Raw genomic sequence first — 72,089 nt, forward strand, 5'->3', positions numbered from 1 at the left:
TAAGTCCAACTAACTTTGTCAAATGGGACAAGTAACGCAGTTTCTCTTTCTCTCTCTCACATGCACAGACATATACAGTGGGGCAAAAAAGTATTTAGTCAGCCACCGATTGTGCAAGTTCCCCCACCTAAAATGATGACAGAGGTCAGTAATTTGCACCAGAGGTACACTTCAACTGTGAGAGACAGAATGTGAAAAAAAAATCCATGAATCCACATGGTAGGATTTGTAAAGAATTTATTGGTAAATCAGGGTGGAAAATAAGTATTTGGTCAATAACAAAAATACAACTCAATACTTTGTAACATAACCTTTGTTGGCAATAACAGAGGTCAAACGTTTACTATAGGTCTTTACCAGGTTTGCACACACAGTAGCTGGTATTTTGGCCCATTCCTCCATGCAGATCTTCTCGAGAGCAGTGATGTTTTGGGGCTGTCGCCGAGCAACATGGACTTCCAACTCCCGCCACAGATTTTCTATGGGGTTGAGGTCTGGAGACTGGCTAGGCCACTCCAGGACTTTCAAATGCTTCTTACGGAGCCACTCCTTTGTTGCCCGGGCGGTGTGTTTTGGATCATTGTCATGTTGGAAGACCCAGCCTCGTTTCATCTTCAAAGTTCTCACTGATGGAAGGAGGTTTTGGCTCAAAATCTCACGATACATGGCCCCATTCATTCTGTCCTTAACACGGATCAGTCGTCCTGTCCCCTTGGCAGAAAAACAGCCCCATAGCATGATGTTTCCACCCCCATGCTTCACAGTAGGTATGGTGTTCTTGGGATGCAACTCAGTATTCTTCTTCCTCCAAACACGACGAGTTGAGTTTATACCAAAAAGTTCTACTTTGGTTTCATCTGACCACATGACATTCTCCCAATCCTCTGCTGTATCATCCATGTGCTCTCTGGCAAACTTCAGACGGGCCTGGACATGCACTGGCTTCAGCAGCGGAACACGTCTGGCACTGCGGGATTTGATTCCCTGCCGTTGTAGTGTGTTACTGATGATGACCTTTGTTACTTTGGTCCCAGCTCTCTGCAGGTCATTCACCAGGTCCCCCCGTGTGGTTCTGGGATCTTTGCTCACCGTTCTCATGCTCATTTTGACCCCACGGGATGAGATCTTGCGTGGAGCCCCAGATCGAGGGAGATTATCAGTGGTCTTGTATGTCTTCCATTTTCTGATGATTGCTCCCACAGTTGATTTTTTCACACCAAGCTGCTTGCCTATTGTAGATTCACTCTTCCCAGTCTGGTGCAGGTCTACAATACTTTTCCTGGTGTCCTTCGAAAGCTCTTTGGTCTTGGCCATGGCGGAGTTTGGAGTCTGACTGTTTGAGGCTGTGGACAGGTGTCTTTTATACAGATGATGAGTTCAAACAGGTGCCATTCATACAGGTAACGAGTGGGGGACAGAAAAGCTTCTTACAGAAGACGTTACAGGTCTGTGAGAGCCAGAGATTTTCCTTGTTTGAGGTGACCAAATACTTATTTTCCACCCTGATTTACGAATAAATTCTTTACAAATCCTACCATGTGAATTCATGGATTCTTTTTTCACATTCTGTCTCTCACAGTTGAAGTGTACCTCTGGTGCAAATTACTGACCTCTGTCATCATTTTAAGTGGGGGAACTTGCACAATCGGTGGCTGACTAAATACTTTTTTGCCCCACTGTACACACAGTGACCAGATGGAAGGCATAGGAAAGCATGTTAGCCATGAGATAAGCCTCCCTTGTTAGCTGATTGACACTTAGACGCCATTAATTAGACTGGGCCCAAGGAAAAAGGCCATTGACTTAACTAATAGCTGGTTCTTTTGTATCTCTCTGTGTGTTTGTGTGGTACAATCTCCTATTTCTCTAAATAACTCCAACTTGTAATTTTACTTTAGACATGGCATTCCAGCTCGCACTGGAACGGTTCACAGCCGAGTGTGAAGCAGCGGGAATGAGGATCAGCACCTCCAAATCTGAGGCCATGGTTCTCAGCCGGAAAAGGGTGGAGTGCCCACTCCAGGTCGGGGATGAGTTCCTGCCCCAAGTGGAGGAGTTCAAGTATCTCGGGGTCTTGTGATGGGAGAAGGGAGCCGGAGATCGACAGACGGATTGGGGCTGCAGCTGCAGTAATGCGGACGCTGCACTGGTCCGTCGTGGTGAAGAGGGAGCTGAGTGTAAAAGCGAAGCTCTCAATGTACCGGTCGATCTACGTCCCTACCCTCACCTATGGCCACGAGCTGTGGGTAGTGACCGAAAGAACGAGATCGCGGATACAAGCGGCAGAAATGAGCTTCCTCCGAAGGGTGGCTGGCCTTTCCCTTAGAGATAGGGTGAGAAGTTCGGCCATCCGGGAGGGGCTCAGAGTAGAGGCGCCTCCCGGGGTGAGGTGTTCCGGGCATGTCCCACCGGGAGGAGGCCCCGGGGCAGACCCAGGACACGCTGGAGAGATTATATCTCTCGGCTGGCCTGGGAACGCCTTGGTGTTCCCCCGGATAAGCTGGAGGAGGTGGCTGGGGAGAGGGAGGTCTGGGCCTCTCTGCTTAGGCTGCTGCCCCCGCAACCCGGTCTCGGATAAAGCGGATGAAGATGGATGGATGGACATGGCATTGTCTTCTTATCAGCTCTATCATCTATATATTTAACAGATATAGTGCTTTATTCCTTAAAATACATTAACAATTGGCACGTTACACTAATCAAACTTCATCCTTTAAGCTAGTTTTTTCCCACTGGAAAAACCTCCCAGTTCAGTCAATAACAATTTCAAACCTATAAAACCAAAATTAACAAGACTGTGTGTAAAACATGTTAGTAAATGTAGTAACATACACTACCGGTCAAAAGTTTTAGAACAATTATTGCATTTATTTATTGTAATTCAAGTCATTCAGATCCAATGAGTAGCCTGAAATGGTACAAAGGTAAGTGGTGAACTGCCACAGGTTAAAAAAAAAGGTAAGGTTACCCAAAACTGAAAAATCATTAAAAAAGGTCTTTTTCAGGGAACACAACATAGGTTAGACTAAGGAGCTTGGAAAGAAAAGCGTCTGGACTTCTTTGAGTTGCTTGAAGACGTTTCACCTCTCCTCCGAGAAGCTTCTTCAGTTCTAAGGGTCAATTAGTGGGGAGTCCCAGATTTAAACCCAGTGGGAGTTTCCCCCCAAGGAGGGACAAAGGACCCCCTGATGATCCTCTACCTAATCACATGAGCCAAGGAGTGAAAGCGGGTGGGGGTCCTAATCAGCCAGGGTTTTGGGTGAGCTCATTGTGAAACCTGGCCCCACCCTATCATGTGATTTCCTGAGGTCGGATGGCCCAGGATGTGAGTGGGCGTTAAGGCGTCTGGGAAGGGATCTCAAAACTGGATTATAGATGGCAGACAGTTGGTGTCGTAAACCACCGCCTCTGTTCAAAGATGGTCGCTCACAGTGGACGTAAATGGCTTCTTTCACTCCTCTTTCAAACCATCTGTCCTCTCTTTCCAAAATGTGAACGTTGGCATCCTCAAAAGAGTGACCTTTGTCCTTTAGATGCAGATGAACTGCTGAGTCTTGTCCTGTGGAGGTGGCTCTTCTGTGTTGTGCCATGCGCTTGTGAAGTGGCTGTTTGGTCTCTCCGATGTAGAGGTCTGGGCATTCCTCGCTGCACTGTACAGCATACACCACATTGTTAAGTCTGTGTTTAGGAGTTTTGTCTTTCGGGTGAACCAGTTTCTGTCTGAGTGTGTTACTGGGTCTGAAGTACACTCACTCACCCATGTCTTTGTGAACTTTGCTCTGTACATTGGTGTGCATCCATGATGGAACAGGAAGTGCCATCCCCAAAATGTTCCCACAAAGTTGGGAGCATAAAATTGTTCAAAATGTGTTGCTATGCTGAAGCATTTAGAGTTCATTTTACTGGACTTAAGGGACTGAGTCCAACTCCTGAAAAACAATCCCGCATCTTAATCCCCCCACCACCAAACATTACAATTTGCACAGTGCAATCAGACAGGTCCCATTCTCCTGACAACTACTGTCAGAGTTTTACCCCTGATACTGCTGGATAAACAGAAACTCACTCAGGAACGAGGTCACACAGAGCTCAAGTTTTCACTCGCAAGAGGGAAGCAGTTGTCTCCAACCCACTTCAACTTGCTTTCCCCCTGCAGGTTGTTATTATTGGTTACACACATGAATATTCATAAAGTTTGTTGCTGTATTACCTTTGAGAAATTGCTATATTTGGTTACAAAGGGTAATTGTGCAAGCATGGTTATACAACAGGATGTTGTAGGTATCTCGTCCCAGCCAGGTGGCTTCCTTCATTGAGTAGAATCTGTTCTTCTCAAGGCCGCTTGTTCCCCTTATCGAGGTCGTGCACGTACTCATATGTGTGGGTTACAAACAGAAGCATTCTAGCTTTTTAAATGGAAACCTACAACACATACATTAAACCTAACAACTACCACACCCAGACTCATCCATTGGATAACCAGACAAGGAAGCGTGATCCATCACTACACTGCTCTAGAGTACGGTGTCGCCATGCTTCACGCCATGCAGCCGATGCTTTGCATTGCATTGGGTAAGAGTTAGATGCAGCTTCATGGCCATGGAAACCCATTCCATGAAGTTTTCAGTGCACTGTTCTATAACTAATTTGAAGGCCATATTAAGTTTGGAGGTCTGTTATGATTTGCTGTAAGAAAATTGGCCAGCCCCTTGGCATCCCGCTCTGTGATTTTAACGAACCTACCACTTCATGGCTGAGTTGCTGTTGTTGGCAGTTGCTTCCACTTTGCTATAATACCACTAACAATTGACTGAAATGTTTTGTAGCAAAGAAGTTTTACGACTGGACTTATGTTGCTGGTGGCATCTTATCACGAAACAACTCATGAATTCACTGAGCTCCTGAGAGCGATCCATTCTTTCAAAGATGTTTGTAGAAGCAGTCTACATGCCTAGGTGCTTGATTTTATGCACCTGTGGCCATGTAAGTGATTAGAACATCTGAATTCAATGATTTGTATGGGTGAGGAATAGTGATGTGTCAGTCGCGAACGAAATGGCTCTTAGAGCCGGATCTTTGACGTGAACGGCGCGAGCCGTGGGGTGTTTTTTCTTTCTCTCACCCTCTCTCTCGGACTTTTTTTCCGCCTCACTCCACACGCAAGCCCTGTGCTTTGCGCTGGGAAAAGGGGGGAGGGGCGGTAGTTACACTGGCAGTAGCACAGGAACAGAGCAGGAGGGAGAGAGAAAGAGAGCCAGGGACAACAACGTCACATTAGAAAGGTATAGTAATCATCCACAACTATTTTCAGTTGCGGATGATAAAGGATTCAGAAAGTTTATTCATGCAGGCCCATATGACAGAGAATGTGCATCTTCTTTTTGTTTTCATATTGTAATTTCTATTTAATTGTGTTGTGGTTTGCAGTGTTTTGTGTTGTTTCACTTTAAATTTGTAAAAGGAAAAAGCTGAAAATTTAAATATTTAAAAGCTGAAATGTGAATAGTTGGTTTTTGTATTATATGATTTCTTTATTACATTTTATGTGGAGTGAATAAATAAAAGTATATTTATGGTGGCCCCTAGAGGCAGAGTACATACAAACTCCAAAACATGTACAAACTCCAAAACACGTACCAACTCCGAAGCACGTACAAACCCCGAAGCACGTACAAAACACAACAGAAGTGCTCCAGGATGCTAGGAGCAGTGTTGAGCGTTTGTTACCTGGTGGCTACACAAGCCAGGAAGCACCAACGACTGGATTTGGTGTGTGGTAGTAACAGGTAAATGAACATTTTTTTTAAATTATTTGAATATATATGAGTGCTTGTGTATAAATACACAAACAATAAACATATGCTTTCAATTGTGTAATTTAAGTGATTTAGGTAGCTCTGTTTTGGAAGTTCAGTTAACGCTAGGAATTTGTTTTGGAATTTGTACGTGCTTTGTCTCTAGGGGCCACCGCATATATTTATATATAAACATATATAAATAAAACCACTTTTTTTACATTAGTAATTCCTTTTGTGCATAATTTTATATTATTGTTAATAATAAATTAATTGAAGCAACAAAACAACCTGAAGAGCCGGTTCGGAGCCGAAGGAGCCGGCTCTTCGGTTCGGCTCACTAAAAAGAGCCGAAAATCCCATCACTAGTGAGGAAATACTTTTGGCAATATAGTGTACTTGCAGTCCTCCAAACGAGGCCCCATTTTCTCTCACATAATGGGCAGTTGACCCTTTCCTGCTCTTGGACATGAAGGTGCTAGTTCCCATCTCAGACACTTTGCACTCTGCTGCAAACCTCCCCGGTGCAAGCTGGAGGTCATAGCTCGGTGATGCCATTAGGACCGCATTATCTATGAAAACCAGACTTAAATGTGTGTATCTTTAGCAATATTATGTCTGGATAAACAAATGTAGTCAAGTCATCAGGGAAACATTTGCTATTATGATGCTGTTTTTTCCATTATGAGACTTGTAGGGCCCAGTGTTTTAATAACAATATATCGTGTTTTAATAGAGCACAACACTAAATCATACATTTTTAATATACAAAAAAATACACTTGTGGTAAATTCTAGTGACTGACTACAATCTTGTGGTAGACAAGAGAAACTTGTTTGAATAGCTCCAGGCACTCACAGATATTCTGGCTTTCTATTTTACAACCTTTACCACAGTTAGAGAAGAAGTTATCCATATGCTGTTTTCTCTCCCCGTGTCTTTCGAGCCCTCGGTAAAATAAACAGTAAATCCTTGGCTTACTATTGACCTCCTGGTTAAGCAGTTAGTAGTGCAGTGTTACACACATGCACACAGTACATCCAAACATTAAGAGCTCAGACCCCCCACATAGAATAGATCACGGTTGTATGCGCTGACAACCAATCTCTCTTTCCCTCTGAGTGTGTGTATTCATCCTCATCAGTGTTTGTGTGTGTTGCCTAATTGGAATGCTATGCTCTTTTTTCATGTAATCACAGACGCCTGTGGAATTTGAGCTGATATGAAAGTAATTGTTTCACTTTGGCTGGGTCAGAAATTGTAACAAACTGTTTTGTTTTTTTCCGCAGTCAGAAATGGAACATTATATGCTCCTGTGTTTTTACTGTGACTCTTAGAAGCTGCTGGAAGGAATAAGTTGTAAGAATCAGTTTTTTTCTGACCTAGATGCACTACACTTTAACTTGCAGCTAAAGTTTTTATTTGTGTCAGCCACAGTCTCTATTATTGCAGGACAAGTGTGTTATCTGTACATGGAACTGTTTATGTGTGTTTGTGGCTGGAGCCGTAAATCCTAATTGGCTCTTCAACGTAAACATCCTTCACTAACTCGTCAACAGATTAATACTAGGCAGAGCAGTCAAGGAGATTTTTATTTGTGCTATCTAAAACCTACTTTCAGTCTTGAAAACATCTTAAATCATAAACCATTGAAACTATATAATAAGTCTGAAATTTTCCTCTGAAAGGTCTTGTGCTTATCTGAAAAGATGTTTCCAACATTAATTCACAATAATGTGACAATAATTCACATTAATGTCATGTTCATATTATTGTGAATGTCACATTAATATAACATTCTTACACAAGAGACAGATGTTGAAATGTTGCAAATAAAAAAAAAAAAAGAATGTCTGCCTCATTAGTCTAATGTCTTTAAAGTCTGGAATGTAAATGTGGGGTAGGGTACGTTATTTCATTGTGACATTTACTCTACCCGGAATGGTTTTTTGTTTGTTTTTTTAAAACCTTAGAATACTTCGATATACTAGATTTTTACCTAACAAAAAAACAAACAAAATAAAATGTTTCAGTCCAGTCACCATCAACCTATACAAGTCTTTGTTACGTGCAGGCAGGAGTGGTAGTAGGAGGACCCAATGTGCAGACACTCGGAGGCGGAACGTGAACTCAAAACAGCTTTAATGCTGAACTCAAAAGGGCAACAAAACTAGGAATACAAAATACACTTACGCAGGCAGAACACACAGCTAGACAAGGGCAGAACACAACACCAACAAACTGAAACACAGGGCTTAAATACATACAATCAGGGAATGAGTAACAAGAGGGAAACACAGCTGGGGCAAATCAGGCCTAACGAAACAGGGGAAGAAAAACCAGATACATTAACATCAGACATGGACCTTCAAAATAAAACAGGAAACAACACAGACTGAACTAAAGACACAGATTCACACGCAGGCACTGCAACAGAGGGAACCGAGACGTAAACCATAAGACAGAACACAGGTAAAAACCAAAAACTAGAAATGATAAATAATATAATAAACTCACCCCCCCTCCCGCCAAAAGGGCTGGCCAAAACAAACTAAACATAAGGAGCCAGAAACAAAAAAAAGCGCAAACACTGGAGCCCGGAAAACAACAGAACAAAAACAGGCTCACGACAGGCACAGGCGGCCAGGAAAAACAGTTTCTACAAAGTTCAGGGGGCCGGCCCGGAGGTTGACAGCACAACAGTCCAAAACAGTTCAGGTCCGGAGGCCTGCCGCGTGGAAGGCAACGGCGGCGACAGGGCAGGTCCGGAGGCCAGCCGCAACAACGGCAACGATGTCCAGCCAATGGCCTGTAAGGTGGCCGGACAGGGCGAGGACGTGCAGGCCGGACAGGGCGAGGGGAGGCAGAACTAGATGGCATGGAGACCTCAGGCGCAGACGAAGCAAGACGGGGTGAGGCAGGACCAGGCGACGCTGAAGGCGAAGACACGGAGGCTGGACTAGGCGATGCAGAGGCTGAAGCAGAGGCTGCTGCAGGCGAGGATGACGAGGCTGAAGCTGGACCAGGCGAAGCTGAAGCTGTAGCTGAAGCTGGACCAGGCAAAGCTGAAGACTCGGAGGCAGGACCAGGCGAAGCTGAAGACTCGGAGGCGGGACCAAGCAAAGCTGAAGACTTGGAGGCGGACCAGGCGAGGATGAAGACTCGGAGGCGGGACCAGACGAGGATGAAGACTCAGAGGCGGGACCAAACAAGGATGAAGACTCGGAGGCGGAACCAGACAAGGATGAAGACTCGCAGGCTGGACTAGACGAGGATGAAGACTCAGAGGCTGGACCAGACGAGGATGGCGCTGCAGGCGACGGTGTGGGAGCCGCAAGTGGTGGCGCTGCAGGCGAGGCAGGTTGCTGGACGGGCCCCTCGGACCCTCCAGCGGAGACAGGCTGCTGGACGGGCCCCACGGACCCTTCAGCGGAGGAAGGAGGCTGGATGGGCCCCTCGGACCCTCCAGCGGAGGCGGAAGGCTGAAAGGGCCCCTCGGACCCTTCAGCGGAGACGAAAGGCTGTACAGGCTCCTCGGACCCTTCAGCGAGGACGGAGGATGGCTGGCGCGGTTCTCCAGAACCCCCCGCGGGAATAACAGACAGCAGGATGAGCCCGTCGGACTCTCCAGCGGGAACAGGCGGCTGAAGCGGTTCCTCGGACCCTCCAGCGTGAACAGGTGGCTGAAGCGGTTCCTCGGACCCTCCCGCGGAGACAGAAGACGGCTGGAGCGGTTCTCCAGAACCCCCAGCAGGAACAACAGGTGGCAGAACAGATAATTGAGGAGAGGAGTGACAATGGCGTTGTTTCCTTCTGGATGAGGGAACAGGAACCGGTGGAGAAATGGAGACCTCCTCCTGATCCTCCGACCACATAGCCCTGTTGTTAATAATTTTAACAACACTACGTACGACTCTGGATACTGTAGCTCCTGTGAAAACTAAGGTCTCTAAACAGAAGTACCTGACTCTGTGGTATAATTCTCAAACACGTAGCCTAAAGCAGATGACTCGTAATCTGGAGAGGAAATGGCGTGTCACAAATTTAGAGGATCATCATTTAGCCTGGAGAAATAGTTTGTTGCTTTATAAGAAAGCCCTCCGCAAAGCCGGAACATCTTACTATTCGTCACTGATTGAAGAAAATAAGAACAACTCCAGGTTTCTCTTCAGCACTGTAGCCAGGCTGACAAAAGGTCAGAGCTCTTTTGAGCCAACCATCCCTTTAACGTTAACTAGTAATGACTTCATGAACTTCTTCACAAATAAAATTTTTATCATTAGAGAAAGAATTACCAATAATCATCCCACAGATGTAATATTATCTACAGCTACTCTTAGTACCATCGATGTTAAGTTAGACTCTTTTTCTCCAATTGATCTTTCTGAGTTAACGTCAATAATTACTTCCTCCAAACCATCAACGTGTCTTTTAGACCTCATTCCTACAAAACTGCTCAAAGAAGTCCTGCCATTAATTAATTCTTCGATCTTAAATATGATCAACCTATCTTTAATAATCGGCTATGTACCACAGGCCTTCAAGGTGGCTGTAGTTAAACCTTTACTCAAAAAGCCATCTCTAGACCCAGCAGTCTTAGCTAATTATAGGCCAATCTCCAACCTTCCTTTCATATCAAAAATCCTTGAAAGAGTAGTTGTCAAACAGCTAACAGATCATCTGCAGAGGAATGGCTTATTTGAAGAGTTTCAGTCAGGTTTCAGAGCTCATCACAGCACAGAAACAGCTTTAGTAAAGGTTACAAATGATCTCCTTATGGCCTCTGACAGTGGACTCATCTCTGTGCTTGTCTTGCTAGACCTCAGTGCAGCGTTCGATACTGTCGACCATAATATCCTATTAGAGCGATTAGAACATGCTGTAGGTATTACAGGTACTGCGCTGCAGTGGTTTGTATCATATCTATCTAATAGACTCCAGTTTGTGCATGTAAATGGAGAGTCCTCTTCACACACTGAGGTTAATTATGGAGTTCCACAGGGTTCAGTGCTAGGACCAATTCTGTTTATATTATACATGCTTCCCTTAGGCAGTATCATTAGAAGACATACTATACATTTTCACTGCTATGCAGATGACACCAAGCTCTATCTATCCATGAAGCCAGATAACACACACCAATGAGTTAAACTGCAGGAATGTCTTAAAGACATAAAGACCTGGATTGGCGCTAACTTTCTTAATTCAGATAAAACTGAGGTTATTGTACTCGGCCCTGAAAAGCTTAGAAATATGGTATCTAAGCAGATTCTTACTCTGGATGGCATTACCTTGGCCTCCAGTAACACTGTGAGGAACCTTGGAGTCATTTTTGACCAGGACATGTCCTTCAACGCACATATTAAACAAATATGTAAGACTGCTTTCTTCCATTTGCGCAACATCTCTAAAATTAGAAATATCCTGTCTCAGAGTGACGCTGAAGAACTAATTCATGCATTTATTACTTCCAGGCTGGACGGCTGTAATTCATTATTATCAGGAAGTCCTAAAAACTCCCTGAAAAGCCTTCAGCTAATCCAAAATGCTGCAGCAAGAGTCCTGACAGGGACTAGAAAGAGAGAGCATATTTCTCCTGTTTTGGCTTCCCTTCATTGGCTTCCTGTTAAATCCAGAATTGAATTCAAAATCCTGCTCCTCACTACAAGGTCTTAAATAATCAGGCCCCATCTTATCTTAATGACCTTGTAGTACCATATCACCCTATTAGAGCGCTCCGCTCTCGCTCTGCAGGCCTACTTGTTGTTCCTAGAGTATTTAAAAGTAGAATGGGAGGCAGAGCCTTCAGTTTTCAGGCCTCTCTTCTGTGGAACCAGCTTCCAGTTTGGATTCAGGAGACAGACACCAGTGGCGTCGTTAGGCCTATTTTAGGGGTGCTGAAGCCTCCCTAAAATATTCTTAAGCCCCCCTAAATAATTTGGTGGGGTTTTTTTTTTTTAACTTATTCGATTTTTTTTTTTACAGAACTTGCAGACAAATTCAATATAAAGATGCAGGAATATGAGTTTAAAGAAATAATAATATAAACCTGTCGCTATTCACACAAATATGATCATAACTCGGTTGGTCCCTTTCGCTTTACATTGTTAAGGTAGCGTCAGTGCTTCGTTATCCAATCCCTTCCAGTTGTTCACAGGGGACATCCACATGACTGAAAATCCAGTCCTCGTTTTCACTGCTACTTTACACTCCGCTCGTATACACCTGCAGAAACACTAGCGTGCATGTGGCAAACGGCAAGAAATCATGGATATACGCAAGTTTTTCAAGAAAGTAAGTCTTCATCACTGGCTGGTAGTAACAATTAGTTAGCTCCAGCTAACAGCAGAGAGTCCCATGTAAATAATGAACCAGGTGCTCCCCATTTTGTAAATAAAAACCTGGCTAGCGCACTAAGTTAAATTGTTAGCATAATGTTAATTTCTGTCACTCGTTTTAGCTCTGAAAAGTCCAGCTGAGCTCATTCAGGTATGGTTATCATCAGTGGAAATAATAATAATCACTCCATCCCCATTAACCTGTAGGAGTCAGGGCAGAGGAGCACAGAGAGGCAGAGGGGAGAGACGTCTGCTGGAGAGGTGAGTCAAAGGATGGAGTCATTTGTGATGGAGACAGTCTGATTAGAATTTTATGGGACTCAATATGGATATGAAATATGAAACATTTCAGTCACGGTACAACATATAAGACCTGTTTAACTTGAGCTTTTATTTAGGAGAGTCAAGGTTAGAAAGTGGAGAGAGCAAAGAGAGAGATATGTATATAAGTCAAATTAGCCTGACTCACATATTTTTGAGGGTTCTATTTTAATATTACTTCAATTCAAGTAATTTAGTAATATTTTTCAGGGCTTTAAATTGCAACCATTTTAGTCACATGCGTGCTCAAAATATAATGTTTGTAACTTCAAAATATTTGGGAGCAACAAATTACTGTGGAGCGGGAGCAGAAGTCATGATATTAGCAATTTACATTACAATTCAGTATGTTTTAATGTATCTTGAAGGGTGAGGCAGAAGGAGTGGCTGAGGGAGAAAAAGGTCAACAGGCAAGTTCAAGTCAGAGAGAGCAAGGAGAGACAGAGGAGCTGCAGCAAATAGATCGAGAGGCAGAGGAAGATCAAGTTATTACAGAGAGAGGAGAGCAAACAGGCCAAGAGAGGGAAAATGATGAAGCAGCTGCAGCAACTCATTCTACTACAGGGTTTGATTTAGGTGACAAAGACACAGGGCCCAGACAGGTGAAGCTGAAGAGCTATCCACATGATACGTTTGGTACACAGAAGCGAGCATTTAACCACAGCTGGTTTGAAAAGCACAACTGGTTAGAATATTCAGTCAACCAGAATGCAGCTTTCTGCTTCCCATGTAGAGTGTTTGGCAAAAACATCAAACATGATAGTTTGGTCAGTAACGGTTGCAAGAACTGGAAGAAAGCTTTAGTCATCTTTGGCAAGCATGAGATGGCACAAACACATAAGGACAGTGTTGTTACATGGAAAAGCTACCAGGGAACTAGCAAACAGGGAAACGTTGCACAGATGATAGCAACTGCAAATGTGAGTGAGATAGTCGAAAAAAGAGAGTATCTCAGACGAATTGTTGCAGTCACCTCTATGTTAGGGAGACAGGGACTCCCTTTTCGTGGTCATGATGAAGGTGAAGACAGCCCAAACAGAGGGAATTTTCTTGCGTGCATGGAGCTTTTGAAGGAGTTTGATGCTTTTCTTCAAAAACATAATCCCCCATCAAATGCACAGTATATCTCACCAACATCCCAGAATGACATGATTGACTGTTGTGCCCAGGAAGTTACTAGTGTCATTGTATCTGAAATGACAAAGTCTAAAGTCTATTCCATCATGGTGGATGAGGCAAGGGATAAAAAGGCAGAGCAGTTAGCTGTTTGTGTCAGGTACGTGTCAGAGGGGGCAGTGAAGGAGCGTTTCCTTGCACTTGCAGAGATAAAATCATTTGATGCCCAGTCCATTGCAAATGAGATTCAGCAGCAGATCCAAAACTATGGTCTTGCAGAGCTTAAGTGTGTAGCACAAACATATGATGGTGCAGCCGTTATGAGTGGCTCCACTGGAGGTGTACAAGCACATTTTAGAAGGCTCCATCCTGAGGCTATCTATGTGCATTGTTATGCTCATCAACTCAACCTGGTTTTGTGCAATACTTGCAAGGCTGTCCCAGAGGCTGTGGAGCTTTTCAGCTTGTTGGAGTGTGTGTATTCTTTCTTCAGCACCTCCCTAGTCAATCATCATAAGTTCATGGAGACTCAGGCAAAGCTTGGATTGACAAAAACTGAGCTTGTGCAACTTTCAAACACTCGCTGGGCATGTCAGTTGCGATCAATCAGTGCAGTTCTTGAGACATTGCCTGCCATTTTGGAGTGCCTATCTGCAATTGGATCCCCCATAGCTGTTGGTCTCAGAGCAAAGCTCTACAAGTTCTCAGCAGTCTATGCACTACTGATGTTTCAGTCGATTCTGTCTGTAACCGAAGGACTCCACAAATTCCTGCAGAAAGAGACTTTAGACCTGGCAGAAGCTTTTATCTGCAAACAAGCTGTGTGTGACACACTTAAGGGCAAACACTCAGATGCATTTGCTACAGAGCTGTATGAGAAAACCAAGGCCCTGTGTAACACCCACAGTATCCCTGAACCAGGTGCCAAGACAAGGCACAAACAGAGGAAAATGGAGGATTTTGTCCTGGAGGCAACTGTGGGTTCACGCACTGAATTGAACAACTCAGACACATTGAAAAGAGAGTTACTTTTCCCTTGTGTGGATCGGATGGTTGGCGAGCTTGATCAAAGATTTTGCAGTGTAGATGCAGGGCTGCTAAAAGGCGTCCAGGCATGCAGTCCTAAATCTGAGAACTTCTTGAGTGAACCACACTTGAATGAACTTGCAAAGCACTACAGACTTGACCTGAAAAAAGAGGAGGTTCTGGTGGCCAGAAACTTTCTTACCCGGAAAACAGAGGCTGGATGTCCACCCAAAAATATGTTGTCTGTGTACAACCTCCTTGATTCAGACATGTTTCCCTCTCTGAAGGCAACCATCCAAGTTGCCCTAACAGTGCCTGTCAGCAGCTGCTCGTGCGAACGGTCCTTTAGTGCACTGCGTCGGCTGCACTCCTGGCTGCGTCAAACAATGGGTCAGAAAAGACTTCACAGTCTTGCAGTCATGTCTATTGAAAAAGACACGCTTCAGCATCTGAGTCACAACAGAGTGATTGACCGATTTGCCACTCTTAAAAACAGACGTCATTCTTTGATGCTTCCACCCACCAAGTAACTGGTGATTGCAGCCAGAAAAATGTACTTTTTTATTTTCAGTTTTTTTTCTTGTTATTGATGCGGCAAACACATTTCCTCTGTTTTTTTGTTGTACTGTATTATAAAGCAGACTGAAATAAAACAATAGATCTATTGGTGGCCTAGGATGTTTAATCTGTCCAAAAAAGTAGGAAAACAATTTCTCAGTCTTTGTTTTCTGTTTGTGAAATTTTGTGCTCATTCACTACGTTCGTTCATGTCGTGTGCATCTCTTGGGGGCTAAGCCCCCCCTGTCCTTAAAACCTAGTGACACCCCTGACAGACACTATCTCTACTTTTAAGATTAGGCTTAAAACTTTCCTTTTTGCTAAAGCATATAGTTAGGGCTGGACCAGGTGACCCTGAATCCTCCCTTAGTTATGCTGCAATAGACGTAGGCTGCCGGGGGATTCCCATGATGCATTGAGTTTTTCCTTTCCAGTCACCTTTCTCACTCACTATGTATTACAGTTTTTTACAGACGCTAGGACACATTTCTCAATACTTAGGTCACTTTTGCAAAACTCCTCACACAGTGAGCACAACAGAAGTCTATGTGGGCTAAACTGAGGATCAGTTATCATTGTTTTGGCACAAAATGCATTCAATGACTACATCTCTCAAATTTCATGAATTATCTTCTCACTCAGACACAACAACTGCCAAAAACCTTTGTACGTACAGGACACTTTGCATGTGCTTACATACTGTTTTCAAAACTGTTAAACTTATGGCCAAAACAATAACACAATGCAAAACTGAATAAGACAGCAAAATCCAACAGCAATATTTTATTGAAACATATTTTAAATCTAAAAATGCAGTTTAACCAGCCACAGCTGATTCTCATTGTAGATGAACATCTGCACAGGTGTTACTCCTTCAATTGTTCAACTCCTTCAATTCTGGCAGCCAGAAGATTCTTTCCTAGGTGTGTTGCCCTAGATGACATAAGATGTGATGTGGATGAGAACCTGTGGCCAAATGGAGGAGACCGAGTAGATTAGCATTACTATTGTATGTGTATCAGTGGATGGTGTGTGTATACAAATTCTTGTATTTTGGGATTACTTAGTGCAAAAACATAAAAATACATAAACAAATATTAACGAATTCTGCATGATGTCTGATCCATTCCAGTAACATATATTGAAATTATAAACAGAGATGTGTCCTTGTTTTACACAAGAAAACACTGTGTCATGCTACATGTTGTTAGTGTTTTTTAGGTCATTGTTTTGTGGGTGACAAAGTGTGTTTGTTGGCTGTCAACCTTTGCTAGTGTTCTGGAAGAATGAGTTTATTTGAGACCTGAATGAAGTGTTTTGGTAGTTGTAGTGCATTTTGAATGTGAAATGAACTGCTTTGCCAAGCTGACGGTCAGTTAGGAGAATTGTGTGAAGAGTTTTGCAAAAGTGACCTAAGTATTGAGACATGTGTCCTAGCGTCTGTAAAAAACTGTAATAGACCTCTCTGCATTGAATCATATTTGTTATTAATCTCTGTCTCTCTTCCACAGCATATCTTTATCCTGTCTTCCTTCTCTCACCCCAACCGGTCGCAGCAGATGGCCCCGCCCCTCCCTGAGCCTGGTTCTGCCGGAGGTTTCTTCCTGTTAAAAGAGAGTTTTTCCTTCCCACTGTCGCCAAAGTGCTTGCTCATAGGGGGTCATATGATTGTTGGGTTTTTCTCTGTATCTATGAAGCGCCTTGAGGCGACTTTTGTTGTGATTTGGCGCTATATAAATAAAATTGAATTGAATTGAATTGAATTGAATAGCTGCCAGGAAAAGGCAGGCGAACGGACAGGTGAACAAGGTCCTGGCTGGCGTGTGGAAGGAGAGGAAGTCCGTGGCAGCGTAGAGGCAGGTGGGGAGTGTGTGTCTTGCTGAAGCAGCGATGGGGAAGATTTAGTGAGTGAGAGAGTAAGCTCACCAGCCCTGACTTGCTCTCTCCAGGCAGTTATGGTGTTCTCCAACTTAGTGTCCTTAGCAAACTGAGAAAGCTGAGGGTTATGCCGAATGATGGCATCTACTGCACTTAGCCCTACTGTAATCATTTTTCAGAAACAAAAAATAAATGTGAAGGATTTTTGTGAAACTTTACAAAATTGCTGAAATAGAGAAAAGCCAAATACTAGTGAAATTACACGAATCAGGAAAAGACAAAGAAAATACATACAGTCTGAGAACATAGCACCAACTACTGTATAGTCCAGTAAAGTCACGCGGCATACCTTCAGCAACCACTTTATTAGGTACACTTGTTCCACTGCAATGCAATGCTGGACAGTATTCAAGAAAGTGAGCGATCTAGAGCTGTGCCTGACAAAAGTACAAACTGTTTGATGAGTTGTCAGTTTCAAGTGTGAAGTGCATCAATACAGTAACAAAATATCTTTAGTGGTGAAGCATGTGTAGAAACAGCAAAGGTGTGTGTGAAGACAATAAGAATCCTTGATGTGGGTGAGGAAATGTGTTATTGATTTGAGAACTGCATTAAGAGTCGTGAGAATGACTTTTCTGCTGTGAGCCAGTTGAGCCAAAGCGACATTACATGCTCAAAACAAAAGCACTGACTGAGGTGACAAGCTTCTCTGTGATGCTAATAATAAAGTATGACCTACAAGAGTTCTATTCCTATTTCTCTCAAACAATGTCTAAATGACCTTGATAGCCTGCATTCATTTTATTTTTGTACATTCCGGCTTTGTTGTGCAGTGTGCATGTAGAATTGACTGAGCAATTGTCATTTAGTGGGAACTGTGTTCAAGGTTTTCTTTGACTGCACAGATGAATTTTTATTTCAGTTATGATGTGTGCCAACTGTATTGTCCTGTGACACAATGGGAATAATTGTTTACACAGTGTTATTATAGGAAATATCATAGGACGCAGAGGTCGTATAAGACATATTGATGTTTCATTTGCCATCCACTTGGATTCAGACACAAGCACAATTCTGGTGAGGTGAGTCATGTATAGAGCCAACAATACCAGCTCAAGATGGTGGTTGTAGCTCAGGCGGTAGAGCAGGACATCTACTGATTGGAAGGTTGGCTTCCCCTACTGTGCATGCCAAATATCCTTGGGCAAGATACTAACCCCAAATTGCTCTTTGATGCATCCATCGGAGTATGAATGTGTGTGTGAATGTTAGTTAGAAAGCACTAAGAAAATGTGCTTGTGCGAATAGGGGTGAATGCACAAAGAGTGCTCAGAAGAGTAGAAAAGAACCAGTCCATTTCCCAAATATATTCATGTACACCTAGAAATGTGTGTCAAGTCAAAAGGTAGTCCTTTTTTGAGATATTTGAAACTTGGCATTCAGGAAGGTGCAAGGTTCTTTATTTGCCATTTGTGCATAAAACCAGCAGTCAAGGCACATTGGAATTCGTCTGCAGAGCTCCCTCAGTCATAGTAAGCATGTTAGAAAAATATAAAGAAATAAAGAAGACAAGACAATACTAATATAAATTGTAAATTATAAATTACACCCACCTTTACAAGAGGGGGCTCCGGAGGAGCTGGATGGAGTGAGTCCAGCAAACATCTCCCTATTTTATGCTGTATTTAAGTTTCCCTGCTGCCAAGGAATGCTTTGGAAAAGAACAAAAGCTTTTAACACAGTTCTTGGACCACGAGATTTGCTTAATCACAAAGTATCTTTTACTGACACTCTACACCTCATCAGTGAGTCATGTTGGCTCCCCTCCTTGTCAAATGATTTCAGAGTTTGACAGAAAGGTGTACCTGTAGTTGTAACATGTCAGTGTTTTTTTTAAATAAAGTAAATATGGAAAAACAAATATCATATATAAGTTAAAGCATTTAATTTTGGTAAGAGGCTTAAAGCCTCTCTTAAATGTAATGTATTTTGTTTTCATAGCTCAGTCACATTAAAGAGTGTTGTAGTGCCACCCAGTGGTCTTACCTGTACTTACACCCTGTGCCAACTTCCTTTGTGCAGCTTACTGTGTGTTCATCAAGAGATATTTTTTATATTCTCAGCTGATGTTTTAGTATTAAAAACATAATAATAGTTGCAAAAAAGAACAGAATTATCTCCTAACCTTATTTTACTAAACAAGCAAACAAACAATGATGACAAAAGCCACAAGAGCTACAGTTCTCAAAACAAAAACAAGTATCCATTAAAGTGATATACACATTAATATATCAACAATTATGATAGCCAGTTTAATAATTTACATGACTCTGCACTGTGAGTATTTGTGCTTCTGCATATTAGATTTTAAAGCTTTTATACTGTGAGACCATTTAGAGCCAACCTGACTTCTACTTTTTACTTTAGAATTTAAATTGTAGTTTAATACAAAACCCACAGCAAAATACAACCCCACGTGTTACACACGAACATGTGGCTGTAGCTGGTCAAATTCAAACATAACCAGCGGATGTAGCAATTCTAACCTTCAAAATAAAATAGAAGAATACTTTGGACCACTTTCTTAACTTATTTAAACCTAACTATACAGTACAAATAAGGATACAATTCATACCATATCCATTTTATGACGGCATTCTTAATGGAACTATTATTACAGCAATGGAACAATAAAATAGCATTTTATAAAATGCTATCCCAAAGCTAGGTTATCAAATGGGATAAAATGGGGAACACTTGAATTCCTTAAACCTAAATCGCTAAGAGCCCCACAAGACTTATTCAATACCCCTGCTTTTAGTATTTATCTTTGAGAAGTTTGCACTAATTTACGTCCGTATGACTTCTCATTGTGTTCCAGTTCGTCGCAATGCTTTTAAACTGAAGGTACGTAACGGATACAGTGTCGCTCATTTCCCTGAAGTTAGCTTGCGTGGTTCTCCGGGAGACTTTTTGCAACGTGGTTCTGGAGCTCCACAAGTAATCAGGTAGTAATATCATTAAACTACTCGGTCCACTTTTTATAATATTTGTGTCGAATTTGCTGTGGGAAGTTTTCGTTCTTCATACTGGTTTTTGACTGTAGTACCTCTGTGGGAGTTAAACGGGGCTAACGAATAGCACGTTAGCTATGTTTAGCTTCTGCATGTAAACAGTACACGTGTTTACATAAACAATACACTTATTTACGTGTGCAAACGTGTGTTTGGCTTGGTGTGGCCTGGAGGTTACTTTTGACCGTTGGTCACCTTTGTACTCATGAAACTGACCAGAAACTGACCTGGTGTCATGGTTAGCGCTGTTGACTTTGAATCCAGCGATCCGAGTTCACGTCTCCTGAGACCTCGGCCTCCATAATGCCGTTGTACACGTGCAATGACAATGAAGGGCTGTGTTATATAAGTGGACGTAGTTTTGCAGATAGTTGTTGTTATTATTATGTTTTTTTTTATAATTATCTGGGCAAACTAGTCACCTCATAGTGTGTCCGACTAGTTTTGCATTTGGCTAGGGTGTCAGTACTGGTAGCAGCAGGCAATACTTGGAACCTACACAGGTTTCACAGTCCAAATCCTCCATCATGGAACATCAATATGTGTCTTTGCTGTGTCCCCCGGTAAAGTCTCAAGAGCATGGAGGAAACTCCAGGAGACAGAGCTAGACAGGGCCGTAGAAGGTCCCTAACTAGTATCTGCTCCTTTGAGGAATGACGAATAATATGAGCACTGCCAGAGCAGTGACCTCCAGCAGGCCACTGGTGTGAATGTCTCTGACCAGATTGTCAGAAACCAGCCTCAAGAGGGTGGCCTCAGGGCCTGACATCCTCAAGTGGGTCCTGTGCTCAGTGTTTAGCACTGTGGAGCCCAGTTGGCATTTGCCATAGAATACAAAAAAAAGAATTTGCAGGTCCACTACTGGCACCCTGTGCTTTACCCCCAGCACACGTGACAGACATGAAAGGCTTTGGAGTAGTGATGTGCGATACCACTGATTTCCTTTCCGATCCGATACCAAGTAATATTCAGGGTGGTATCGACGATACTGATCCGATACGATACTTTGTACAAAAACGTATTTTATTTATTGTATCTCAAATTATAGCGTCATAATGATTACAGGACATAAGATTACTTGTTCTTATCACTTAATAATGCAGGGTTCATGATATAGAAATAAAAAAACTGAAGTTGTGGCTATTTGAACACCTTGCCTGCCTGCAGCACTAAAGGACTCTGTGAGAGACGTCTGTCTCGCCCTAGCAGCACCTGTCCCTCTCCTCCTCTTCAGTTCGTCTCAACATACGCGCCTCATATTCTGTGATATGATTTACTTTGAGGTGTTTGACAAGGTTAGTGATGTTGCCACAACCATACATGCCAACCCTCCCGATTTTTCCGGGAGAACCCCGGAGCCACCATTCTCCCGAATTTCCACCTGGACAACAAAATTAAAAAACCATATCGCAGAATTCCAGTTTCCACCAATGGCGGCAGCTACTTAGTTTTAATATTACTCTTATTTCTCTTTCTGGGTCGCAAAAAAAAACTTTTAACATATTTTCAGGTGAGAATGTAGCTGTGTAAACTTCAAATATCTGAGCTGACCGACACATCGTCTTCAAACCCCCGCGGTCTTTCACTACTCAGGTTAAACATGATATATAAGTGTAACCCAGGTCCCACGTAGCTATGGTAAAGCTAGAGTATATAGTACAATGAGACTGGGCCTGGGTTCGTAGTGCTACTAATAATAATACCTGATACCCTCTAATTGCTATAATAAGGACCACCACAACTGTATTTTACACAAATTTATCCCTCACCGGGTATTTATTTAGACAAAAGAAATGAATAAAATAAACAGTTACTTTAATAAAATGGATTGAATTCAAATAAACAAACAAAAATACTGTAAAAATGACTACATGGATTTTAAATAAAAGATTATCAACCCAAAATACCTCCTTTTTAGGTATTTCAACTGTTATTTCAGCTACAACAGCTCACACCTTTAACATGGATGAATTTCAACCTTTGACAATAACTTTGATCAACTACACACTTACTCAATTTAAACCGATTGTGTAACAGTGGGCCCACACACACACACACACACACACACTTTAACCTGTCCACACTACACCTGTAGCACGGTGCTTGATGCAGGCCTGATTCGAAGTTTGGGTGCGGTGAGGCCTAAAACTGATGGCCGCTTCACTCAAACTGAGCAATAAACAAAATATGTGCACTTTAGTTCCAGTTAGTACTCACGAGTCCAATGAGTTTGTTAGTGGGGCAATCAGAAACGGGCAGTTAGTTCACCAGTAGTGAAGACAGTCAGGGGTAAGAAAACAACAGTCAGGGGCGAGGAAACAACAGTCAGGGGCGAGGAAACAACAGTCAGGGGCGAGGAAACAGCAGGGTCCATCCGGGCAGAAACCTCTCTCTCCTTTCAGAGCGTCCCTCGGCTTCTAAACACATTAAAACACTTGAGCTACAATACCAAATGCTATCACATAACGATTTAGCATTAGCATGCTTTGCTGAAAATCACAGAGCTAAACATACAGCATGGTATCACAGCACATAACGCGGTAAGTTGCGCTAATTAGCAAGTCGCTAGTTAGCATCACATATCACGATATTATATCACTATAACGAATAGTTACAGTACAAATGTCAAGGCACACAGTCTCATTTACCTCTTGCAGATCACAAATAAGTACTATCAGGACCACGGGGAGTCGACCTCAATGACACACTTAGATGCAAAATCCACACCACGTTTGCCTTACGACATCTCTCTCTTCGGACTTAGCTTCTGTGTCCGCTCCCACAGATTCACACAAACCTTACCACTTGTCCCGCCCCCATAACAGAGAAGAGTGACATTGACTGGCTCGTCAGCACAACAACCAATGACAATACCATATTGAGATAACTGACACTAGATGGGTAAATAAACTTAGGTTACACCCCAACATATTTAGTGTGCACAGAAAATGAACTCTAAATCATGAAACCCTTTTACTTATTGGACTCTTAACTGTAAATGAAATACATTTGTACCAAAGCATATGATTTTTAAACGTTTTATCAACTATTTATAGTTTAACCATTTTTTTATTACAGTACACTTTTTCTTTATACTGCAAGCCCGAATAATTGCAGACAGGGCTACACCCTCCCCCTTCTAACCGTGTAGATGTCCTCATCACACCTCTGACTTCTCTTTAGCTTTACAGGGTGATGGTCATCCTCACTTCCTAAGAACTTCTTCGATGACTTAGAACGTCCCTTTGTTTCACTGACGTCTGGAGGGTTTAATTTTAGTTGAATGACCATACCATGGTGCATGATGGTAACAGGCTCACAAGATGGGTGACCTGGCTTTTCATAGGTCAATCTCAAGGGTGGTTTTGGTTTCCTGAGGGATTTTCGGGATGTGGAGAACTGTTCACTCTCATTTCTTGTACCTCTATGAGAATTGTCACTTCGGGTTCTGTTTGAAAAGGGTGAACTTGTTTCCCGTTCCTCCTCTTGCTCTCCCATAGACTCATTTGTCTCTTGAGCATCATATTCCAGCATAGTAGGTGTATCATCTCCAGATGAGTTTTCACTTTCTCTTACTGGTTGACTTTCTGCTTCTTCAAAATGTTCCTCCTCAGAAGTGTCATCCTCTTCCGAAGTCTGATGTGGCATTGCCAGTTGTCTCCTGACCTCTTGCACACCAAAACTTTGCGGATTATGGACAGCTTCAAACATTTCATCTGAGGATGCTGTGTCACTTTCTTCAACTGGATCAGGCGGTTTAACTGCTTGACTTTTCTGGGCACGATGTGCTCTGGTTACGGGTCTCCTAATGTGTCCTGTGTCATCCGATGGATTAGGCATCCTGACCATATAACCAATGGGCAGCAGGTGGTCTCGATGGAGAGTTTTGAGTACACCTGGACCATGTTCTGGTTTTACCTTATAAACAGGCAGGTTAGGCAACTTCTCCACTACAACATACGGTGTAGATTTCCAACGATCCTGCAGTTTATGCTTGCCTTTTATTCCAACATTCTGAATGAGAACCCTGTCTCCCTTCTCCAAAGGCAGATCTCTCACGCGTTGGTCATAATGTGCTTTGTTCTTCAGATGATTTTTTGTAGCTGCATTTGATGCAAGTTTGTATGCGTCCTGCAACTCTTTTCTCATCCGTGAAACATACTGTTGGTAGGAGGACTCACTTTCACCATTTGGCGAGATTCCAAAGCAGACGTCGATGGGCAGTCTAGCTTCTCTCCCGAACATGAGATAATAAGGTGAGTACCCCGTGGCATCACTCCTTGTACAATTGTACGCGTGTACCAGGTGGGTGATATGCTGGCTCCAACACTGTTTCTTTGCAGTGTCCATGGTACCGAGCATTGCTAGAAGGGTTCTGTTGAATCTTTCCGGTTGCGCATCACCTTGCGGGTGGTAGGGAGACGTTCGTGACTTCCGAATCCCCAACATGGACAACAGCTCCTTGATCAGTCGACTCTCAAAGTCTCTGCCCTGATCAGAGTGTATTCGTGCAGGTAGACCGTAGTGCATGAAGTACTTCTCCCACAGGACTTTTGCAACGGTAATGGCTCTTTGATCTTTGGTAGGAAACGCCTGTGCATAACGTGTATAGTGATCTGTCACAACTAACACATTTGCAACACCTTTAGAATCCGGCTCTATCTGTAAGAAATCAATGCAGACCAAGTCTAGAGGGCCATTGCTTGTTATCTGATTCAAGGGCGAGGCACGCTGAGGGAGCGTCTTCCTGGAGATGCACCTTCCACAAGTGCGAATATACTGCTCAATCTCAGCTGCCATACGAGGCCAGTAAAACCTCTCTTTAATCAGTTCTGTTGTTCGCTCTGCTCCCATGTGCCCACACTCATCATGCAGAGACCTTAACACCATAGACCTGTATCTTGCTGGCAAGACAAGCTGCCGGCTTTGTTTTCCAGCCATTTTTTCTTTTACTCTGTAGAGTATTCCATCACTCAACTCCAATTTGCGACTTTCACGGAGGAGCATCACAGTCTCTGGCGAGTCAGTTTTAGAGCGAGCAAACTCTTTATTGCTCTTGATGGCTTTCTTCAATGGCCCAATGGTAGGGTCCATATCTTGTGATGTTTGAATGTCTTTTGGGCTCAGCTGATCGAGGATGTTTACGCTGAGATTCACAGGAAATGCATAGGCTTCTGGTACTGCAGAGGCAGGAGCACCAAGTTGATCCACCAATCTGTCAGGTACAACTGCTCCTTCCCTGATGCAGGCTCGTTTACAGAGAGCTTTAATGCCAGCAGGCGGGATGGAAGTCCATTCTCCAACTTCCTCTTGGGCATACTGTCGGGACAGCAAGTCAGCATCAATGTTGTGGCGCCCAGGGCGGTACTGTATGGTGAAATCATACGTGGCGAGGGCAGCGAGCCAGCGATGCCCTACAGCACTGAGCTTAGCCGAGGTCAATACATACGTTAAGGGGTTATTGTCAGTCCTGACAATGAATTTGGCACCATACAGGTAGTCGTGAAATTTATCCACAACGGCCCACTTCAATGCCAAGAATTCCAGTTGATGAACTGGATAGTTACGTTCTGAGTCTTTGAGCTTTCGGCTTGCGAAAGCTACCGGCCTTAGGCCCTCGGGGTGTTCTTGGTTCAAGACAGCACCTAAACCATTCATGCTGGCGTCCACATGCAGGATGTATGTCTTGGTGGGGTCAGCAAATGCCAATACTGGAGCATTGATCAGACATTCACGGATCTGTTCAAAAGCAGCCTGGCAGGCTGGAGTCCATCGTTCCCCAAACGGCTCGGATGCTTTAAAATAGGTGTGGTTTGGGTCTACACTCTTCTTGGCTTTGGGGTCTTTCCAAGTGGGTGCATAACCCTTGGTGAGTTCTGACAAAGGACGGACAATGGCGGAGTAGTTGGCTATGAACCTCCGATAGTAACTACAAAATCCGAGGAAAGACTTGAGAGGTTTCAAGTGAGTGGGCACTTTCCAGTGTTTCACCACCTCAACCTTCTCTGGATCGGTGGCTATTCCATTGGTGGATACAATGTGACCCACATACTTAACTTGAGGACGACAGAATTGACATTTGTCAATGGAGACTTTCAAACCAATCTCCTCTAGTCTGTCCAACACCTTAAAGAGGCGTTGCTCATGCTCTTCAAGCGTTCTTCCAAAGACAATGATGTCATCCAAATACACAAGGGCTTCCAGAAGATGCATGTCCCCAACAGCCTTTTCCATTAAGCGTTGGAACGTTGCAGGAGCTCCAGTGATCCCTTGTGGCATGCGCTCAAATTGATAGAAGCCCAGGGGGCAAATAAATGCCGTCTTTTCCTTGTCCTCCTCAGCCATTTCTATCTGATAGTAGCCACTACGCAGATCTAGGACTGAGAACCATCGGCTGCCTGACAAGGAGTCCAAGGCATCATCAATGCGTGGCATTGTATACTGATCAGGTGTAGTGCGGTTGTTCAGTGTTCTGTAATCAATACAGATTCTTATGGCCCCATTCTTTTTCCGCACAACAACAATTGGGGAGGCATATGGGCTACGGGACTCTGTTATAATGCCAGCAGCCAACAGCTGCTGTATGTGTCGCCTCACATCATCAATGTCGGCTGGGGCTAGTCTCCTTGACCTCTCCCTGAAAGGTCTAGGGTCATGTAGACGAATGTGGTGTTCAACACCTTTAGCCAAGCCAACGTCCCACTCCTGCATTGAGAAGACATTTCTCCTCTCAGCTAACTTCTGCCGAAGTCTACTTTTCCACTCCTCGGGGATAGGGGAGTCCCCAAAGTCAAAGAGGTTTGGATCTATTTTCTCAGTGGCCAGGTCAGAGGGTTGGACTGGGGTGACTGTATCCACAGCAAACATTTCAGCAATGACAGATCCCACTGGTATGGAGACTGTCTTGGTGGACTCATTTTGGAGGAGCACATTCAAGCTATTGCTGTCTATACCAGCATCTGAGAGCACACCTGGCTGTACCAGCACGCCGGCGGGGAGTAACTGGGTAGAGGGTGCATCAATCAAGATAAGGTCTTTGGAGGGGGCACTGTGCCTGTCTACTTTGCAGGTGGCATAGCAATTTGCTCCTGGGGCGATAGAAAGAGGGCAGGGCCCTTTCCATTTTATCTGTCCCAGCACATCATTTTTTGGCAGTTGCTCCTGTGCCCTAATGGGGGCATACACAGACTGAATTCTCATGGAATGAGCTGTGTTCTGGTCACCTTTCATTTGCACCAAGTCCCATAAGCGGCGGAACAGAGACGTATTGGTGCCCACCAACACGGGGGTTTGTTGCTGGTTTTTCGGGTCAGGACAAATCAATGCGAGCACTTCTACTCGCCCGGAGACACCAGTGATCTCCTTGGTAAACTCCATCTCTACAACAACATAGCCTTTGTAGGGATACTCTGTGTCAGCAAGTCCCCAGAGTCCCAAGCGAGAGAGAGGTTTTATGGGGACATCTTCCAAGTGTTGGTTATACCAGCTTTCAAAGATAATAGTCACGTTAGACCCACTATCAATAAGAGCATCACAGGCCACATCATTGATTTTGACTGTGTGAATAAATGACGGGCCTACAAGACCCTCAGGCAGGCCTGTGTCAGTTTCTGGGACTTCGACCTTGTTGGTCCAAGCAACGCATTGCTCTTCTCCGGTAGGATTTGGGTCCTCCTTGTTAGGACCAGATACTCCTCGTACTAATCGTATGAGTTTTCTTATGACTTTCTGCGGGTTCTCGGGTGCAGTGCACCTTGTAGCTATGTGACCATTTTCTCCACACTTATAGCAGAAATATTCATCACTCTCTCTAGCAGATGATGCTTTAAAAGAAGCAGGCTTGGGGTAAGAAGCTGCTTTGTCTCTGCGAGACTGAGTTGAGTGTTCTTGTGGGGGCTCACTTGTAGACTTCACCGCCATCACACTCATTTTATTTTCTAGTGCTTTCACTTGCTTTCTGAGTGCCCGTATTTCGCTCTGCGAATCACTTTTCTGTTTTTGCTTCTCTGTTGGGGGTTTGATGGTGCAATCAGACAGCGGTTGAATTCCTGAGTGGTTTCTTTCCTCTAACTGTGCTCTCAACTCTTGAATCTGAGCTTGCAGTTCACTCTGAGTGACCGCTTCAGACTCTTTCTCCTTTTCCACCTTAACTGTGCGAACCCTTTGGTGACACTTAGATGTGGTCTGGCTTTGTTTGGCTGCTTGACGGCCTTCCTCTTCCATCACCTCTCTTAACAAGTTCAGGAATGAGGGAGGATTTTCCATTCGCTCCCTTATTTTCAACTGAAGCAACATAAGCTCAGAAGTGGATCCTTTAACTAACTGCTCTAACCGAGCTTTGTTAGCAGCACTAACTGGTAAACCACCTCCCTGGACTACTTTAACAAGAGACCTCTCTAATCTTCGCAGAAACTCAGACAGGTGCTCACCAGGCTGTTGGTGAAGGGCTCTGAATGACAGATAGAGCTCCTCTGCGGACTCTACTCTGCCAAAAATGGTCTCTATGGCCTCTATGTAGTCCTGGGAACTAGCATCAGGTTGAGTCAGACGCACGGCCTGAATGATCTCCAAGGCAGGCCCTTTGAGACTTTCCAGTATGCGTCTACGTTTTTCTTTATCGGAGCACTCGCCTTCATCTACTAGGAGTCTCGCTTGCTCCAACCAGGTATCCAAGACTTCTTCCCCAGCTGGGGTGGGAATGACCCCGGAAAATGTCCTTAGACGTCTATATGGATGGCTTTCAGGCTGTTTGTTTGTTCTGACCATTAACTCACCTACTGCACGGATGATGGCTTCAGAATTACCATCCACTTCCCCTCCGTGGGTGCGTAACCCTTGGATATCCTCTAAGGTTTTCCCTTCATTCTGCAGAAAAGTGAGTAACTTTCCCTCAAAGTCATCTGGCTGAGGTTCAATGTAGTACACTGCTTTCCAGCCACTTCCACCACTTATTGGCATTATCTCAGGGGGGATTGTCGTGGGGTTTATCTCCTCACGACACTCACACAACACCATTAATGATTTTAGTTGAGAGTTAAACATTTTTCCCTTAACTACTACTTTTCCCAAAGCTTTGATAGTCCCTGCTGTTTCTTCTATTTCATCTCTCGAAACACCTTCCGGTACCCCATACAATAGTAGAGCATGTTTCAAATCTATTGATTCCCCTTTGCACCAGTTGACCAACTCAAGTTGTGACGGTCTGCTCCTTTGTTGTGTCATCATTGCTATCTGGTTTATTTTTTTGTTGCACGTTTGACTACTTTAACAATTTGACAGTTGTGGGGTCGACCTGTTATCCTCTTGGTCCAAAAATAAATTTAGTTTACTTTAGTTAAATATCCCAGCGGTGCCTCCATTTATGTAACCCAGGTCCCACGTAGCTATGGTAAAGCTAGAGTATATAGTACAATGAGACTGGGCCTGGGTTCGTAGTGCTACTGATAATAATACCTGATACCCTCTAATTGCTATAATAAGGACCACCACAACTGTATTTTACACAAATTTATCCCTCACCGGGTATTTATTTAGACAAAAGAAATGAATAAAATAAACAGTTACTTTAATAAAATGGATTGAATTCAAATAAACAAACAAAAATACTGTAAAAATGACTACATGGATTTTAAATAAAAGATTATCAACCCAAAATACCTCCTTTTTAGGTATTTCAACTGTTATTTCAGCTACAACAGCTCACACCTTTAACATGGATGAATTTCAACCTTTGACAATAACTTTGATCAACTACACACTTACTCAATTTAAACCGATTGTGTAACAGTGGGCCCACACACACACACACACACACACACTTTAACCTGTCCACACTACACCTGTAGCACGGTGCTTGATGCAGGCCTGATTCGAAGTTTGGGTGCGGTGAGGCCTAAAACTGATGGCCGCTTCACTCAAACTGAGCAATAAACAAAATATGTGCACTTTAGTTCCAGTTAGTACTCACGAGTCCAATGAGTTTGTTAGTGGGGCAATCAGAAACGGGCAGTTAGTTCACCAGTAGTGAAGACAGTCAGGGGTAAGAAAACAACAGTCAGGGGTAAGAAAACAACAGTCAGGGGCGAGGAAACAACAGTCAGGGGCGAGGAAACAACAGTCAGGGGCGAGGAAACAGCAGGGTCCATCCGGGCAGAAACCTCTCTCTCCTTTCAGAGCGTCCCTCGGCTTCTAAACACATTAAAACACTTGAGCTACAATACCAAATGCTATCACATAACGATTTAGCATTAGCATGCTTTGCTGAAAATCACAGAGCTAAACATACAGCATGGTATCACAGCACATAACGCGGTAAGTTGCGCTAATTAGCAAGTCGCTAGTTAGCATCACATATCACGATATTATATCACTATAACGAATAGTTACAGTACAAATGTCAAGGCACACAGTCTCATTTACCTCTTGCAGATCACAAATAAGTACTATCAGGACCACGGGGAGTCGACCTCAATGACACACTTAGATGCAAAATCCACACCACGTTTGCCTTACGACATCTCTCTCTTCGGACTTAGCTTCTGTGTCCGCTCCCACAGATTCACACAAACCTTACCACTTGTCCCGCCCCCATAACAGAGAAGAGTGACATTGACTGGCTCGTCAGCACAACAACCAATGACAATACCATATTGAGATAACTGACACTAGATGGGTAAATAAACTTAGGTTACACCCCAACATATTTAGTGTGCACAGAAAATGAACTCTAAATCATGAAACCCTTTTACTTATTGGACTCTTAACTGTAAATGAAATACATTTGTACCAAAGCATATGATTTTTAAACGTTTTATCAACTATTTATAGTTTAACCATTTTTTTATTACAGTACACTTTTTCTTTATACTGCAAGCCCGAATAATTGCAGACAGGGCTACACAAGTCACTTTGATAACTTAAAAAATGTTATTGTTTGGCTTTTTCAGTGTTTTATTTGTTTGTGAGTAAATCGGTTTGGCTGAGATTAAAGTTATTAGATTAGATTAAATTAAATGTAACTTTATTAATCCCTTGGGTGGGTTCTTCTGGGGTTTTCACACAGCTGAATAAACGTCAAACAGAAAAAGTGTGAGACGGTCGAGAGTTTACGCCAGCGCCCGGGTTATATTTTAAATAGCAAGGAGCAGACGGCAGAGTTTCACTCCACCGAGGGAGCTCGTGACGTACTACCCGGCTTTCTTTAGACCGCGAAGGGCGGGTCCTCAGGTGGAAGCAGCCTCTGAATTTGGACACCCCCGCTGTTTCCGGGCCAGCAAATAATAACGGTGACATTTAACGTATTTTATCCGATAAATAAACCCTGTAAAATGTATTTATCACACCTGATTGAATAGTTTTCTTATCAGATAGAGAAATAAAATGAGTCGCAAAATGTAGAGGCAAAATTTCCCCACCTGGGCTGCCTTGCGCCTCCGTCTGTTTCAACGTGTGACCCCGCCCCTCCCTCGGACAGTCGGGGATGAGTGCGCTAACATACCTGTAGGTCGCTGTTTTAATGAGTGTTTGATGGAAAACAACAATGGCGGAGTTTGCGCTCTCCAGACGCATGATAGGTGAGTCCTAGTAAATAATTTTCCAGTACGTGTACTGTCAATAGAAAATTGTACTTAGTAGTCAGTATACCGTATTTTCACGACCATAAGACGCACTGTACTAAAAGGCGCAGTCTCAGTTATGTGTGCCATTACTGTATTTAACACACACATAAGGCGCACTGGATCATAGGGCGCATACAAGTACCGTATGCGTATTTAAAAATAAAGCGGGAGCAAACCTGAGTTCGGTACCTTACTCACATTTTTATTACCAGTAATCGTCATCATCAACAACACACAAGCATACAAGTGTGCGTATTTAAAAATAAAGCAGGAGCAAAACAAAGTTTGGTACTCACATTTTTATCATCAATCAAACCCATCGAAGTCCTCATCCTCTGTGTCTGAATTGAACAGCTGCGCTAAATCTCCATCAAACATGCCAGGTTCACTTTCTTCACTGTCAGAGTCACTTTCCGTGCCGTGCGGCTCCTCGGAAATGATGCCGGCCTTTGCGAAAGCTCGAACAACAGTGCCAGCAGACATGTTAGCCCAAGCATCTACAATCCATTCGCAAATTGTGGCGTAACTCGCCCGGCGCTGCCTTCCACTCTTGGTGAAACTGTGGTCCCCATCGGTCATCCATCGCTCCCAGGCCGCTCGCAGCCTTACTTTGAACGGGCGGTTCACACCGATGTCCAGCGGTTGGAGTTCCTTTGTCAGGCCTCCCGGAATGACAGCAAGCTCACAGTTCATTTGTTTCACTAGTTTTTTTTTCACATCGGCTGTGAGATGGGCACGCATAGAGTCACAGATTAAGAGCGATGGTGATGCGTGGAAAAAACCACCTGGTCTCCTTACATACACCTCCCTCAGCCACTCTTTCATCATTTCCTCATCCATCCAGCCCTTTTCATTTGCCTTAATGATGATTCCTGCTGGAAACTTCTCTTTAGGCAAAGTCTTTCGCTTAAAAATCACCATAGGCAGCAGTTTCTGTCCATTAGCATGGCAGCCAAGCACAACAGTAAAAGAAGACTTTTCGTGCCCCGTTGTGCGTATCGCTACCGTGCTGGTCCCCTTCTTCTCCACAGTGTGACTCACCGGGATGTCAAAAGTGAGCGGGACCTCGTCCATGTTTGTGATGTGGCTGGGCTGGATGTTTTTGTCGCCGATGTGTTTGCTGCAGTAGGAGCGGAAGATGGCCAGCTTTTCATTATAATCCGCTGGAAGTTGCTGCGCTACCGTAGTCCTGGTCCGGATGGAAAAATAGCACCGTTTCATAAAAAGTGAAAGTGAAACTGCTTTTAGCCGAATGGTGACCGTCGAAACGCTTCTCCCGCTCGTTCTTTGCTCGATGATCCACCGCTCGAGTCTTTCCTCCAACTCGGGCCACCTCGCCTTATGTCCGCGGAAACTCAGCTGCGTTTTCTTGACCTGCCGGAGCTTGTTTTCCAGCTTCCTCCATTTGCGAACCATCGATTCGTTAATCTTAAATTCTCTCGCCGCTGCTCGATTTCCATGTTCCTCCGCGTAGCTGATGGCCTTCAGTTTAAACTGTGCTTCATAAGCGTGTCTCTTTGCCATTTTCAGGGTTGCCCCCACACTTCACCCTTTAGCGTTCTCATGGTGTTCTCTACTACGTCCTCCTTACAACACACAGGGTGCACTGCGCTATAGGGCGCGCCGTACTTTTTGAAGAAAATCTAAGACTTTTAAGTGCGCCTTATGGTCGTGAAAATACGGTAATCTTTTAATAATATAAGTCTGCAAATGATAGAATACGGCATGATGACCTTTTTATGATTCAGACTGTTGTTATAGTTAACTGTGACCCGTTATGCAGGGAAGGAGCAGTACCTGCTAGATAAGAGCTTAACGAGCAGTTTCACTTCGTGCCAGGTAGAGAAGCATCTCCTGGCACACACACACATCCACATTCCAATGTAATAAACGAATGCACCTACTGTTGTATATAAATAAAGACCAGGGCAGTGGCAGAGCGCGAGTCCCGGAGCCCTCACTCCTGTGCGAGTGCTCTGTGACCGCCCTTGCATGCAATTAAAACTGTGTGTCTCCACTCTCTGACTCTCAGCTGAAGAATTGTTTAAGAATATATCTCTTGACATATACATTACACATGCTGTTTTTAAAAAATTATGATTATTATTTTGCTAGCTATCAAACTCGCTGGAGAAATGTTTGAAATGCACTGAGTGTGATGCAGTATGGCAGCGCTATTATGGAATATGCTGTGAACTTAGCTAACATTACTTAGCAGTGATATGAGTTACTTTGCTCAAGTGAAAGCTTTAAACATTAGCCTGATACATCACTAGCTAACTTAAGGCTTTCTGATTAACCCTCTGGGGTCGATGGACCCAGAGTCTCCATTTCAACTTGGGTCGAACGTGCAGACTTCAAACTATATGCCAGTGTTTAAATTGTGTTGATAGGCCAGGTAAAACCGATGTTTTTTGTTTTTAATAAAACAGTGGCATTTACTCCGGGAAGAAACTGTAAAAACTGCGTTTTCTAAGGAGAGTGCAAGCAAACACGCTTTGCTTGTGAGTGAAAGACAACAGTCATTGGTGAAAAAAGAAAAAAAACACTCCTTCCCTACTGGTGGAAAAATGTACCATGTCGACCAATCAAAAAAATGATATGGCAACATGTGGCATTTGGTTGTTTGAGGGGGGAGAGAGAGAGAGAGAGAGATATGCAAAAAAGCCACCAAAGGCAGATTACAGTGTAAACATGCCTGTGGTTTTTACAGTCAAAAATATCACTTTCTACTCGTATTTTAAATTTTGTCTGAATTTAGATAAATTGTGCTGATACAGTTTGTCAAAATGAGAAAATAACAGATTGGCAAGATAAACAGTTTTTAAAGGTGAAATATAGAGGCCAAATGAAAGTAGTCAAAAACGGCCAATTATATCCTGGACCCCCAGCTTTTTGGAGTATTTGAAATAATGGTAATATGAGTGATCCATATGGTCACAAAGAATAGCCACTTGTTTCTGTGCTACCAAAGTTCCCCGGCTTTCATTCAAAATGTGTTTATCTTCAGCACCTGCACATTAACCCTTGTGTGGTGTTCGTATTTTTGTTACTCAGCCAGTGTTCATGGGTCTGGTGGACCCGCTAGAGTTTTGGCTTTCCAAATTAACACTATCAAACAATTTTATGTTAAATTACTCAACAGATGTTTACTTCATCCCAATTACAAGCCATATGAACAGCAAACATGATTATTTTTTTCCCTTTACCTTTGTTAGATCACATTTATGAATTAATGTGCTTCTCGTTTTTTTTTTTTTTTTTTAATAAAATGTTATAAAAAAAATAAATCAGTTATAATCAAGTGGAGTGAGTGGAAAGACACAACACATTTACACGTGAAGCAATATGTTTCACAACTAAATGGGATCAGCCGCTCATCAATGGTGATATTAGGCCCAGGGTTGTAAAACAGGGGGAGGTGGTGCACACACTTATCCCACACTGTCTTGATGGCAGCTAGCTTGTCTCTCTGCCGTTGAGCTGGTCTGTTGTCTCGGTTATCAAAACGGATAATCCTGGAAATTTTGTGGAAGTTTTCCAGAGACATTGATGCATGGAAAGGTTCGTGCCGGTTTCTGCATCCCACAGGGATTCTGTGGATTCCCCTTTGGACCTGAAAACTCCTGCAAGGATGAGAACCCCAAAGTAGGCCTTTGGGGTTCTTAGATGAATTTGGTCCATCTCCTTCCACCTCTCTCCAAAAACACACCTTCCTTCTAGATTACTGCAATCCAGAATAATTTTCTGGATGGAATCTGGGATGAAAAGCTCAAATGAAGACTTGATGTCCTGCACATGAGTAACTGTCAGCCGTGTTGGCCCTGGCTTATCACAGTAACAGCTCTGCAGGGTGGCTCATTTCTTGGGCAAGAAGACCATTCAATGTCACCAGTTATTGACATCCATATTTCTTCACTTGCTGTCTGGTGGGCTTTTTTTGGTCCTGGAGCTGGCTGCTGATGGGGTATTCGTCTTCGTTTTGTTACTAAATGATGCTCAACCTCCTCTTCTTCAAAGTCACTGTCAGACTCTGAATTTTCAGAAATGTGAAATATTCTGAAACCTCTTTGTCAACATCATCATCCGAAGCCCCTCTCTCTTCCAAAATTGGACGGCCCTCGCAGCAGATAATCTTTTGCCATCTTGATCAGTTGTGATAAAGAACCACACTGGCAAAGTCTTATTTATAGTATTATGCCCCTAATTTGCAGGTGGGACAGGGTATGAGAAAATAAAATTTGGATCCCTCAAGAAAGAGGGTAAAATGTGCGGGAATGTAAGAGCAGACGGTGTTGGTAGTTGAATTTTCAACAATGTTGCAACTTTGTGCGGGAGCAGGAGGGGAAGAAAACACTATCAGCAGCACCAGAAAGGAGGAAGACAGAGTGTGGGAACACAGGACCTACACTTTCAACACTTTTATTAGACCTGGGTCCAGTGGACCCGAATACCTTGTATGTAATGTAAATGCGTGGGGGGAGGTACAGTATGAGGTCATTGAAAATTAGTTCGGATTTATGTTCTTCACAGAAAATAAGCCAAAGCCAATGAATTTCAGGTTGAAAAAATAATTAATTGTTTAATTTTTCTTTTGAAAAAAACTGAAAACGGGTCTCACAGACCCGAACACCATACAAGGGTTAAACTACTTAAAACTCATAAATGTCTTCAAGCTCACACTGAGGCCTGTGGGGCACAATCAGCCACTGAGACAGTACACACATTTATGTGTATTTGTATATGAATATTTCATACTTTAAGGCTGCTTGTTTATTTAAGGGAGATACAAAATACATTGGAATTGTACATAATGATTGATTTGTTCACATTGTCACATCTTAATTTTTAAGTGAAATGTGCATTTTGAGTTTATACACTGTGTATATAAGGCAACTGTTTCCTTTTGCAGTATTTTTGTGTGGTGCGTTTTTCTATTTCTTAACAAAAGGTGAACAAAGGTGTTTAAGTTCACCTAGGATGATTTGTTTTAATTTTCACATGGTCTTACTGAGGTGATGCGAATTGACAAATGCATTCTATTTTTTGAGGGGGTGGCATGTGCTGGAAAAGCTAGCTTGAAAAGGGACCTTGTAGGTGCCTAAAAAGTGCTTGAATTTGACCCTGAAAAAGGCGTATGAACCCTGGTATTAACAAAATATTTCTATATCAGTAAAGTTTTAGTAGCCAGTTATTATCCTAACCCCCAATTCGTTATTATCAGGTTGTATTTAAAACTTCCTGAAAAATTTTCAGCTGATCCAAAATGCTGCAGCTTACTGGCAGGGATTAGAAAGAGAGAGCGTACTGACTCCTCCTAATTATATCCCTGTTAAATCCAAAGTCAAATGTAAAATCCTGCTCCTCGCGTACATTGTCTTGAATGATCAGTCCCTGTCTTATTTTAAAGACCCTATAGTACCTTATCACCCCAATAGATAGTGATTTATCAAGTGTCTTGAGGCAGCAGTTGTTGTAGTTTGGGGCTGTATAAATAAAATGACATTTAAAGTAACAGATTTTGAAACACATTTCAAGATAATGTTACAGATGGATGAGAACCTAACAGAGGGAAATGGACCGGCAGAAGCTGTAAAAGACGAGGATATGGAGGTTACAGTAACATCTCAACTAGAAGATGTCCTGGTGACCTCTGACAATGCTGAGATGGTGTCAAACACACAAACACTTTTAGAAGAAGAAAGGGCAGATGCACAAAGGCACTCAATAGCAGCAACCGTGTCTTTAGACACGCATAAGAGCAGCGAGGATTCTGAGGACTCGGACAGGTATGAAAACGCACAGCTGTCAGCGTGGTAAAACAAAGACGGGTGTCGCTAATGCTCTTTTCCTGTCCTCAGTGACAGCTCTTCCTCATCATCTTCATCCTTCTCTTCTCCCTCTGCACCTGCGGCTGTGGAAGAAGTTGATGAAGGTTTCAGCCAACCAGCACCCATCAAAACGCGAGATGAGATTCTGCTCGAGGTCAGTCTGTAATTGTATGTATGTGTGTTCTTGTTAAAACAGCGGTCCCTCTTTTACCGCGGGAGTTACGTTCTAAAAATAACCCACAATAGGTGAAATCTGCGAAGTAGCCAACTTTATTTTTCACAATTATTATAGATGTTTTAAGGCTGTAAAACCCCACACTACACACTTTATACACTTTTCTCAGACAGGCATGAAATTTTTCACACTTCGCTCTCAAAGTTCAAACCTTCGTAGAAAAATAAGTTCAGTGTTATAGAATGAAACCAAAGGAACCGGCAGATGACGACGTTTCGTCGACATTCGTGTGTTTGATGGGGATAAAACTTAAAAAACGTACAGTACAGCACTTCAGAGTCACACTGCTAGCGATCAAAGATTTATGTAAATTTGGCAAGCTGCACACATTCTGTACTGTACAAGGAGACATGGCATGAGATTGATTGACAATGGTCTACAGCCAATCAGGATGCAGAACAAAATGTGCTGTTTTAAAAAAAAAAAAAAAAAAAGCATGCAAAATTGCACCAAAAAAAAATCTGCGAAAGGTGAACAGCATTATAGCGAGGGACCACTGTAGTCTAATATTAATTGTAACACTGAAGGGACGATAATGGTTTGTGTTAGGGCTGGGCAATGTGAAGAAAATCTAATAATAATAGCTTTGGCTATATACCAATATACCATATAGTGCCTACTGATTCAAATTAACCATTCAACATGTTTTTTTTTTTTTTGTTGTTGTTGTTGTTTTTTTTTTTTTTTTTTGAATGATATGGTTGAAAATAACATTTGTTTCTGGAGGTTATTTAAATATAGATAAATCAAAAGACTTAACCTTTAAGTTTTAAAATGTACCTCAACAAAGTACGAATTAAAGACAGCTAAGAGGGTACATTCGTTTGTACTTCACAGTGCAAATGGATAATGACCCAAAACACTTCGCAACAGCAGCTCAGGTCTGTTTTTCAGTGGCAGGACAGAGCATGTTTTTCAGTTATTAAATGCAAAACTGAATCCAGAGAGACCCTCAAACGACAGAAACTGAACATAGGTCAAGTCGAGGCAGTCAAGGGGCAAAACACAGCATTGGGTCATGCACATAAGATAAGATAAGATAAGATAACCTTTATTAGTCCCACACGTGGGAAATTTGTTTTGTCACAGCAGGAGTGGACAGTGCAAAAGTTATGAGGCAAAAATTAGAATACAATAAGAATAAATACAGTACACAACTGTACAGAATAGAATAAAATACTATATACAGTAGAATAAAATAAAATAAATATACAATAAGATAAAAATAGAATACAAATACAAATACTATATACAACTGAGTAAAAATACAACGATGACAGAAAGGATTATTGCACTTAGTATTATTGCATATGTATGGATGTGTGTGCTTGATCAGTTAAAGTCTTTATTATGGAGTCTGACAGCAGTGGGGAGGAAAGACCTGCGAAATCTCTCCGTCCCACACCGTGGGTGCCGCAGTCTCCCACTGAAGGAGCTGCTCAGTGCTGTCACAGTCTGCTGCATGGGGTGGGAGATGTTGTCCATCAGAGATGACAGCTTAGCCGCCGTTCTCCTGTCACTCACCACCTCCACTGGGTCCAGAGGGCATCCTAGAACAGAGCTGGCCCTTCGGATCACCCTGTTCAGTCTCTTCCTGTCCCCAGCAGAGATGCTGCCGCCCCAGCAGACCACGCCATAAAAGATAGCAGAAGCCACAACAGAGTCATAGAAGGTCTTCAGGAGTGGGCCCTCCACTCCAAACGACCTGAGTCTCCGCAGCAGGTACAGCCTGCTCTGCCCTTTCCTGTAGAGGGCGTCTGAGTTATGAGTCCAGTCCAGTCTATTGTTCAGATGAACACCAAGGTACCTGTAGCTGTCCACAGCCTCAATGTCCATACCTTGGATGTTCAGTGGTTGCAGTGGAGAATGCTTGTGCCTGCGGAAGTCTACCACCAGTTCCTTGGTTTTACTGGCGTTGATCTGGAGGTAGTTCAGCTGGCACCAGTCCACAAAGTCTTGGGTCAGACCTCTGTACTCCTTGTCGTCCCCATCAGTGATGAGGCCGACTATTGCAGAGTCATCAGAGAACTTCTGCAGGAAGCACTGGGTGGAATTGTGGGAGAAGTCTGCAGTGTAGATGGTGAAGAGGAACGGAGCCAGAACCGTTCCCTGTGGGGCCCCCGTACTGCAGACGACCCTGTCCGACACACAGCCCTGAGTCCTCACATACTGTGGTCGGTCGGTGAGGTAGTCCAGGATCCAGGTAGTGAGGTGATGGTCCACTCCAGAGTTCACCAGCTTGTCCTTTAGAACCGAGGGAAGAATGGTGTTGAAGGCACTGGAGAAATCAAAGAACATGATTCTCACAGTGCTTCCAGCGGTCTCCAGGTGAGCGAGGGAACGATGTAGGAGGTGAATGACGGCATCATCCGCTCCAATGCCAGGCTGGTAGGCAAACTGAAGTGGGTCCAGTGATGAGCTTATTAGGCGCCGAAGCTGAGCCAGGACCAACCGCTCCAGGGTCTTCATCAGGTGGGATGTCAGAGCCACCGGCCTGTAGCTGTTGAGGTCCTTGGGGCGTGAAGTCTTTGGCACTGGTACAACACAGGAGGTTTTCCAGAGCTGTGGGACTCTTCCCAACCTCAGGCTCAGGTTGAAGAGGTGCTCCATCACCCCACACAGTTGGTCCGCGCAGGACCTGACGACCCTCGAGCTGATGCCATCTGGACCCGCTGCCTTCTTGCCATTAATCCTCCTCAGTTCCCTCCTAACCTGGGTGGTTGAGAGAGACAGGCTGGAGCCTTGTGTTGAGTGTGTATTGGATGCTGTTGTTGGGGGTGGGGGGGAGTGAGCAGGGTGAATAGAGGAGGTGTGAAGTGTCTGAGGTGGAACAGCAGCAGTGGGGGTGGGTGAGTCTGCAGCCGATGTTGCAGACTGCCTCATGGTTGAATCAAATCTGTTGAAGAAATGATTCAGTTCATTTGCCCATCTCACATCCCTCCCAGGCAGAGAGTTCTGCTGTTTGTGGCCCGAGATGGTTCTGAGGCCTCTCCAGACTTCACCAACGTTGTTTTGTTGAAGCTGGTTCTCCATCTTCTGCCTGTAGCTCTCCTTCCCATTCCTTATCAGTCCCCTCAGCTCTCTCTGCACCCTTTTCAACTCCTCTTTGTCTCTGGATTTGAAGGCCCTCCTCTTCTGCTTGAGGACGGTTTTAATTTCTGGGGTAATCCAAGGTTTGTTGTTGGAGAAACACCGTACAGTCCTGGTAGGTACAGTGTTATCCACACAGAAGTTTATATAGTCAGTAATGCATGTAGTAAGGCTGTCGATGTCCTCACCGTGGTCATCACAAATCACCTCCCACACAGTCGACTCAAAACAATCCTTAAGAGCCTCCTCGCTCTCCTCTGACCATCTCTGTACTGTGCGGTTGGCTGGTGGCTCCCTGCGCACTAAGGGCTCATACACAGGGACAAGGTGCACCAGGTTGTGATCAGATCTGCCCAGGGGAGGGAGAGGTGATGAACTGTATGCCTCTTCTGCATTGGCATACAGTAAGTCCAGTGTTTTATTGACTCTGGTTGGGCAGGTCACATACTGGGTGAAGGTGGGCAGTGTGGAGTCCAGTGAGGCATGATTGAAGTCCCCTGATATTATGAGAAGGGCTCTCGGTGATTGTGTTTGCAGTCTGCTGACCACAGAGTGGAGAGAGTCACAGGCTGCATCCGCGTTGGCCGAGGGGGGGGACATACGCTGTTATCGCGATAACATGCGAGAACTCCCGGGGCAGGTAGTACGGACGCATGCTAACGGCTAACAGCTCAATGTCTCTGCTGCAGAGTTGCTCTTTTACAGTGATGTGCCCAGGGTTACACCATCTGTCGTTCACAAAAACTGCCAGTCCCCCTCCTTTCCTCTTACCGCTGTCTCTGGTCCTGTCCGCTCGCAGCAGCTGGAATCCCGGTAGTGTCACGCTTGTGTCCGGAGTTAGCGATGTTAGCCACGACTCCGTTAGCATCATGATGCTACATTGCCGGTACTCCCTCTGTGACCAGGTTAGCGACATGAGCTCATCCATCTTATTGGGCAAAGATCTTACGTTTCCAATAATTACAGAAGGAAGAGATGGTCGATAACGTCTCCTTCTTGGGCGACGGCGCTCCTTCCCAGCACGACACCCCCATCTTTTCCTCCTCAGCTCGCTGGGAATATCGGGTCTGTCCGCCGGCAGTACCGCTGCAGGACTCAGCGCTAACAGCTGATCCTTACTGTAAACAAAGGATCTCTGCTCTGGGTCCCCAGACACGGGTGAAAAAAGTAGAAATAAACTGAGAAAAACGACCAGGACTAGCACAAAACGGTAGAACATGGTTGCAGAGTCTAATTACTAATACGTTAGTTATAAAAAAATTACGAGAAAAAAGATAAGAAAGAAAGAAACTCAGAATGAGCAGAGCTGCTGTAACAGGCTGCCGCACACGGGGGGCGCCGGAAGTTGGGTTCTAGACTGACAAAGCACTTAAAAAGATTTTACTTGTTTGGATAAAATCCCTGCATTTATGATCAGTAATTACAATAAGAGGTAAATCTTTCATCATTTGCCTCACACAGTATACTTATCACGGGGAACTAGAGCTACATTAACCTCCCAAGCAGAGATGGCCTGCGTTATTGAAAATCTCAGAGGGAGCAACAGGATAATGAGTGACTCGTTACTAAGTCTGATACCAACATTTTGGCAGAAATGCTTAATAAGAATTAAATGAATAAAAATTACTCATGGGAAGTAATAAAATGTCTAGATTTTCTATGTGATTGTTCCTGTAATGATGTCATGTGATGTGAAGTAAAAATACCAACAGCATTAATGCCACATTGAGCATTGTTAGTTATTACATTCCAACCAACAAGAACCACTATTAGCGTCTTATTGTCCACACTTTGCCACCATGTGTTTTGTTTTTGGGGTTTTTTTTGGGGGGGGGGGTGTCCTGAATTCTGAACGCCCTTCAGCCTTATGTCTAAATGTCATGTTGTTTGTGTGCAGGAACTTCCGGCAGTGGAGGAAGTATGTATTACCTTACCAGAAGAAGCAGAATTGCAGCCACTGGGCACCGTGTCGAATATTATACAGCAGCTTGGTAAATATAGGCACAGATTGTTTTAAGGCTACATTAGTGTCTACCAGAGGAAGAGCAGGAACAGTTTTGGCTTGTGTTTCAACTTTGTCTTTTACCACTGCTTCTGTCACTGCAGTTATTATCCAGTCCCTGAAAGACACGCCCCCTCTTAATGATGGCAGCATTATCTTCAAGTCTGATCGGGAGGCTGCAGCCAAGGTAAGGATGCCAACAGAAGCTTCTCTTTTGTAGAATGCAATAAGTTGCCTGTGTGGTTTTAAGGCCTTTACACACTGGACGAGTAAAATGCGTGCAAACGTTTTGTGCATTTAAAAATATTTTTCAGACTCAACTATTCTTAATGCAGCCGTTCACACCAAACACATAATTACACATGAAAAATTTGCAGCATTTATTTTTACATCAGGTTTAATTTTTACGGCGCTTCAGGTGCATATAAACATATATGACCACTCACAACTTTTTCCAGTGCTGATGCAATCAAAGTGTTCAGTATGACGGAACATTTGATTGTTGTGTCGCAGAACAGCTCATAATCGGCTCTCGGCCTCCTCGGGTATGGTCCCCGTCTCTGCTAACGAGCTCAAACTGCCTCACTGACATCCTGAAATACGTACAAAAGAGGCCGTGATACAGCTTCAACTCCTTGATCAAACCGTGAAATTATCCCTGCTTGAAAATGGGTTGAACCCAGAAACCTTTTTTTTTTTTTTTTTTTTTTTTTTTTTAAATTTTGTAGAATTAATTTTCTGCAAAAGCTCTGTGTACGTACACTACCAGTTAAAACTTTTAGTACACCCCAATTTTTTCTTTCTTTCTTTCTTTTTTTTTCTTTTTTTTTTTTTTTAATTGAAAATTTGCAGATGATGTTAGCTTCATCAGGTGGTGACCCAGTTTGCATTGGAGCAGTTTGTGGTCAAGTATGAAGCAGCGGGAGTTGGAATTAGCACCTTCAAGTTTGAGACCATGGCTCTCAGCCGGAAAAGGATGGAATGCCTATTGCCCCAAGTGGAGGAGTTGATACATTACAGGTTGCATGTAGAAAACCTCAATTTTTCTTTTTTCTTTTTTTTTTTTTTAAATTGAAAATTATGCAGTTTAATGTCTCATTGCACTCTGAAATGAAAGCATAGTACAAATAAGAAGAAATCATGGAATCAATTCATAGACCAAAATGTATTCTAAACTTTTGACTCATCAAAGTAGTCCCCTTGGGCAGATAGAACAGCTGAACACACCCGTGGCATTCTTTCTACAATAGGAATCAAATATTCTTCAGAAAGTTGTTCCCATATCTGTTGCAGAAGTTCCCATAAATGTGGACCTTGTAGGTTGCTTTGCTTTCACTCTTCCGTCCAGTTCATCCCAAACCAGCTCGATGGGTTTAAGTCTGGAGACTGTGCTGCCACTCCATGTTTTCAAGCTTACCATCTTGTTCTTTTTTTCCTGAGGTAGTTCTGGTATAGTTTGGACTAGGGCTGTTCGATATAACGATATATATCGGATGACGATATAAAAACGTCTATCGTTTTATTTTACGCTATCGTTTGTTTCGTGGTGTCGCAAAATAAACTGTTTACAGCAATATATTTTCTCATCGTTTTGATGGTCACTGTAGTGGCTATATAAATTTCTTAAAGTTCTCTCTTTCGCTTATATTTAATATAACCACACTACGGACAGACAAGCGCCTATTTTTATGCGTTGTCGTTAGCAACAACGACGGTAAAACCATTGCGTGTCCGCTTGTTTATTTTCCACATAAACCTTTCACAATAAAGCTCAAGATCCTGTTGAGACTTTTCAAAATAAACTGAATCACGTGAAAGAGTATGCAGAGAGTTTATGGATGAGAAGCAAAAAAAGAGCCGCCAGGTGCTAAAAAATAAACCTTAGACTCAAACGTTAGAACAGGCTTTTTCCCCGCAGCACGCCGTGTAATAAATACTCACAAAGAAAACGGCGGCTGTTACAACTTATGACTAAAAATGTATCGTTTCATGCATCGTTAAAACACTCGACTCCAGCTACAGGACGCCCAGCTGGAAACACTTCACGCAAGTTGAGCTGCCCGAGATTCACAGAATTTACAGAAAATTTTAAATTTTTGTGATTTATATCGTTATCGGGACGATAGATGTCTTATATTGGGATATGAGATTTTGGTCATATCGCACAGCCCTAGCTTGGACTTATGTTTTGGGTGATTATCTTGCTGTAGGATGAACCCCTGACCAACTAGACGCATACCAGAGGGTACTGCATGATGCTGCAGAATGCTGTGGTAGCTGTTTTGGTTCCAGGTACCTCAATCTGGTCACCGAACCTGGATCCAGCAAAACAACCCCAGACCATCACACTTCCTCCTGCATGTCTGACAGTCGATGCCACACACTGTGGAACCATCCTTTCACCGACTCGACGGCGTACAAAGATCCTGCATGATGAACCGAAGATTTCAAATTTTGATTCATCAGTCCATAATGCCTTCCTCCAGTCTTCAGTAGTCCAGTGGTGGTGTGCCATGGCCCAGACAAGCCTCTTTGTCTTATTCTGATGCCTTCGCAATGGCTTTCTTGCTTCAACTCATCCTCCCTGCAGCTTGAAGTCTTGTCTTCACAGTTGAAACTGAGACTTGCTTACTACGACAGTTTCTCTGTAGGACAAACCAACATTGATAAGTGACATGATGGTGTGTCTCTCTTCCATTGTTAATTGTCTTTTTCTCACAATTTGTGTAACAACACACTACTTTCTGCAGTACAATACAGTTCAACTGATGCTCAGAGGGTATGGTACCACAGTGTGTTCCAGCACTGCTTTTATGCAGACAGAAGGGGTTGGAAGTAATCCAGAAAAATAGGAATAGCTGTAGAAGCTTGATCAACCTCCATTGCTGCAGAACAACAAAATTGTTAACTGATTTTGTGTTTCCTGACAAAGGCCTCTTTGTATAATCTGAAATGTACTTAATGTTTCAGTTTTGTAAAGGCCTTTACACCCAATGATATGACAGTGTTGCACTGTTTCTTTGTTTCAGGTGTTTGAGGTATTTGGCCCGGTGTCCAGCCCAATGTATGTTTTACGTTTTAATTCTGTGGATCAGATTATCAGTAAAGGGCTGAAAGAGGGTACTACCCTTTATTATGCACCAGCCATCAAGGAGTACACGGGATACATCCTCACACAGCAGCTAAGACTGTAAGTACACCATTAGCACCATAAGTATTGGTCTCAGTACACTACTGATGTGGTTCTGTTGGTTCATAATCATGTCTTCTAATATGCACTGGAGAGTATGAAACGGCTGGTATGAGAGTCAGCACCTGCAATATGGTTCTTGCCCTCTGTGTTTGACAAGAGAGGCTGTTGCTCACCTACAGTGTCTCACTTTGTGAACCAAAATGGTCACAATATCAGCAGATGAGGTGATGAATGATATAAATAAGTCATCAGGAGATGTAGCTCTGATGTTCATGAGCTCATCTCTGGTCTGAGAAGTTCTGGTTGTATGGCAGTTTATCAGAGTGCACTGAAACACAGAGCTGGCTGTCTCCGGCACCATCACGAAGGTCCAACTCTGCAATACAGTCACATTTGGATTCCTTTGCTTCCAATCCATTTCAGTGGTGTACAGGGGCATATAGATATTTAGTTTTCTGTGTTGACTGTGTGTAAGCTACTTTTGATTCAGTGAATGGAATCTGTTAGGCTAAGCTCATGTCTGTGTGTTTGTTTGTTATGTTCAAATGAAAATATTTGTGTGCAGATTACAGGGATCAGATGCATCCTGGAAAAATGACCAAGAACCGCCAGAAGAGGTATGTATCCAACAACGTCCATTGTTCATTGAGTCATATTCACACAGATGTTTTGGGTTTGCTGAGTGGATACTAGTGCTACTTGCTGCCCAACTCTTTGTGGACTTCTTTTTAAATTTGTTTTATCACTTTATTCTTGGCTTTGGTTGTTATACTCCATCATTGCATACCACAGTTTTGTTGAGGAGTGTGATCCCTCTATAGTTGGAGCTCACCCTACAGCCCCCGTTCTTAAAGATGGGAACCACTACCCCGGTCTGCCAGTCCAGAAATACTGCCCCTTATCTTCTCGCAGCATTGTAGAGGTTTGTCAACAAAGACAGCCCCACAACATCAAGAGCCTTCAGAAACTTCATCCACCCCAGGGGCCCTGCCACCAAGGAGTTGTTTAACTGCCCCGGTGTTGTCCCCCTCATCCCCAGAGTTGCTTCCTCTATGGAAGACGTGTCAGTGGGATTAAGGAAGTATTCCCTCCACCGGCTGACAATATCCTCAGTCGCCCACACTATACACTGTGCATGTAGAGCACTTTTCCCCTCCCGAGTTGCTCCCACACTCGAGTTTTTGGTTCAGCCACTGCCCGAGCTGCTTTCCGCTTGGTCTGTCCATACCCGTCGGCTGCCTCCGAAGGCCCACAGGCTTACCTATCCCGATAGGACTCCTCTTTCAGGATTCCTTCTTTATGACTTCTGTCTCAGATTTTTTTAATTAATATATTTTTCCTCTCTCTCCGCCTATTAGGCTCTAGACTATAGTGATGATGAGAAAGAGCAGGAAGCAAAGAGGAAACTGAAAAATGCCAAAAAGAAGGACACTAGCCACACAGGTACTCCCATAAAAACACATCTCCAGTTCTTCTATGTGATGTATAGCATGGATAATGACATCCGCTGAAATTAGAATACTGTAGAACAGGGGTCGGCAACCTGCGGCTCCGGAGCCGCATGCATCTCTTTAGTCCTTATAGTGCGGCTCCGCGTGGTTTGGGAAAATAAATTATAAGTATTTAGCTGAAGTGTATTTTATTTATGTTAGTTTTTTTTTTTTAACTTGTAGCTCTAAATTGGAAGATCGTTGTGACATTGTAATATAAAAATAAAATTATATTTTATTCTTTTTTCATCGCTCAAAATAAACGTCACACTCGCGGAAGCCGGTGTACCCGCCAAAACGCCGTGCATTTATCGAGACTTTCAAGATCTTCGGATCCACATTATGTCAGCAGCTGTTCTCCACCGTGAACTATGTTAAAAACAAACACTGCTCACGCCTCACAGATGGCAGCTTACAGTCCTGCGTAAAGATGAAAGTACAGCCCCATTGTAAACATATCGCGGCAGACCCGACGATGTTTGCATGAACACGCTTTTCAGCATCTCTTTATTGATCACTTTTCACACACTGTTGCTGTACGCACACAGCCGGCTGTAGCTTTTCAGCTCACAGCCCGACATATACCAACAACAGCATAGAGAGCACAGACGTTAAGGTGGCGAGGCGTGATTGCGGGTGCCGCTCAGGTGCGTCCGCCTCCCCTGCAGCGGTGCTGCAGACCACACCCGGCCACACACATTAACCAGGTAAAATACATATTTAGGCAGAATATATTTTTTTGCAGCATAGTGCTATTTTTTTTTTTATTATATTTTTAAAAGTCAGGTCAAGGCTCCAAAAGCCCAAAGGCGATATAACAGTTTTTGTTTGCTACTTGGATCATTTTAGTTCAGCGTCTTTCCTTTTGTTATATTTCTTTAAGAGTTAAAAATGTATTAATTACATAAATAAAATGTAATTTTCTCTGTAGCAGTTCATGGATTTCATAAGCAACACACCTTAGTTGTTCACACAAAGCATAAAAGTAAAAAGCAATATATACAGTGTTATCTTCATTTTAGATGTCAAAAAGTATTTGTGGCTCCCAGTGTTTTCTTTTGCGTGGAAACCTGTTCCAAATGGCTCTTTGGGTCTTAAAGGTTGCTGACCCCTGCTGTAGAAGCACAAGTTTATATGCAGGTTTTCAGGTTTTGAAGATTAAAGTGTTACAAATAGAAGGTGATACCATCCATCTTTAAATACCATTTCTTGTTTTCCCCCTCTTTTCTAGACAATCGTACTCAGAACCCTTCGCAGCGGCAACATAAGCATGATGGAAGGGGCTTCCCACCAAGACATACAAGGCCTTCTTTCCACCACCAGCACTCATTTAGACAGACAGAGCCACCACGACACACAAATTTCCCCCCTATGTTCATCCCTACTCCCTGTCCTTATCCTCCACCTCCTCACCATTTTCCTCCCTCTAACTTCCCTCTCTACCCCCCTCCTCCTCCTCCTCCTCCTCCAACTTTCTTCAATCCTGCTTTCTCCACTCCTTTCTGGCTGCCAAACTCTGCCCCCTTTTCTGACTTTCCCCGCCCTCCCCCTCCTCCTCCTCCACCTCCTCCACCTCAGTGACAACTTGCAAAAACTATCAGCAGTGTCTTGTCTCTGATTGTAAAATAAAGCATACTTACTGTAGGTAATAGAGTTGTGTACTTTGCCACTTTTATGTCTGTTATTTGTGACACAACCACATGCATTGTGTTCACCATCCTGTAAGATCATGAAAGATCACATCACATGAAAATGATATTTTTATATTCTAAAAAAAAATCTGCCATTAATTTTCAAGCAGGGGCCAAAAAGCAAACTGGTGTACTCTGAAATGCAGCATGTTTTCATCATCAGCAACTTTCTTTAGTCTTTCCATGTTGTTAGACAGATGGTGGACTAAACTGGAACTTAACTGACTACCAGCAGCTCGTTTTAGTGTCAAAGAGCTGCGTAAAGCTGCATGTACACTGAAATTGCTCAGATTAAGCACTTTATTTCAGGACTTTTTTTTAAAAGCTTGTATTTTTAATGCAAACCTCATTTTACTTGAAATGAAAAATGAACATTTTATTATTAGAGTGCGATCAGCTCAGTGTGATGATGATTATTAATAAACATTGCAAAAATACTGTCGAATTGTGCTTTGGTCATTTTATTTTCCAGCCTATTGTTGACTATATAAAGACACTGATACTGCTGTTATAGTGCTTCCACGCATACTACATTTAACTACAGTGGATGTATAACTTTATAGTATTTCGAACCTTTGTTTGGGGAAGTTTTGTTGAAGTAGACCTGAAAATTTAATTCAATACCCCAGCTTTAGTGGATGTGTGAGAAGACATTAACATGACTTAAATTCTGATGTGTGCACTATTCTTGGTACACGCATTATATGAAGCCACAGGAAAAATTGCATATGTTTTTAGATTCTGAACAAAAACGAACTAAACACAAACCTCTGCAGAAAAAGAGAAAAGTAACTTCACATATCTAGGTCTATAGTTTTTGTTTTTTTATTGTTCCTTATGTGTACTCTGTTCCATCAAACCCCACCTAAAGCAATTTTGTCAGTTAGTGGAAAACCTAAGCCAGTATAGTAGGAATAAGCCAGTGCAAGTGGCAGTAGCCGTTTTCGAGACTCTTTCATTTCTGGGGAGCTGGCAAGCCATCTTTATATACACTTTACCGTTCAGACTGAAACACAGGTTAAACCTCACTACTGTCTGTTTTTGTTCTAGATACAAGATGTAATCATAACCTTTAGGGACTACACCCATTCATCAAAAAAATTCTAAGTTGTTCTACTGTGTTATGTTGCCATTGTGCCTTAATAAACCTGGTTCATTAAAGCACATTGTTGGATTGAGCAGAGTGAGCGCGTATGCTGTCCGCTTCACTCCATGGCCTATCCGTCTGCCTGTGGTGAAATGTGCTGTGCTCATTGAGGAGGCTGGAAGTCTCAACACTGAAGTTTACCAGAATCCCCCACACACAGACCAGTACCTATCAGCTGAAATTAGAATACTGTAGAACAGGGGTCGGCAACCTCTGATCAGAAGATTGGAGGTTTGAATCCAGTGAACGGCTACCCTGCGGTACTCGTGAGCACTTGTGGTACTTGGATGAACCTTGGATACCTCGGATGAAAAATCAACATCAATTCAATGTCGTCTTGCTATCTGAGTACACACTACTCCTGGGGTGCTGGATTGGTGGCTGCCCACTGTTTCACTGGGTTAAATGCAGAGGGTAATTTCCCTATGGGACTTAATAAAGTATACAGAACAACATTGTCATCTCTTATCCAGCAGGTTTATTGAGAGAATTTTCTCCAAGCACGACATCCCAGTTCACTTCAGACCCAGACAAAACTCACAAACGCAAATAGAAACTCAGCACATGCTGTGTACTGCAGCAAGGAGTGCCCAGCCCACTACTCTGCAATGAAATAACAATAAATCTTGTGTACCCTTTTTTAAGTGCGATTGTGGCGTTTTTCTACTGGTCACTATTAGAACTAGTTTCTTTCTTGCACTGAAGCCATTTTGTTGCCCACTTTCTAACATATTGAGTAAACTGTGACAAAAACAGAATTTTAAAATGAAGGAAAGTATTCCTATGTAGCTGAAATAAAAGGGGATTTTGTTAAAATAAATGCTCACGTGAGAATGTGCTAAAGACATATTTCACTAGCTGGGCCTACATTCTCAGTTACGATTGATGGTGGTGGATAAAGAAACGTGAACAGATGCTGCAATTTGGGGTGGGTCTCCAAGGGGACTGGCAGTGGCTCCCAGGCCAGGCAGATCCCCATGTACTAATGTAAATAAAAAAGCAGGTGCGGGGGATGAAATAAAGCACCAACAACCGGTATGACGAACGCGGCCGTGACTCTGGCAGACGAGCTGAACACTTTCTATGCTCGCTTCGAGGCTGCAGCTAAGGACTCCAACGATGCTAGTGCTAGCGGCGCTAACGGCTGCAGACAAGAAGATACTGCCAGCACTGGAAACGTGCTCGTCATCTCCGAGCATGAAGTAAGGAGAGCCTTCAAGAGAGTGAACACCAGGAAAGCAGCAGGACCAGATGGCATCCCAGGTCGTATCCTCAGAGACTGCGCATACCAGCTAGCTCCTGTGTTCACTGAGATATTCAACATCTCTTTATCTCAGTCGGTGATCCCCACATGCTTCAAAGAGTCCATCATTGTTCCTGTCCCGAAGAAACCCCACCCTGCTTCTCTCAATGACTATCGCCCTGTAGCCCTCACCTCAGTAGTGATGAAGTGCTTTGAACGCCTGGTCAGAGACTTCATCATTTCTTCACTACCAGACACACTGGACCCACTACAGTTCGCTTACCGTCCAAATCGTTCCACAGACGATGCCATCTCTCATCTCCTCCACACATCACTCACTCACTTGGACACTAGAAGGGGGAATTATGTTAAAATGCTCTTCATAGACTACAGCTCTGCATTTAACACCATAATTCCCTCCACACTCACCACCAAGCTGGAGCATCTGGGACTCAGCTCATCTATGTGTCAGTGGATCTCCAACTTCCTAACTGGCAGACCACAGGCAGTAAGGATGGGCGGACATGTCTCAGCCTCCACCACTCTCAGCACTGGAGCCCCCCAGGGGTGTGTTCTGAGCCCCCTGCTGTACTCTTTGTACACATATGACTGTGTGGCCACTACCAGCTCCACCACCATCATCAAGTTTGCTGACGACACCGTCGTGGTGGGCCTGATCTCTGATAACAACGAGACGGCCTACCTGAAGGAGATTAGGAATCTGGAGAACTGGTGCCAGAGGAACAACCTCCTTCTAAACATCAGTAAGACAAAGGAGCTGATAGTGGACTTCAGCACTAAGCAGGAGAGGAACTACCAGACCCCCGTCATCAACGAGTGCCCAGTGGAGAGAGTGGACAGCTTCAAATACCTCGGAGTTCACATCACGCAGGACCTGTCATGGTCCTGTCACATCAACACCGTGGTGAAAAAGGCCCGTCAGCGTCTCTACCACCTCAGACGCTTGAGAGACTTCCAACTGCCCTCCAAGGTGCTCAGGAACTTTTACTCGTGCACCATAGAGAGCATCCTGACGGGAAACATCTTAACCTGGTTCGGGAACAGCACCATGCAGGACAGACGAGCTCTACAGAGGGTTGTGCGATCAGCTGAGCGCACCATCCGCTCCGAGCTCCTTGACCTGCACTCAATCTACAGCAGGCGGTGCTGGACCAAGGCCAGGAAGATCGTGAAGGACCTCAGCCATCCCAACAACGGACTGTTCTCTCTGTTGAGGTCAGGAAAGCGATTCCGCTCCCTGAAGACCAACACAGAGAGACTGAGGAGGAGCTTCTTCCCGCAGGCGATACGGTCTCTCAATCACACCACCACACAGTACTGACCCACACATACAGTTCTTACACACACACTGGACTTTCTGGACATTGTTATCACTTAAATCACTTTAAGCATATTTGCACTGCACAAGACAAATGTGGATTGCACAACACTGGTCACTACATTCTTCATTTCCAGTTAATACTTGTACAGCTGCTGTTATTGTGTATATATTTATTTATATTTCTTCATACATTCTTATATAGTTCTATACTGTGTATTGTGTATTTTGTTGTACAGTTATTTTATTTTCAACTTTAATTTATATATTTTATCTTATTCTTTCCCAGTTAAATTTACCCTTCATTCTAATTTGTGTTGTACAGTTATTTCATTTTTAACCTTAATTTATATTTTATTCCTTCCTAGTTAAATTTACCCTTTTTAATTTTTCATATTTATTTCCTATCATATTCATAGCCTTTTCCTTTTTTTTTTTCCTTTAGGTCACGAGCAGTTGTCCAAGCATTTCACTATATGTAGTGAAATGCTCGTACACAGTCATGACTGTGTACGTGACAAATAAAATTTGAATTTGAATTTGACATCGCTTTGATTAGTTGAGTATCTGAGGCTGAGACCACATGACTGGAAATATATATATATATATATATATATATATATATATATATATATATATATATATATATATATATATATATATATATCCATCCATTCGCTTATCCTTTTCAGGGTCGCGGGGGGCGCTGGAGCCTATCCCAGCTGTCATAGGGCGAGAGGCAGGGTACACCCTGGACAGTGTTTGCGTTATTACGAGTGCTAAACAAGAAGAGTTCCCAGATGGTGCAGTGGACACATGTGTGACTGCTGTGATTAAAGCATCTTTCTTTCAGCTTAACGAGTGAACCGTCAGCTCGTTCAAACACACGTTAAAGTCTGTTTGGCTCGACACCACCGAACAGAGGCAGCAATATAACACAGCTCACATTAACAGTGCAGTGAATCCTGCTTGTGCTGTGATATTCAGGACTGCAAACCGAGCAGCATCACTGACTTTCAGCTTGTTGTGTTTGTGGATACATGACTGACTTTAATTATCCATAAAATCATCACATTCTCTGTAAGATTAAGGTCAACTATATATATATTTAGAAGTAGAGGCTTTAAAACCAAGTTAACGCTGAAAGTACAAACATCACTAATGTCACACAACTTTGCCGACATGTGGCCAACAGTAATGTTTTAATGTTCTTCGTTATTAAACATTCGCACATAAATAAGTGACATTATATTCAGTACTTACTTTTGACAGTTCACTCTTCGGCCGCTCCCTTCTGACGTCTGCCGTATTTTGCAGCAAAATTATCCACACCCACCGCCGCGCTATGAATTGTAGGACATATGGGACCACGAAGCGTGCACCGGACCACGCTTGATATTTGGGGAAATCGACACCGCATTTGGAGTATGCATTTGAAGTATGCATTTGAAGTACACTTCGAATTGGGACAGCTGTCGTCGCGTGGCGGTGACGTAATCGCACTTAAAATGCGTACTTCAAGCGTGCAGACCCTGAATTGGGACACAGCCTCTGTGTCTGTGAGTGAGGGAGGGAGAAAAAGGAGAGTGGAAAAGTACGAGTTGTCACCGAGCAGAAACGGGAGCTGGAATCAGAATCAGAATTGTGTTTATTGGCCAAGTATATGTGCAGACACATACAGGGAATTTGGTTCCGGTAGATGGTGGCTCTCAAGCACAGTAATGTAAATCACACACACACACACACCACACACACACGTGTCTATATATACACATTACACATACAGTACATACACAAAGGTGTGTAAACCAACTATAAATAACGAATCTAAACTTATATACATAAAATACAGAAATGAATGAGGTGGAATTAATACTACAAAATGTACATAAGGTGCAGTTGCAGCCTGGCAGTGTGACAGGTCAACTGTTAAGAAGGGAGATGGCGAGGGGAAAGAAACTGTTCCTGTGTCGGGTGGTCCTGGTCTGCAGGCTTCTGTACCGTCTGCCAGAGGGCAGCAGATCAAAAAGTCTGTGTGCAGGGTGTGAGGGGTCTGTGATGATTTTCCCTCCCCGTTTCCTGGTTCTTGAGAGGTACAGATCCTGGATGGAGGGCAGGGGGGTGCCGATGATCCTTTGTGCTGCCCGTACAGTCCGCTGCAGTCTGTTCCTGTCCTGTTTAGTGGCTGCTCCATACCAGACTGTGATGGAGGAGCACAGGACAGACTCAATGACCGCAGTGTAGAACTGGATCAGCAGCTCCTGTGGAAGACTGTACTTCCCCAGTTGTCTCAGGAAGTACATCCTCTGCTGGGTCTTTTTGAGGATGGAGTTGATGTGGTTTCCCACTTCAGGTCCTGGGAGATGGTTGTACCCAGGAACTTGAAGGTCTTCACAGTTGACACAGGGCTGTCTGATATGGTGAGGGGGAGCAGAGTTGAGGGATGTCTCCTGAAGTCCACTGTCATCTCTACAGTTTTAAGAGTGTTCAGCTCCAGATTGTGCTGACTGCACCAGAGTACCAGCCGCTCAACTTCTTGTCGGTATGCAGACTCATCACCATCTTGAATGAGGCCGATGACAGTGGTGTCATCTGCAAACTTTTGGAGTTTAACAGCCGAGTTCTTGGAGGTGCAGTCGTTAGTGTAGAGGGAGAACAGTAGTGGTGAGAGGACACATCCTTGAGGGGCACCAATACTGAGGGACCGGGTTTCAGAGGTGATCTCCCCCAGCCTCACTTGTTGCTTTCTATCTGTCAGGAAGCTGGTGATCCACTGACAGGTAGCTGGTGACACGCTGAGCTGGGAGAGTTTGGAGGAAAGAAGTTCAGGCACAATGGTGTTAAAAGCCGAACTAAAGTCCACAAACAGGACCCTGGCATAAGTTCCCGGGCGGTCAAGGTGTTGCAGGATGTAATGCAGCCCCATGTTCACTGCATCATCCACTGACCTGTTTGCCCGGTAGGCAAACTGCAGAGGGTCCAGCTGGTGGCCTGTAATGTCTTTCAGATGGGCTAACACCAGTCGTTCGAAGGATTTCATGACCACAGACGTCAAGGCGACAGGTCTGTAGTCATTCAGTCCTGTGATGGTGGGTTTCTTGGGAACAGGGATGATGGTGGAGCGTTTGAAGCAGGAGGGAACTTCACACAGCTCCAGGGATCTGTTGAAGATGCGAGTAAAGATGGGAGCCAGCTGTTCAGCACAGGTTTTGAGGCAGGAGGGTGAGACGCCGTCTGGTCCGGGGGCTTTCCTGGGCTTCTGTTTCTGGAATAGTCGGCTCACATCCTGAGTGTGTATTCTGAGTTTCAGGGAGGAGGAAAGGGGGGTGAGAGGTGTGGTGGAGGTCGTTGAGTCTGGATTGGAAAGGGTGGTGGTGGTCGTTGAGTCTGGATTGGGGAGGGTGGGGGTGGTCGTTGAGTCTTGATTGGGGAGGGGCAAGGTGAAGGGGGGAGAGGTGGAAGGTGTGTTGGGGGTCAATGTCTGAAGCAATGTCCCTGGGGAGGGGAGGGTGGGGCGTGGGAGTCTGTCCGTCTCAAACCTGCAATAGAAAGTGTTTAACTCGTTGGCCAGGTCTTTGTTTGCTTCAATAGTGGGTGGGGGGCGTCTGTAGCTGGTGGTTTCCTGCAGGCCCCTCCACACTGACGCAGGGTCGTTGGCTGAGAGCCGTTCTTCCAGCTTCTGGGAGTAGATCCTTTTAGCTGCTTTGATCTCCTTGGTCAGTGTGTTCCTGGCTTGCTTGTACAGGACACCGTCACCACTTCTGTAGGCGTCCTCCTTGGCCTTACGAAGATGTTGGAGTTTAGGAGTGAACCATGGTTTATTGTTGTTGTATGTGCAAAAGGTCTTTGCTGGCACACACGCGTCTTCACAGAAACTGATGTATGATGTCACAGTGTCCGTGAGCTCATCTAGTTTCTCAGATGATGCTTCAAAAACAGTCCAATCAGTGGAGTCAAAACAGTCCTGCAGTTCCTGCTTTGCTGCGTTAGTCCACTTCTTCACAGTTTTGACTACAGGCTTGGCACGTTTGAGTTTTTGCCTATAAACTGGAATAAGATGGACCATGCAGTGATCAGAATGTCCCAAAGCTTTTTTTTTTCTTCTTTTCTTTTGAAAGTATGATCGTTATTTACTCATTAACTTCATTGTGTTTGTTAAACTATGTTAACACCTCAGCTACATCAGAGCAAACAGTGGAAAGCACTGGAATGTTTCAAGTTTTGTAATGAATCTTATCAAACATGAGAAATATCATTTAGAAAAAAACTAAAAGATAAATATGACTACAAAACTGTTTTTAAAGCTCTATCAATAATTTGCATGAAAACTATCTACATTTCATAACAAATATTTCTGTACAATATTTGAACTAATAAATAAGCAGAACTGTTTCCAGTAGCTGTGTTGCTTAGAGAGAAGATGACATGAAAAGAAAAATAAGAAGCACCATTGGACAGATATAAGTGTCTTTTTATAACCTTTTATTTCATTTATAATCTTCACACTTTAGCTAAAATGTTACTGTTTTCAGTGAGCACCCACTGCTTTACACTCTCTCCCTTTAATCCCCTGGGTCCTAAAGTATTTCCAGCAAAATATGTTCAGTTTTCTTGTCCAGGTTATCTACGTATCCCTGTCTCTGATTGGTCACGTGCTGCCAACATCCCTCTGCCCTCTTACCTCTTGCATTCATAGCTGGATACATAAACGGTGGGTTTATGTATCCAACACAGGGTCGGTGATTGTAGTCACCACCTTCACAAATGGCCACATGTTGTTGGATACAGACAAAAATATCAATGAATGAAGCAGTGGAAATAAACTTTCTCTAAAGGGTTTCTGGGCTCAGTCTCAGAAGGTGCTCAGAGTACAAAGACAAGACATAAAGATAAAACTCTACACAACACAACAGTAATATGGAATTAAAGAAGAACAAAGGAAGTGTAACTACAAGAATCCACAATCACTATAGCAATAAAAGACAAGTCACCGTTCTCCTTTCTCTGATTCGTGCCTGTTCCCACTCCAAGTTGAAAGATGTCACAACCTCTAATATGTATTTAGTGGACAGAGTGAGGAGGCTGCAGGAGGAGCTGTAATCAAGAAGGTACAGGTGTGTCTTTTCCTAATGTGTTTTTATGTTTTAAAACAAGGCGAGGATGTCTGAGTGTGTTGACTTTCTGTTTCATCTGCTCTTATATCTCTTTCTCACCTTTTCCACTGGCATCTGTAGTGAGAGGTGCTAAAGCGTGAGGAGTGGGAATATCATGTGCAGTGTAAGGAATGATAACGGTGCGTGTTTCTTGAGGAGAGGGAGGCATGAGTGTCTGTGCTCAGTCTGCTGCTCCTGCAACCCAACATTTTTTTTTTTTTGTTGCCTGTCCCGTTTGGCTCTTTTGCATCAGAATTGTTGTCTAAAGGCAAAGAAAGATGCCCAACGGATTTACTTTACCAAATTGACCATCCCAGCCTTGCCGTAATGGTCCATTTGATTCACCTTTTATTGTTTATTTTATTTTCACTTACTGAATACGGGACAGACTTGACTTGGGGAAAGAAGGGGAGAAAGAAAGAGGGAAAGAGAAACAGCTGAGAAGAGGGACGGGGGAGAAGGGCAAAAGACAAAAACCAACAGAATGGGCAGCAAAAAAAAAAATGCATATATCAATCACCTGGATCACCTGCTGAGAAAGAAAAAAGAAAACAAGCAGAAGAGAACAAGAGTAATAGAATAAACAACATCCCAATGATATATGGGAATATGACAGTAAATACTAAATATTAAACATTATTGTGCAGCACATAAGATCAACAGAACACAGTGTGCTTTGAGGTAGGAGCCAAAAAGGGTGTAGTTTGTGGGTGTGATCACCCGTGTGTACACCTGTGAGCATGGACACGCTTGTTTTTAAAAGGTTCCTTCGTGTAATGATCTGCTAGAGGGTGTGGGGGGGCCACAGCCCCGTCCTCCAGGGCATGAAGCAGGTATGGAGGAGATCAAAACTCCAGACATCCAGAGGCCCCCAGAACACAAGAGACCAAGGAAGACCAACAGAGGGGCAGCCGCGCCACTGTCCCAGAAAGAGCTGAGGAGAGTCCCAGATGAGGGCTCACTCAACAGCCGCGGAGCAGAAGCCAGGGGGGGTTGCAGTGACGCGCCCGTGAGCTCCGCCGGCAGCCAGCCGTGCCTGAGTGACCGAGCCCCAGGCCGAGAGGCCCCGATAAGCGGCCGCCAAGGAGTGAGCCGGTGTGTACCTGGACGCCCATCCCCGGACACAAAGAACCACCAACGCACCGATGTCTGAGGGAGTCCGCCACTGGCAGGGGAAGTGGTGGTAGGGGGAGATAGGCCTCCAAACCTTGGGGGGCCTGAGATGTCCCCAGAGAGGTGGCGCCTGACACCCAACCTGACATATAGACACAGACATACAGGCACACACAGATACAAACATCCATTCCCACCCTCATGCTCTCATATGCACTTACTCCACACTCAACCAACGTGGAGACAGACATAAAGAGACGCTGTACACACGATCACACTCCCCAAGCGTACTCTAAGCCCCGGGTCTAGGTACCCTTGCCCCTGGAGGGGGGAACTGCACCCAGACCCAGGTGGTGTTACCCTTTTCCCTGCGGTGGGGGGAGGCAGACCGCCCCGACTCCGCAGCAGCAGGGAGGCCCCACACTCCAGACCGCAGTCGGACGGCCAACTCCTCCTCCTAGCCCCCCTGCTCCAGCAGGCCGCAGAGAATGGGGGTGTGTGAAGACTCCAAATCTCCCTCCACCCGCTCATTGTAGTGTTGATGCATGTGTGTTCTAAGGTGCATTTAAAACCCAGGAGGGCTTGGAGCTACCTGCCAGAGAGCAGCAGGTAAACGCATGGTCCCTCCTGCTAGCCCTCAATGTCTACGTGTATTTAAAATTGAAAGGTGGGCGACGACGCCAGGGGTGAGGTGTACACCCTGATGGTACTTTGGATTCCGTGTATCGTGCCCACTCCCAAGATCCTATATGTATGTGTAATGAGAGTGTGAGTAATGTGAATGTCTAAGTTGTGGGATAAAATTAAGGCACAGGCTGCCCGGGGCACAGAGCGATAGGCATCTTTTAGAGTGGTGTAGCAGTGATCCAGTATGATGTTTTCCCTGGTGGGGCAGTCTATATGCTGTCTGTATTTAGGGAGTTCGTAGTTTAGGTTTGCTCTGTTAAAATCCCCAAGAATAATTGTAAAGGAATCTGGGAATTTCCTCTCCAGGGTAGTAATCTGGTCAGCCAGCTCGCACAGTGCGTTGTTTGCGTTGGCCTGTGGAGGGATGTAAACTCTGACCAGCATGAAGGAAGAAAACTCCCGTGGTGAATAAAAAGGTTTACAGTTGATGAAAAAACATGCAAAGCATGCAAATATAATAATATAATAATATAATATAATATAATAATATAATAATAATATATAATAATATATAATATAATAATAACCACTGCAGCCAAAAAGAGTGCCTGACGAGCCCAGTTGTAAGCTATTAAGACTTGACTGTACGCTGTGTTCGTGTTTTCCACCGAAACAATAAGTTCCGTTGGAGCAGTCTTTCAATGCCTCTTGTTAAAGTGAATTGTTAAATGTTGTCATTTATATGCTTACCATTTCTACATAGTTTCAAATTGTGTGATCAAAGACATTCCTTTGTCCCCCTCCCCAGCCTGTCGAGGTTTTGGGGGGAGACTGTAGTGTTTTATCACAGACACATCCCATGTGAAGGTTCTGTTTGATGTTTGGTAAGCTTCCTGTCCTTTTATGGCTTCACCTGTGTTGTGCATGGTGAACCAATACAGGGATTGAGCCATATATTGGGTGTGGGGGAGATTACCCTCTTTTGACCAAGGATGTTGTTAAAAACAGCTGTGGTCAGGAAGTCACGCACACAGAGAGACACACACACGCACACATTCTCACATATTCGCATACACGCACACACACTCACACACACATACACGTGCTTAGACGTGCACACACATACACACACACACAGTGCCTTGTCTTTGTAACCAAGGGGGTTTTTACAAGGGGAGGTGCTTGTGTAAACTACTGTGTATTGTAACAGCTTTTCAATAAAAGGCTTACAAGGAGGGCTGCTCTTTGAAGGAGTTGGGCTGGAGACAGGTGAGGAGCGTTGAGCTCTGCGGGCCTGGTTCTGATCAGCCTTCCCTCGCTAGCGAGTAAAAGATCGGTTGAAGATGTTCTGTCTTGTCTTCGCCCTTCACAAGAATAAGTCTGTAAATTAGCAGGGCCTGTGGAAGCACAGACTCAACACCTCTCTCTGTCTCTCGCTAGCAAAGTTGACCCAGACAGCAAAGTAAAGCTAGTTTTCAGAGCCCGACACGGAACCCGACGTATTAGCCAGAGGTCCCGTGGACCTATTTCATATAAGTGCGAAATAGTTTTAATATGAGATCGCTGCAAAAATGGCGAGTAACCTTCAGTAATAGTAATAAATCACACAGCAATAATACATTCATGTAGCTATAAAAAGCATGATAATATATTAAGTAATCCAAAGTATTCAGAATACGTTACTCTCATTGAGTAATGTAACGGAATGCGTTACAAAATACATTTTGGGGCATGTATTCTGTAATCTGTACTGGAATACATTTTAAAAGTAACCTTCCCAACACTGGCTGCAACAATGAGTTTTAAGTAAAAAAAACAAAAAACCGAACAAACAAGGAAATGATGTTTCTCCTTATCACGCCCATCCAGCTCTCACTGTTGTTGCCCAAATGAGCATTAAATTATCCCAGTAGGACAATTTAGTCTCCAGGTGGAGGCCATATGTTCTGGACTCTTGGGTGAAGAGAGAAGCAGAGTTATCAATTGATCACCCCCCGGTGGTGGGAGGTGAGGATGCTGAACAGACCTGGCACACCTAAACATATATTGAGAGTGTGCTGGGAATGTTTGGCAGAGGACCCAGCACCACAAGATCAACTTCCATCTCCATGAGAGGTGGTTAGGTGGTGACGATGTCATGTGTTTAAGCAACTTTCTTTACAACAACTGCCAGTTCACCCTGAGAGCCTCTGGATGTTATAGTGATTGGTTGACATACCTCTACAATTCTTCCCAGTCAAAGAACACTGCTCTTCACCCTTGCGAGGATATTTGAGGGTACATGGAAGTTTCCCCAAACAGTAAACATGTGTTTTGTGGACTTAGAGAAGGCATTTAACCGTGTCACTTTGAGTTTCAGGATGTTGGGGTATCTTTCCCATTGTTAAGAGGCATTCGGACCTTATACAACCCATTGCAAGAGCTTGGTTGGCTTATTGGCTTATTGGCACAATAAGTGGGTGTTGGACACTGCCACGGCTTCCCAATTCTATTCATAATGGTTTTGGACAGAATTTCTAGGCGTAACCAAGTCGTTATCCAAATGGTCTGCTTTTCGCAGACAATGTGATTCTGTTGGTTTCATCAGGTGGTTGCCACCAGCGGGCCCAGGAGGAGTTCGCAGCCATGTGAAGTGGTGGGTATGAGAATCAGCACCTCGAAGTCTGTGGCCATGGTCTTCAGTGGAAAATGTGGAAGAAAACAGATGAATGGATGAACAATGATAGTGCAGCAAAAACACACAGCTTATAAAACACACTGAAATCTGTGATTAGACTCATTCCGTTCTAACTAAATACCTTTCTCTCTTAAATGTCAACCCTGCCTCCTCTGATAAGAAAAAATGGAGTCCAAAGCAAATTTGGACTAGTTTTCAGGTGATGGTGGGTCCTCTGGCGTTACTTGCTGGAGTTTCTAACTGTGGGCCCCCAGGATTGAATCTCCTTTGTTTTTAGCACATTCTCACATGACCATTCATTTTAACATACTCCATTTTTAATTCAAATACAGATTAATATTTTCTATTACTTTTTCTCTGTGTTTGCCAATCACAGTTTACTCAATCTAATGTCTTTTTATGAAATTGTAAAGTCTTTGCTTGATTTCATGTGGTGGAGCCACTGCAGTGGGGTGTAGTTTGAACACAGGATGAATGAGTGACCAAAGAATGTAATAACGAAGAAAGTTGTCTACTGACAACTGTATAAAACAAAAACTATGCACAATATTTGAATTTATTTTTGAGATATATTTTTCCTATATGAAGTCATTCTTTTTTTAACAAAACTCAAAACACAGCCTAATAAATCTTTCAGTCATTTCAAGTACTGGCCACTTCACCACTTGATTCTATAAATTGACACTTTGTGCTGGGGCCAGTAGCTTATGGCCACCCTGAGCACGCCTAATCTCATGAAGCTAAGTAGGGTTGCCCTTGGTTAGTACTTGAATGGGAGACTGGCTAGCAATACCAGCTTCTCCAAGCTTTTGCTTTTTTTAAATTTATTTTTATTTTTATTTTTATTTTATTGATTAGCATTCAAATATCTCAGTGAAGACAGAACAAAGATCTACCACAAAGCAAGAAAGCATGAGACAAGGCTAATCAAAAGGTATTGGCTGAAACATTTGCTTATTACGCCAACCCTCTTAACAAAAGATCTTTTTGCATGCAGCTCCTGTACACAGGGCTCGAAGCAAATAATAAATCAAAGCAAAAACAAAACAAACACACAAATAAGAAAAAAAAAAAAAAAAACTTTCCACCTTAGATAAGTCAACCCGTTCTCACTCCCAAAGCGTAACATTTTACGCTAGGTGACAAATCGTCACCATATTACGTTTTCGGCTACCCACCACGTTCCTAAATGACGACCTCGGAAAAAGAGGAAATATGAGAACCGTCTGGACTGAACCTACACATGTTCGCTCTTTTTCTTCAAATCGCTTAGAAACACGCTATTTAACATCATTAAAGTCCTGGTTAAGGTCAGGAATAAGGTTATGGTCAGGGCTAGGGATAAGGTTAGGTTTAGGGCTGGAATACAGGTCTGGAACGTCTACTACCGCGGGAGCGTCATTGCACTGGATTCCAGCCATAACCCGCCGCGTACCATAAGAACGCCGAAGGTCTCCTTTCGCGTTCCTCAGGAACGCCGCGGGACGTGACAAAACGTCCACATGTTACGCCTCGGGAGTGAGAACGCTCTGGATAAGTAACTACATCAAAGCAAAAGAATCAAGAATTTTTGGGGGGTTTTTTTTTTTGCTCTTTTCATTCTTGATATATATATTTTTCTAATACTCTATTTTTAAACATATTTTTAAACAAGGAAAATGAACTACACCTTTTTAAATCACTGTCATAACTATTCCACAGGTTAACTCCTCTAACAGAAACACATCTCTGCTTTATACTCGTCCTTATCTTGTTTGTTTTTTTTAAATCTGTTCCCCTTAAGTCATATTGACTCTCTCTGACTTTGAACAGCTTCTGAGTACTGGGGCAAAGAAAGTTATTTTGTGCTTTATCTGTGCCATTTTATATTCAACTAAATCATAAAATTTCAGGGTATTCAGATTAATAAACAAAATGTTAGTTGGTTCTATATAGTTTGATTGGTTTATAATTCTTATAGCTCTTTTTTGTAACTTGAAAATAGGAAGAGTGTTCGTTTTATATGCATTACCCCATATCTCCAGACAGTAAGTCATATATGGAAGCAACAGAGTACAATAAAGTGTGTATAATGATTTTTTGTTCAGGACATGCTTTGTTTTATAGAGAATAGCAATGTTTTTTGACATTTTTGTTTTCACATGGTTTATATGAGACTTCCAACTCAGCTTATCATCAATTATTGTCATGGTCCTGGGTCGTGCGACCCAGTGTTTTGTGTTTAGTCTATTTTGATGTTTATTGTTCGTTTAGGTTCATTAAGTTATTCCAGCTCATTTGTAATTATATTACCCTTGTATTAAGCCTCCCTTGCCCTTCATGTGTTTATGTCTGTGTGTCTTGTGTTGTCAAGTTCATGCTGTCGCTTCTGTCATCTTCCACTGTACTCAGTCTCCCTGGTTCGTGCGTCTACCTGTCATGAGTCATGTCTGCATGGTTATGTTTAGTTCATGTCATGTCTAATCTCCATGTTTCCTGTTTTACTTTGAAAGTCTGTATTCAATGTCAGTGTATTTAGTTTCACCTGTCCTGTCGTTAGGTTCATGTGTGTCAGCTGTGCTCCCATGTGTGGCCACTTCCCCTGATCATCCCTCATGTGTATTTAGTCTCTGTGTTTCATGTAGTCTGTGTCGCGTCATCTGTGTTCCCACCCTCCATGTTGTCACAGCCAGTCTTAGTATTCATAGTTATGGTTTCCTGTGTCTTCATAGTTTTTTCCTAGTTTTACTTTCCCAGTTTAGTCATAGTTTAGTTTGTCACTGCGTTTCTGCCTTATCTGCACTCCTTGTCACCAGCCACAATAAAGGCTCGCTTTCAGTTAAGTTTACTCCAGTCTACTCTCGTGTGTTCGCACCTGGGTCCACCACACACACCACCGCACGGTCTGCCTCCTCAGATCGTGACAGTACGACACGACCATGCCGGACCCAGCGACACAAGAGCAGGAGATCATTCGGACAGTGGAGTCGCTATGCGGCAAGTGGCTGCGGTGTTCCGGGGAGGAGGAACGGGATGAGCTAGCCCGCCAAGTAGGGGTATGCGTGTCCGTATTCCCCTGGTTATGGGAGGCGCTGCATCCCCTCATCATAGACTTTCTCGCCTCCACTCTCCAACTCCGCCCGCGACAGCAGCTGTCCTGTATGCGTGAGCCGTTGCCAGAGTCATGCGGTAGCTCTGTTTCCCCGCTGTCTCGTGAGCCAGAAGCAGTCAGAATCGGTACGGTGAGGCTCACCGCCGACACACTCTCGGCTCACGCTCCATCGGCTTCCGCATCCTCGCCACCGCCTGACTGCACTACGCGGCTCAAGGAGATGCCAGCTGCTATTGACTTTGGTGAGGAGGAGCGGCAGCAGGTATTACGGGCGTATCGCGAGGACGAGCTCCGTTGGAAGCCCTGGCTCATCCCCGAGGTGGAGTTCTCGCCAACCGCCCCGCCTCGCACCTGCCGCCCACCCTCGCCGCCTCGATCGGACTACTCGTCTCCTGCTGCCTTTCTAGCACGGATGTGGTTGGAAGACGAGGAGCCGGTCGCCATGGACAGTCAGGTTTTGTCCACAGCCGCTTCAAGGAGAAAGCGGCGTTCTCGCCGCCATTGCGCACTGCTACGTCCTGTCTCGCCCTCCACGGAGCATCACGAGGACGCTGTGGGGGTCCTGGATGTCGATCTCGAGGAGCAGCAGCACGCCGGAGGCGCACAGCTAGAGGAAGAGTTCAGGAGGGAGCCGTGGCTTGCTCCTGATCATGACCAGCGCTCTTTCCGGGGAACTCGACTGGCTCTTGGGGGTCCCCGGAGCTGCCAGGGACTTCCACCGCTCACCCCGCCCGCTTCCACGGATAGAAAGAAGTGGCACTCTCGCCGCCGGCACTCTGAGCCTCAGCCTAAGGAGGTCCCTCAGTTATTGCCATCTGAGGCTTTAACTTCCATCAGCCATCCAGTCGTGAGTACCACTGACTCAGTTTCTGACATTGTGTCTAGCCCCATAGCCAAAGACCTCAAGTCAAAGGAGAGTGTTCCAGGGGCTGCTGTGAATAAAGACTTCTTGTCTGACTGTGACCTGGCTGATTCGGCAGGTTACAGCATCCATGAACCAGTTAATAATCCTAACAGCAATAAAGATGACTGTGTCCTCAGCGTCATGACTTCTGAACCTGAATGTCGTACTGGCGTCACTGTTGCCAGCGTCATACTGTGAAGCTGTGTTACGGTAGCTTACCGTTCTGCAGGATGATACCGTTTTTTGCTGGTGTGGTATAATACTCTTGGACAAATTATGGTAACGCACCGTAGCCCTTTTTACGGTATCTCACTGGCGACAGTGACGCCAGTGAGATACCGTTATGTCGTAAATTACGTCAACAAAGTAACATCATACTGTGATTAAGAAATTGGTATACTACCGTTTATTCACGGTATGTCACTGTAAGCCCGCTGCAAGGTGATAAACTGCAATATATTAACCAGTAACTTACCGTTATCACGCATCATCAGTACCAAAAATATTCATCTCTGCTAGAAGATACTGTCAACAGGCGGTCATTTACTGTTTAACAGGTCGGAATTTACCGTAATTTCAGTTAACAGTAACATACTGTAAGAGACTGGAGGGTTCCAAAAAAATTGGATGGATGGATGGATGGATAGACACACACACACACAAAATATAATTCATGTGCTTTGCACCACTTTATTTCAATTCTGATTCTTCCCTGCTGAAATACACATTTCCAAAATCAAAAACTGAAAAGAACTGAAAACATATTTTCATTGAGGAAGCACTTGTTTTTACTAAACCATGTAATCCATTATTTTCTCAGATGGTTGTACAAACAATAACGATATTATGTCATATCCATATCATGGCAGACAACATATGCTCAAGTGTTGGGTTTTCTTAGTTATATTTTGTAGGGTCTTAAACCTACAGTGTGAAGTGCCTTGGCATTCATTTTGTTGGCACCATAGAAATAAACTGAATTATAATGAATATAATATCAAGCCCCACACTTCTGCCTTTATATACACTTTGTCCAAAATACTGGCTCACACCACCAAATCAATGCACAAAACAGGGTCCACAAGGACATGGATGAGCGTGTGTGGTGTGAAGGAACTTGACTGACCTGCACTGAACCCTGATCTTGCTTTGTGGACTGAGTTCATTGATTTGTAGGGTGAGCCAATACATGTGACAATTAAAGTGTAAGTAGCTGAAATAATTTTTAACAAACGGGTAAAAGAAGGAAAAAAAATCAAAACTGTTGCACTCAAAAAACCTATTGGACAGAGACAGCGTCTTGCAAGATGGCGAGAGAGCTTGTCTTCATTGTTGCTCGTTTTGTGTAAATGTCCAGAAAGCATGAGCCATGGATCATCTGTGGAGACATGGGTAACAACACATTGGTCACTTAAATTATACAAGAAAATCACTAAAAATGGCAAAAACAGTTACCTAATTTGAAGTTCTCCACTCAAATTCAGTAAGCCTGGAGGAAAGTTGTGACATGAGGGTTAATGTGAACAACCTTTCGCTTCACAGTGGTCCCAGGGCAACATGTTGTCATTATGCAACATAAAATAATTTCAATACTTCACTTCACGTGTGCGTCATACGTCACATTGTACATCAGGTGAAGGTGGTGTCGGCTATCGCACCTGTCGCATTAAAAAGCTTTAAAAACGTAACAATCGCTTTAAAAACACAACCGAACGCATTAAACTGTGATAATGTGTCACATTATCACGTATATCAGGACATCTCTTCTGAACCAAGACGAAGTGATGCTACAAAGGAATTATTTCTTTAGGAGAGTGCATTTAATAGCAGTCTGGCCTGCAACAAAATGCACCGCCAAAAATACAGTTTCTGCTTGTCCCAGAATTTATTAATTTTGAGAGTGAAGTTGTAGGACTGATGCTGGTTAGTGGTGTAGGTTTCATGAATGTGACACCTTAACTTGTGTAAAATGACGACCAGAGCATATTATTAGGTCAGTTCACTGTAGTTAGGCAGAGGTGTCTTAAAAAGTACCACCTTATACAAAACAAATGAAGGTCCAGTATAGGAAAGAATAAGAAGAGAAAAAAGGAACACCCTGCTAAATGAAGTCATTTTTAAACATTACTCTAAATGTAGCCATTAGTTTTTGTTGCTGGCCATACAAAAAACAAGTATACTTCAATTATATTTCCCAAGTATACCTTACCTAGTACGTATACTAATAATGCTTCTTGGGACTATATTGGCCCCCGTTTTAGTACATAACGGTATTCTTGAAATTAACTTTTAAATGTACTTTTTGTTCACCATAATTGTACTAGCATAATGTCATAATGTCTACAAGAGTATAATTAAAATATACTCGACTCTAGCACAATACTAACCTTACAAGTATACTATTAATTAATAGTATTAATAATGTTTCACATTGTTTCAATAAACAAATACATTTATTAATATATGAGGTTCCATTCAGTTCAAAGAATTAAATTTTAGTGTGGCTGCAACTTACTCCTTAAGTTAAAAATATGCTGTATATTGTAGTTTATATGTTATACTACTTTCACAGTGAATCACATTTTATAGTAATACACTCTGAATGAGGATTTAAGTAATTACTCTTAGATCTACAGTAGAAAACAACAGAAATCCGGATGGTGTAATAGTATAATCTCAGTAACATCACCAATTGTTACATTTGCTGTATTTTACAGCTGTTTCCTTGAGTACGGTGAGTTACCGTAAAAATAATGTAATCTCATGGAATTTTCCCACAATTACATGCAAATTACAGTACTAAACTGCAAACATCCTTTAGAGTTTTTTACTGTTGATTTTGCAGTACTAAGCTATGGAAATTACTGCAAAGGCTAACAGTGTGCTTCTCAATATATTTATCAAGTCTATTAACAAATAACTTTTCTAAAATTTTTGAGAACTGTGGGAGTAGTGATATTGGCCTGTAATTGGTAAACTGACATCTCTCTCCGTTTTTATGGATTGGAATAACTTTTGCTATTTTCATTTGTGAGGGAAATACACCAGTTTGAAAGGACAGATTACAAATGTATGCGAAAGGTTGCACTATATATTCTATAATACTTTTAACTAATATCATGTCAATACCAAAACAGTCAGTGGACTTTTTATTTTTAACCCTTGTGCTCCCCTTCGGGGCAGCTCCGGACCCCGGGGGTCCCAGAGTACCCTTGGGTCGCATTTCACAGGCCGCGCATCAGGGTTGGCTCCCGCGCCCCGTACACCCACGTTTCCCTCCCTGAATGCCACTCCCGTTTCAATTTTTCTCCTAGTTTCAGGCAGGCTCTATCACGTTCGTCCATGGGAGGCCGCTGTTAACCCTTGTGCTCCCCTTCGGGGCAGCCCCAGACCCCGGGGGTCCCAGAGTACCCCACCCTCAGTAGAGACAGGTGAATGAAAATGAAGAAAAAAAAACAGAACGATCATTTGGGGTCGTCGAGTGCCCCAGAGCGATTCTAATGGGTTTCGTCAGGGGATCGGGAAAGAAAATGTAGCACTTGGGGGCCATGCACAGAAGCTGCTGCGGCAGCGTGGGGGTCATTGATACCCCAGTACATGAAAATGAAGCATAATCACAATAATGATAATAATGATAATAATGATAATAATAATAATAATAATAATAATAATAATAATAATAAGAAGAAGAAGAAGAAGAAGAAGAAGAAGAAGAATACAACACACAGACGCTTCTGAGTTTTATTTTATTTTATTTGAAATTACACTCACGATACAACTGAGGCAATCTGGAAGGCAAAATAAAAGTCAACAACGGGGTTGACTCAGCCTTTCAAGACAAACGAATCTCAGTAGATATGTCAAGAACAGGTTTACATGAAAAAAAAAAAGGTTTACATGAAAAAATATCAACAAACTGTCCGTGTTTCAGGTGCTCGGTGCTGTACAGCGCCTCCTGTGGACGAACGTCATAGAGCCTGCCCGAAACTAGGAGAAAAATTGAAACGGGAGTGGCAGCCACAGAGGGAAATGATGACCTATCCAGGCCATACCATTTAGGGACATGCGCAAAAGGGGAGGTGCATTTTTAAAACGCCCCCCCCCCCCTCCCCCCGGGGCTGTATTTTTGATTACAATATCAACAAACTGTCCGTGTTTCAGGCGCTCGGTGGCTGTGAATACATGATAAAAATGTCACCGTAGGATGCGTGCATTGAAAGAATCAGCCTTTCGTGACAAATGTATCTCAGCAATCTCCTTTGTAACACTCTGTGACCAGCCGCAGCTGGCTGATTTTCACCACATCCTCTCCCACCAGTTTGTCGTAGGCCTCGGTGATGGCGTCGAAGATTTTCCTCGCTGATTTCAGCTCATGCAACAGCGTCTCCGCCACGGTGCCGACCTTGACGTCGTCCGCTTCCATGTTGCGGGCGATCAGGAGACGTTGAATGGAAGGAATGAAACGAGGCGTGAGGAGTCTTTTCCTGATGCTGTAATAATGTTCAGCGTAAAAGTCATCCTCCAAGACTCGCAGACACTCGTGTTGTCTCTGGCTGGGGTGATTGGTCTTGCACCCGTTGCACGCTTCGGTGCGGTACTCGTTGATCACTAGGTCGAGTAGGTGATGCACCGCAGTTTTCACGGTATCGACGAGTAAAGAAGACGCCCAACCGTCAAGCTTGGCGTCTTGCCGCTCGCCCGCCGCCGCATCACACTCCGCGTCGGACAGTATCTCCCCCTCTTCCGAGGAACTGTCAGTTGAGCCGTCCGAGGAACGGTCCTCCTCGTCGCGATGCAGGGGTGCAGAGTCCATCTTTTTCTATTTTTTTTGTTGTTTTATAGCGACTTCATAGAACAGCTACAGCATAGGCAAACATTCAGTAACTAAGTAACTAAGTAAGTAAGTAAGTACATAGACTGCGTTGGAACTAGAAATCCTAGAAAACAAGTGAAATGAAACTCAGCCTTCATAGTTTAACAAGGAGAAATGGGGTGGGTTTAGCTAAGCGAACATTGACAGTGTACAATTTAATTGAGAATATCCAAGGGCTCCACCGAGCCCCATGAGAACATAAGATGTAAAGTACGCTCCTGCGCCAAATAATCCCAAGGAAGGGAGGCCGAAGAATTTACACCGCTCCTTCAATTCGATCCTCTCCTCTTCTTCCCTTTTTCTTTGTTCTTCCTCCTTTCTCCCCTTCAGCCTTTCTCCTTCGAGTTTCTTCTGGGCCGCCTTATACATCTCGTCGGTGTAGTGGTTTACTCCACTGAAATCCACCATTTCATCTATTTCATCCAGAAGACAGCCCCGGAGTGTCGATCACAGCGATATTTCTTCCATCTTTGCCCTCTGCCTCTTTTCTGAGACAGCCGTCGGTGACAGACTCGGGCAAAACGTCTTCTTTGAAAGCGATCGCATCCACCAGGATGGTGTTTCCGGACGCACTCTTTCCCGATCCTGTTTTACCGACCAGAAGGAGTCTCAGTTCTTCACGGGTCGCAGAGCCTGCGGGGTTGGGGAAATGATGGTAACATTTGA

The 72,089-nt window shown here is 43.6% G+C and overlaps 2 protein-coding genes and 2 long non-coding RNA genes across 4 annotated transcripts in view; 3 read left to right on the forward strand and 1 right to left on the reverse strand.

The window, feature by feature from the left end:
* The window catches only part of LOC146667331 (uncharacterized), an 11,914-nt gene extending 4,297 nt beyond the window's left edge, over nucleotides 1–7,617 (forward strand). The window contains exon 3 of the long non-coding RNA XR_014912044.1: nucleotides 1,899–7,617. This is a non-coding gene — a long non-coding RNA (uncharacterized LOC146667331). The remainder of the gene's footprint in view (nucleotides 1–1,898) is intronic.
* Nucleotides 7,618–13,233: 5,616 nt separating this feature from the next.
* LOC146667332 (zinc finger MYM-type protein 1-like) lies at nucleotides 13,234–15,419 on the forward strand. The gene has a single exon (XM_085409019.1). The coding sequence runs from the start codon at nucleotides 13,279–13,281 to the stop codon at nucleotides 15,124–15,126; it is 1,848 nt and encodes a 615-aa protein (XP_085265145.1). The 5' UTR covers nucleotides 13,234–13,278; the 3' UTR covers nucleotides 15,127–15,419.
* Nucleotides 15,420–19,947: 4,528 nt separating this feature from the next.
* naf1 (nuclear assembly factor 1 homolog (S. cerevisiae)) lies at nucleotides 19,948–49,218 on the forward strand. Its single transcript, XM_085409021.1, has 9 exons — nucleotides 19,948–20,040; nucleotides 37,263–37,513; nucleotides 37,586–37,709; nucleotides 42,778–42,871; nucleotides 42,987–43,069; nucleotides 45,912–46,072; nucleotides 46,641–46,692; nucleotides 47,434–47,518; nucleotides 48,797–49,218. Exons 2-9 carry the CDS (start codon nucleotides 37,266–37,268, stop codon nucleotides 49,144–49,146), a joined length of 1,197 nt encoding a protein of 398 aa, XP_085265147.1. The 5' UTR covers nucleotides 19,948–20,040; nucleotides 37,263–37,265; the 3' UTR covers nucleotides 49,147–49,218.
* On the reverse strand, nucleotides 22,313–22,882 carry LOC146667334 (uncharacterized). The gene is made up of 2 exons (XR_014912045.1): nucleotides 22,755–22,882; nucleotides 22,313–22,523 (listed from the first exon to the last, which is right to left on the reverse strand). It is a non-coding gene; the product is annotated as an uncharacterized LOC146667334 (long non-coding RNA).
* Nucleotides 49,219–72,089: the final 22,871 nt, after the last annotated feature.

This window comes from Rhamphochromis longiceps, linkage group LG6 (assembly GCF_057381845.1).
Source record: "Rhamphochromis longiceps isolate RC_006_pf linkage group LG6, R_longiceps_female_GT1.1, whole genome shotgun sequence".
Lineage (NCBI taxonomy): Eukaryota > Metazoa > Chordata > Actinopteri > Cichliformes > Cichlidae > Rhamphochromis > Rhamphochromis longiceps.

What these genes read in the sequence shown, in the direction of transcription:
- naf1 (XM_085409021.1), top strand. Translation starts at nt 37,266, where the DNA reads ATGTTACAGATGGATGAGAACCTAACAGAGGGAAATGGACCGGCAGAA. An exon ending in ATCGGGAGGCTGCAGCCAAG is followed by an intron (nt 43,070 to 45,911) that starts GTAAGGATGCCA and finishes TCTTTGTTTCAG; the next exon opens with GTGTTTGAGGTATTTGGCCC. An exon ending in CTCACACAGCAGCTAAGACT is followed by an intron (nt 46,073 to 46,640) that starts GTAAGTACACCA and finishes ATTTGTGTGCAG; the next exon opens with ATTACAGGGATCAGATGCAT.
- LOC146667332 (XM_085409019.1), top strand. Translation starts at nt 13,279, where the DNA reads ATGGCACAAACACATAAGGACAGTGTTGTTACATGGAAAAGCTACCAG.